Source organism: Lissotriton vulgaris, unplaced genomic scaffold, assembly GCF_964263255.1.
Source record: "Lissotriton vulgaris unplaced genomic scaffold, aLisVul1.2 SCAFFOLD_236, whole genome shotgun sequence".
NCBI classification, from domain to species: domain Eukaryota; kingdom Metazoa; phylum Chordata; class Amphibia; order Caudata; family Salamandridae; genus Lissotriton; species Lissotriton vulgaris.
In genome coordinates, this window is record NW_028246389.1 from 2,067,389 (window position 1) to 2,139,477 (window position 72,089).

The following is a 72,089-nucleotide window of genomic DNA, read 5'->3' on the forward strand; positions in this document are numbered from 1 at the left end:
TCAAAAATGCAATTTGTGCATATTTGAAAGTTTTCCGTAAATTAGCATGAAGTTCAACTTCATGCTAATTTAACACTTCCAAATTGCGAATTCGCAATTACAAAATGATCATGCATTGCATTTAAGAAATCTGAAAATGCGATTTCTTAAATGCAATCGCAATTTTAGAAATTGCAACATGGTTGCGATTCCTAAAATTGCGAAATGCATGATGCATTCCAAATTAGTCAATTGCATTAGCAAACGGCCGAAAATTGCGATTCGCACCGTTTGCGAATGCAATTGACTTTGATGCATGTGGGCATAAGTGCCGCCGTGACTTAAGCCTCTTTTAAAGGACATGTAAAGGGAAACCTCATTTTTGCTCTAGAGTACCTAACCCCTCCCTTTTCATATAAAGGGTTTCTCCTTAAATTTTTTGCCTCATAAGTGCCGCTGCACAGCTTTACTGGCTGCTTTCTCCTGTTGCATACATGTTTCCATCCTCACTAAATAATCTCTTCGAACCTTGTATCTGTTCAATTAATAATCATATACTTTCTTCTTTTCTTTCCAGCAGTATCATATTTTTAAGACTGCCATGTTATTGATAATATAGCTATCAGTCAAAGTATTGCGTGTTTATGTTAGCGGTAAGATTGTACAGGGCGTTATCATTTTTTGTCACCCACATAACGCATTGTGCTTCTCAATGAGTGCTAGTGTTCGTGGTGTTGTCAACAATATTTATTGCCTTGTTGTCCATGTTAGGGGTACTACGGCCATTTTGCTGTTATGTTGTTGTGTTTTTTTCCCTGCTATATGCAGTCAGTTATAATGTGTTTTATAGAACATATGTGGTCAAGCACATTTACCAGACAGGTATACCGGTTTTGTCTCGGAACCTTATGATTAGATCATACATTTGGGCTGGGTTTTTTTGCCACTGACCTCAGAGAAATGCCCTAAACTCCCATTGCTTACATTTATTTGTTGATCTTCCCAGCTTTTTCATCGTTCTCTTTTGTTTTCTGGGCTATCACTTTTTTTTGCCCTGGTTCTGTGACACTGTCTTACCTCCAGCCCTCCCTGGGGGTTGAGCTACACGCAAGGGCTTATTTACTAGCCCCTTTTGCCGCCTATACTTCACTTTTTCCCACATTAAAAGTGACGCACTGGCAGTGCAAGGGGCTTGTAAATAAGCCCCTTGGTCTCTACACCCAAGGCCTCATTTATGAGGTTGTGCCCTAGGGCAATGCCGCAGTCCTATCCTGCTTACGCTGTCCTACAGCAAAGGAAAAGGGCAGGAATGTGATTTATCTATCAGATACGGGCCATTCTTGTACTTTTCTCCTGTGCCGGTGCACAATGGCCTGCCGACCGCCACCGCAGGAACCTTTGCAGCATGGTGCAAGGGTGCCTGCATTGCAGGATGATTATATGTGTGCAAAAAGGGAAACCTTCCTGCACAAAAACAATCACAAGAGTCTTTTTTACTCTTTCTATGTGTGCTGCAGAAAACATAGAAAAAGGAAAAACAAGGAAAATATAGATATTTCTCCTGCGTTGTGCTTCCCTTACGCCTCCCCTGGGGAGGAGTACATTTTTGGCTCTGCCTCAGATTCACAATTTCTCATAAATCTGGGGCAGTGTCAAAAAACCATGGATGTTGCTGGAAACGCCCCCAGCAACACCCATTGCACGTCCCTTTAACGCATAAAACTGTGTTAAATGGAACGACATTTATGAGGCAGCATTAAGCCAAAAAAGTGCCTTAGTGCTGTCTTGTAAATGTGGAGCAGGCTCCTGCACCAAGGAACATCACAACTAATCCTTTTGGGATCCGTTGTAGCCTGCAACTCACCGAAAATCACTTCGACTCCTCGTCATGGGTAGTAAGCTCTATATAAACACAATTACAATTACCCACATAAAAAGAGTAAAGCTACTTTGTTTGGAAAACAGTGAGAGAACAGGCTAGTATCACAGAGGTATTTGAATCTATCAGCATTAAAAGCTGTCTACGGTCTCTGACTTTGTCAGCATTAAATGGCACAAGGCCAGATGGTACATTATATCATTTACTGTATTTTTAATCTTGTCAATGTCATTAAAAAATAGCATTTTGCATAACTATAAAATACGTAAACCACATATAGTGCTTTTAGTTTTAGCCAGGGCTCGAGTCGGGGTACCACGCGGGTGGATGGCGTCCCCCCACTTGTTTTACTGGGAGCTCGATAACAAACTACTGCCAGAGTCTAATGTGCCTGCTTGTTCACGGCCGTAGTGATACGTTTTTTGATCTGTAAAATACAGTACACATGAAGTGTCTCAACTGTATGTCACACAGTCGCTTCTCTGATGCAATCACATCTAAGGGGTGAGCGAGGGGAGGCAATGAGTCTGATGGTGCAAGCCACCTTTTGTGATGTCACTTTCTGTTGTGACGTCAGCGTCCCCCCACTTCTTTTTTTAGGACGTGTGTCCTGGTTTTAGCACATATCAATGCGAGAATGTCTCTAAAAAAGCTGTTGATATTACCTAACTGGTTGTGCTACTTTTATCAGCTTCAGGAAAATGGTAAGTCAAGCCAACCAGAAAGTTGAACAGATCTCTGCCACACACACATTGACCTCTGGAGCTTAACTACTGTCTCAGTGAATGTTTATTTCATACTTTTTGCTGCAGAGAGTAAGATGTTAGCCAGCATTATTGTTTGTTCCAGTATACTTGTTTGGGCTTGTATTGTGTCACTGAATCATGTGTGAATTGTAGAAAAAATGCAGATTATCATTTTCTTGATTGCCAGTGCAAATACTTTTTGTTTGCTAAATATAGTATTCTTCCAAAATGTAAGTGTTAGAACTGACATCCTAGGCATGGCATTCCCCTAGACATTTTGCTTCGCTCCTCTGTTTTTACTAAACTCGTTTTTGTTGTCTTTAGGACTCTGTGCACTTAACCCCTGCTTATCAGTGGCAACGTGACTGTGCTCTCTTCCTTAAACATGGTCATTTAGGCATACAGACAATTGGCGCATTCAAATTACTTATAACACTTTAGTAAATGGTACTACTCATTGTGCGACCCACTAAAGTAGCCAGAATACTCATCTGCGGAGTGCCTCAAGGTTCATCCCTACTGCTCCTATGCCCTTCTGTATTTTATGGCCTCCGACTGGAAAATATTAAGACATTTAGGGCCTGATTTGGATGGCGGGGAGACAGCCGCCGACAGGCAGTCGATGGCGGTCTCCCCGCCATCCGCAAGGGCCGATCCAACCGCCGCATTACCATGCCGGTCGGATCAGTGGCGGGCGGAAAGACCGACCGACATGGTCCTGACTGTTGGAAGTATTCCGACTCCCTTGCGGACCGCCCACAAGCCCAAAAATGGTGGCGGTGCTTGTCAGGTACTGCTCTGGGGATTACAATATCCCTTTTCGCCAGTCGTTCGCGGTGGACAACCCGTCATGAAACGGCTGTTGCAAACAGATTTAGGGGCTAGTAGCGGGTCCCCCTTACCCCATGAGGCTGGTACATAGGCCCTGTGGGGCACCTATGGTGCCCCATACATATGTGGCAGGCACTGCATGGTGCCTGCCACGTAGTGCAGGGATCTGTTAATACCTTGTTTTATGTATTGCGGCAGGAACTGATGACCACATCCCCACCACAATACAAACTATAGGCTATGCGATCGTCGTGGTGGCGGACACATTGTAATTCAGAGTGTGGGTAGGCTGTCTCGTGGGCGTTCGGTCCCCATTCCGAGATGATGGCGGACAGACTTAAGTCCATCTGCCATTGTAATGAGGCCCTTGGCGTCCTACAGCAGATGGCTCTGCGACTTGGAACCGCTACCCCCAATTCAGCACAATGCCACAGAAAAGAAGTTGACTAGCAACCCTGTGCTATTGTGCTTGGCTTAACCTATGCTCCAGAATGTTACCTGAAAGGAGAATATAGCAAACAAACACTCTCAGACACTTAAAAATGCATATTTGAAAGTAGAAAACTCTGTTAAAACAGTTTTCATTGCTGAAAAGGAATTATTGCAAGTAAAATAAAGTGCTGCAATAATGCCTCACAATTTCAATTTTCGTGCCGCTAAATGTATTCATTTGTGCTGCAAAATTTGCTATTCTATGCTGCAATATCAAAGTGGGGGGGGGGGGTTGTTCTATAACGCTTAACAGATCAAAATAGCCAAGAGAGCAGCAAAGAACTTGGTGTGACCTCCAAGGAACCACAGCAGATTGCCTGCCAGGCACCTGTTCAATTTAGGCAGCAGTGGGAAAAGAGCCATGAGGCTGCCAACAACACTGGAGGGGAAACAGGAAACAGTTTGCCTTACAAGACCAAGAACAAGACCATGATGCTAATGGTGTCCATATTGCCTCTCTGCCTCATTAAGGTAAAAGGAAACCATTAAGGCCAAACAAAAATGATGTTTTTTCATTCATGGGAAAAACCTTACTGCGAAGAGAAGAATAGCACCATGTTTTCTCTGGATAGAGACAATCTTCACCACTGGGGTTGACTACCCGGACAGTGCTTCTGGCAACCAGCATCGCAACTTAGAGCATAAGCCGGACCAGGACGTCACCATCCCATTGGACAATGCATGTGACCTTAGTTCAGTAATTACAGCTCGCACCACAAAATGTGAGCAAGCCCTAGCTCAAGAGATGAAAAAAAACTATTATTCGGCATTTAAGGAGCTGCATTCAGGTTTAACGCCTTACCTTTCTGCTGGGTTGACTCTGTGTATACAATCCAGCCTGATCATCTTACCTTTGATCCTGCACCCTCTCCTGCTCCGGTGGACCACAGCTCCTGGAAGAATTAGATCTGTCTAGAAATCTGCAACCCTGTAGGCTTGTGGCTTGGAAAAATAATCTATTAGAAGGCCAGATGGATTGCCTCATCTTGTTGTTCCTGGATCCTGGCACACCTATACTAGAACATTGAGCCATATTTTACCTGGCTCTGAGGGTTTGTGCTCTATTGATAAGTCTCCCACTCTGACAATCAAGTTTCAGTTAAATCTGGGAAAATGGTAGGTAAGAAGGTTCTGCCCTTATATGAGGCTGACTCCACTGGTCACCAGTTTATGCTGGGGAACAAAAGGTTGTTTCTTCACCTGGACAGGTCAGGCGTATGGAATAATTTCCCACTAGGTTTGGATCAGGCTATTGCAGTTGCCTAAAATCCAGGATTTCACCAATCTCATCAACTGTGGTGTGGTTGAAGGGGCTCTGAAAGTCACGCACACCAAAGGGGATATCTTTAGCCCTTGATATGCTATTGGAGACCCTACAAAGATCCAGTGAAACACTGTTCAAGTTTGATGGATGGATAGCCTCACATAAATTGACCTGTTCTTGATTCGATTCAGATCAAGAGGGAAACCAACCCTCAATTATTCCAAAGTGGAAAGGGGAGGGTAATAGACCATGACTGGATCCTCTTGTGAGGTGACTCCATTGACATCACAGTTACATGCCATCTAGTTGGCCGGTGTTGGTTGCTCCATGAGGTGTGTTTGGTGCCCATAAACCCTGCAGCCCTTTAGGCTTAGGATGGTACTGTTGCTCTGATTTTGATAGTTAGAGTGGAAATCTAAAGCCCTATGATGTGTGCGTAAGTTTTCCTCTTCATGGTTTCTCCCTCGTAATAAACAGGTGTTAGGATTCAAGTGTCATACACGGATGGAACACAGTTGGTAGTCACACTCTCTGACGACTCCACTTAGGACGCTTGCAAGTTTCGGAGTGATCTTGAGGCCGTCGCAGAGTAAATGACTGCCAACTGTCTCCAGGTCAACACTAGCAAGTCTGAGGTACTGCTGATAGGGAAAGGCTCTGAGCTGTGGAGAGAGCACTGGTGGCCTGCCACTTTGGGACATGCACCTGCCCCCAAACAGGTGGTACAAAATCTGGGTGTCTGGGTCGACTCCGCCCTTTGCTTTCAGACCCAAACCAAGAAGGTGGTCAGGACCTGTTTTGGTATTCTGCGGGGGCTCAAACCGTTGCTGGGATTTTTTGACCCCCCCCCCCCATTTGGCAGGTTATTGTCCAGGCTTCGATTCTGTCGAGACTACACTATGCCAGCTAACTTTATCTGGGGTCAAACAAGTCTGAAATTGTCAGACTGCAGAGGGTCCAGAATGCTGCGACCAGAACTCTCCTTGGCCTACCCAGGACTTGCTCTGCATCTAGTGCTATTCGTCGGCTTCACTGGCTGCCTGTCGCCAAACGTATAGAGTTCAAGTCCCTCTGTATTTCATTTAAAATCTTGAACTCTTCATCCCCAGGTATCCTGGCCAATCTGCTTTCACCTTACAACCCCCGCCAACTCTGGTCGATGGGGCAGCATTTGCCAGCTATCCCTCGGGGGAGGAGAGTCCATTCTGGGGGTCGTTCCTTTCGTACTCTTGCGCCAAAACTCTGGACCACACTCCCTATTTCCATTAGCAGCCTTAAGAATTATTTGGCATTTTGTGAAGCAATAAAAACGTTCCTCTTCCCAACATTGTAGGCCTATTTTCTGTTAATGGCTCTGCAGTTATCTGCCTTCAGTGCTGGGACACCCCATTGCTGGTGCAGCTGAGTGCTTTATGAAACTGCATAACATAACAACAAGTTCTCAAGACAAGTGTTTGGGATTGAAATTTAAGGTCAGCAGGGAAAATTCTGAAATACGGACATGGTGAACATGAGGTTGCCACAGATCCAGGGATGTTTCCAGATATAAAGCAATATTGGAATAGAAGAGTTGCAGCACCATTACTGCACCCTGTCATCACAGCTCTATGTTCAAACTGGGGATTTACCAGGGGGAGAAGTTCTGTTGATACTCATTCCTAATGCTTCCATAGACCTTACACTTGTTCTGTGTTCAGATACCAGAACAGTGGCTGTGGAAGATGTGAACTTCCTTGACCCACTGGTGTCTGCCAGTGTAAACCTTTGACCTTGAGGGCCATGGACCTTTTGCCTCCACAATTAGCCTGTGCTCTTAATACATGCTACACTGTATCTTCAGCATGCATCTTGTTGGTGTTACATGACAGTCTAATAACTTTCCTTTTTGCCCATCTGTGAAAGAGCGCTAGCATACTGGAGCATCCATTTTTGCTTCTAGGAACAGGGCAACCACTCATGGATGGACCTCACCACGCTGTGGGTGATACAATGCCCTTATCATAGTAAATTCACCTCTGTTCCCCTCCCCACTGAAGTTTTTCTGTTGGTAAAGATAGAAAGCATGGAACACAGAAGGGAAGGAGCAAGGGCAATTGGAGATGTACTGCAACTAGTTTCCTATTGTGACTCTACTTGCCTTTTGTTCTAGCTCCTTGACACCACTGGGAGTGCAGCGCGCAGTCTCTCAGAACAGACCGTATTATTTTGGGAGATTGGTGTAACATTATCCTTGACCTTTAATTCCAAGGGATACAGGTATACTTCAGTCTGGTCCCAGACAACCTTATCCTCCAAGGGCATCCACCCAGCAACTATTTATCTTTCTTCTTTATGATTATAGTAGGGGGCAAGCCGAACAGTCTTGTTTAGCAGCATCATCAGCCAGTGAGGACCTCATGCTACTTATGTTGAGCTCTGTTGTGCTCCAACAGTCCTGCAGTATAACTGACATGGGGACCTTTTTTTTAAATGTGGGTCTACAGTACCATTGTATAGAGTTGTTGACACCAAACCAGTTATTTCCAAGCATGGGAATTACATTTGTCCTAATTAAAGAACGGAATGCCCCAGGTGTCGTTCTTTCTGGGAGTGACAGTGTTTAGGTCATCATTCTGGAAGAAATTAGTATATCTGCACCCAGTGGGTTACTAAGTCACATGGGTGCAGATTTTCTCATTTCTGTAATTCACAAACCGTTTCCAGGTTATAGCTTTTCATGCATAAGATTGGAAAACTTGTGTTAATTATATTATTCATGCAGTAATATACAAAAGCATATTCTTGCATGCAAAAAAGAGCAAGTGCAAATGCACTGCCTATCTTTTATGCTTCATTAGTCCTAAGGAAAATTATTTTTGCCTTTCATGAAATCCCATCCCTTGCAGTCCTCCCAGTCTTGTGAGTTGTGCCCTTCCATTTCTGACCATGGAAAGAGATTAACTACTGCCCTTGACAGTAGTAAATCTCCGACTATTTCTTGGTGAAGGTGGGGTTGAAAAATGGTCTACGAATACCCCAAAACATATAGGTTTGTGGGTAAAAGACACCTACATCAGTAGAATTATTCACCTACTCACGCTTGCTGTTTCCTGTTCTTCCTGCACAGCGGCCGGGCTTGGCTCCGCCATTCCACTGCAGTTACCGACCGGCCGGGCTTGGCTCCGCCTGCCGGACCACATCCCCCAGCATCCTTTGGGGCCAGCGATGAGGCCTGTAACCAGCGCGCCAGGAGGTGCATAAAGCACCCGCAGGGGCTGAGTCCCCTGTCTTTCTTCTACTCACGCTTGCTGTTTCCTGTTCTTCCTTCACAGCGGCCGGGCTTGGCTCCGCCATTCCACTGCAGTTACCGACCGGCCGGGCTTGGCTCCGCCGGCCGGACCACATCCCCCAGCATCCTTTGGGGCCAGCGACGACGCCTGTAACCAGCGCGCCAGGAGGCACATAAAGCACCTGCAGGGGCTGAGTCCCCTGTCTTTCTTCTACTCACGCTTGCTGTTTCCTGTTCTTCCTGCACAGCGGCCGGGCTTGGCTCCGCCATTCCACTGCAGTTACCGACCGGCCGGGCTTGGCTCCGCCGGCCGGACCACATCCCCCAGCATCCTTTGGGGCCAGCGACGACGCCTGTAACCAGCGCGCCAGGAGGCGCATAAAGCACCCGCAGGGGCTGAGTCCCGCGAGGACGCGCGCGGGACGCTCCGGACGAAACCCGGACTAAGGGCGGACAGTCTAAGACAGTCCGAGGCAGGCAGAGACTGGGCTGGGCCTGTTACTCTGCCCAAAAACTTTGAGGTGAGACTTTGACATTGTCGTGGGTTATTCTGGTCAATATCATTACTGTTCCTATCCAATTGTGGACGAATTGTACTGAGGGCTTGTAACTTTTCCTCCCGACGCACCCATAGAAGGCTTTTTGGGTAGGCACTGTTCACTGGTTTAACGTGTGTTATGTCTTGTAAAAAGATATCCCCTGCTAAAAACACTATGGACAACTACTTAGTCCAGGTAGTTGCTAAAATCAACAGTGAAAGGAGATCCTCACTTGGGCTGGGTGTATCACCTACATCAACTACAATAATTGTGCCGTTACCAGACCTGGCCCAATTTCCTGATCTAGTCAACACTAGTAGTAATGCAGCTGTTATACCTGACCAGGCTGATAACGTCGCAACGATCCAGTTAGACTGTGTAGCATTAGACAGTGATAACGATGAGGAGGTTGAACAGCATTTATCTGAGGAAAAAGCCCCCACTCCAGTGCCTGCGCCACGTACCACTAGAGGTGCCAGAAATGGACAGCCCAAGCGTGGAGGGTTAAGATCAAGCCGGAAAAAGCCTGCTTCCCCTCCCAGTAAGTCCTTGGCGGAGGATGATGGATCAATTGATGACGATGTTTGTATGTCTATAACTAATGATCAATTTAAGAATCTGTTGGACATGATAGAGACCAAGATACAGGGAATTGTAAAGCCGTTGGTAGGTAAAATAGAGAAGCTCACTAAAGAGGTCAATCGTTTAGGGGTTTTACTGAATAACACCTTAGCTGAAGTAGGTAAACTGCCCGATGAAGTTGCAAACAGGGTCGAGCAAAAGAAGGGCCCCTCTATACCGGTGGGTGGTGGGGTCTTCCCTATATTTGATCACCCAGTGGCTCCCCTGGTATCCACATTGGATGGTGTGCAAGAGAAAGCTGTCCCTCCAGTTGTAGCTTCTGCTCCAGAACCTGTGAACGGCTCGGTTGAGCTGATAGTCGAGGCCTCTCCTTTGGTCTTGGTACTAGCTAACGTCCCCAAATTAGCCCCAGGCCAGGATGAAACTACTTCATCTTTGTTGTCTAAAGCCCTACATTGGCTGACAAACAATATGGTAATAACTCCCTGGGGTAAGCAACAGCTGGCAGAAGAACTAGTCAAGGCCAGGAGGGTCGAGTGGATAGGAAATAGTGTAAAAAGATTCCGGGGTGATTGTGTTGTTTTACATTTCTCAGAACCAGAGGTATTATCCAACATACTGCCCAATCTCCTACCCCCACAGCGAAGATCCACTGAGATCGTCCCACTCACCTTAGATTTCTTTTACCATCGCAGTGGGAGGTTTTCTAATAAGAGCATGTTGAGGACGAAGTGGAATGTTGTTTCAACGAAAGGGAAGAGGGTAGCGCAGCCCCCCACAGATTGGGGACTAAATTTGGAAAATAGGTTCTCAGCTCTCTCTAACCTAAACAGCTGTGACTGACTTCTTGAAGGCAAAAGTGTTGCACCTCTAGCTATTGTTGATCAGAGCTTATTTAGCTTGCCTGCCCAGAATGCCAACTGCCATAGTAATGGGATGATGTGTAACCCAGTAGCGATAGTAGCAGGTGAGTCTAGTATGCAGAACCTTACACCTGAAGCGCCAGTTGGTTGCATGACTAGGGTAGCTAACCTAATCTCCTGGAATTTGGCTGGGCTGTCCTCTAAACTAGACTGTGGGGACTGGCTTGGTTTTGTTTCCCAATTTGACGTATGCATTTTCCAGGAGACCTGGGCTTGTGAACCTGTCTTTGTGTTAGGATACCTGAACTTCTCTGTGCCAGCTGTAAAGGGCCCGAAAGGTAGACCAATGGGGGGCTCACCATTTGGATTCAACAGTCCCTAAAAGTTTCAACCAAAAGAATAGATACTAGTCATAATGACATTCAGTTGATCAGGATAACTACTGATACTCTTGGGTCACTTGATATCTATAACATATATGCTAGGAGTGCTAAGGGTGGCCGATCCGATGTATTAACAGCCTTGGATAACTTTCTGGATGTACATTCCCACGTGAACAACATTGTTATAGCAGGTGATCTTAATCGGATGTTTGAGCCTTTGGTTTCGGGAGAGGCCTCCACCGGAGCTGAAGAGGACTCTCTCTGGGTTATTCCTGAGTTACAACTGAAGCCAGTTATTCGCTGGACTGAGGACATAATAGCCCTCAATGCAATGTGTCTCGAAAAAGGTCTGAGAGCTATGAATGGAAGAACATTGCGAATAAAAATGGCTCTATGATAACGGGAGACACAAAAGTAGAATTGACTATGTAATCTTTAGTTTGTCATTATGGTCAACTCTCTGGGATATGGAGGCTGTCGCGAGACCAGAGAGTGACCACAACCCCTTATGCGTGACACACAAATGGTGGCCTGCTGAGACAAATTCTAATTGTACGAATACTCTTGTTCCACCACTGATTGTCCCAGAGAACAATATGCATAGGCTCAGATGGGATACTGTAGTCAACAATCAACAGGCCATTGATACTATTAATTACGTAACTGACCAAGCTATTTCAGCTTTGGAATTGATTAGCGACGCTTCTTCTGGCTTGGGGGACGTGGTCAATATTCATGACACCCTCTTTGCCAAGATCAAGGGGCATTTCTTAAAACCTGTTAAGTGAAATGGGGCAATGGTCCGTAAAAGTGCAAGATGGTATAACACCGATTGCAGGGAGGCACGACTTGCCCTTGGCCTTGCCATTAAGAGGAGGGAGCCCATGTCTATGTGCCTTGCCAGAAAGGCTTACAATGCATGCATAGTAAAAGCCAAGAGAGAATGGGACGAGCAACATTGGTGCAAATTGAAAAAGGCTAGCGATAGGAGGGACTCCCGAGTGTTCATGGAATATGGTCAAATGGGGCAGCGAGAGAGTTGAAGCATCTCCAAATAACAATGTACCACAAGAGGCCTGAGTAGAATTTTTTTGCTCACAATATACTCTTAATACCCAGGTTACAGTTGAGGATAGTTTTATTATGACCTTTCCTCAAGGTAACCTCTTTACCTATAAAGAGATTATGTCTGCTATCACTGCAGTAAAAAGAGGGCGTGCTCCTGGCTTAGATGGTGTACCGGCTGATATTTTTTTAAACGATAAAGATCGTTGGTGCAAATATATCTATTTGCTTATTAATTTTATTGCTAAGGGAGCTGACGTCCCTGCTTCATGGAGAGGTGCAGTGATCATCCCTGTGTTCAAAAAGGGAGACCGTTGCTCAGCCATGTAATTACAGGCCTATCAGCCTCATTGATACTGTGCAAAAAATAGCCGGTCGTGTGGTTGTAAATAGGCTCCTTGAATGGGCAGAAGATAACAACATCCTATCACCTTTCCAAGCAGGTTTTCGAAGGGCAACAAGTACGGTGGACCAAGTGTTTCGCTTCCAATTGCTGCAGTGGAAGACCGTGGTGCTGGGGGGAGGCAGCCTCTATGCGGCTTTTGTCGATTTGCGGGCTGCCTTCGACCTGGTTCCGCGGGCAAAACTGTGGCAAGTTCTACAGAGTTTGGGGGTCCCGAAGGAATTACTAACCCTGATAATACGCCTGCATGAGCTCAATTTTGCTAAAATCCAGTGGGGCGGCCACGGGATGGTCACAGATGACTTTCCCGTTGAGCGAGGAGTTGACAAGGGTGTTCAATGGCTCCAACCTTGTTCACTTTGTTCATAAACGGTGTCGTCCCCCGTTTGGTACCTGCGCCAGTTGACGCTCCTTCTCTTTCTGGTCTAAAAATCCCTATATTAATGTTTGCGGATAACACGCTAATTCTATCTAAAACCCCTAGTGGTTTGCAGCGTGCTCTGTCGATCTTTGAGAACTTTTGTGGGGAACATGGACTTGAGGTGAACGCTACTAAAACTAAACTCATGGCCTTCAAGCCGCATCGCAGTTTTAAGTCCAAAATTATGATGAGTGGTTGGCCATTAGAGTTAGTTAACTCATTTACATACTTGGGTATCCAAATTGCTGACAACAACAAGTGGACTCAGCACTTAAACATTGCTATACTGCAACATAAGCAATTAGCGGGTGCCATCAACTCAGAACATAGGAAGTCCCTGACCAAACCAGTTAAACCAGCTTTGTTAGTTTATGAAGCTAAGGCAATTGGGTCCGCACTTTACGGTGCAGAGATGTGGGGCTTTGAAAATCTGAATTCCTTGCAAGCCTCAGAAAATAAATTTCTGCGGGTACTTACGGGTACACCTAAAAGCACTCCGCTGTTGCCTCTTCGATATGACCTCGGCAGGAAACAAATTAAGGATCTGGCCAGTTTACGCCTGATTTTGTACTGGCGAAGACTCTGGACCACTCCCGAGCTCTCACATTATGCAGAAGGTTTTATGGATGTCATCAAGGCTGACGGCTTCCATAAAATTAGCTGGCTTAACTCACTGAAAGCTATATTGTTTGAGCTTGATTGAGTTCTTTGTGGCTGGATCCGGCTGGTGCATTATTCCCCACAAAGACTGTCCTAAAAAATATTTTCTGGGAAAACGTTGCTAATAAGAGCCTAAGCAGCTCTAGCATCGGGTCTATGTCCATGTCCTTCCTCGAGGCCAAACTGTATCCTGCTTTGGAGTCATATTGGGATATTATCTCAAAGCCGGGTGACAGGAAGCTCCTATTTCAATTAAGAGCTGGAGCACTCCCTATAAGAGCACTGACTGTTAGATGGGGTGCGGGGGGAAGTGACATCTGCCCAGCTTGTGGAACGGGGAAGGAAACACTGGGTCACTTCTTGTTTTCCTGTAAAGTCTATTGTGCACCAAGGCATGTCTGGTTGGCACCTATGTGCAGGAACTTTGGGACCACTTGTAGTTCTGTAGCCCTGCGCGTCATATGTACGAGTTCCCTCACTTGGATTTCGATAGCCACAGCAAAATATGTTGGTTGGGCGTGGGCGATCAGACAGAGACTGCTAGTTAACTAACTATTCTCTGTCTGAAAAATCTGTCCCCATGAATTTGATATTACTGCTTTTTAACCTTTAAAGTGAATGATTTTGTATTCAGTCAGAGACTGCTAGTTAGATAACTATTCTCTGTCTGTAAAATTTGATTCCTCAAATTTTTTCTACCATTGTTTTTTAAATCACCAACGTTCTATATCTTTAAATAATTTTTATAAATGTATTAATCTTTTTTAACCATTGATCAAGTATTGTAAAGTAAATTTTTAATTGAATGTATTTTAGAGATTCAATAGTGCTGTGTCATTGTGATTGACTGTAAATTTAATTCAATTTTAATATTTTGTTTGTATTTTTGCTTTTATGAGTAATTACTCGAATAAAGCACTATTTGACTTGACTTGACTTGAAATATTCACCTGAACTTCTGAGAGTAAATCATTCTATAAGTGCAAAACTACACTGTCTGAATTCGAAAAGTAGATTTCCATCTGCACATGTAAATCTGACTTGCACATGTGAATAACTTCCAAAAAGAGACCCTATTCATATGTGGAGAAGTGTGCCTCAATGGTTAGAGCGGCAGACCCCGATTCAGAGGTCTGGCCCGGGACCAGGGTTCAATTACCGCCTCGGCGAGTCTTGGGCTCAATTTCCTCGGACCTGATGATTCTCGCCTCGGTGCCTGTTCTAATCATGGGTCCCACTCTGCAACTCTGGGCAATAGCTTGCTTAATCTCCACAATGCCCCCAATAGCGATGGGATGCCTGGCTTCAATTTGGGGGTGCCCAGGAGTGAACATTTCACAGGAAAAAACCAGGAAGGGTTCCACAGCGGTATGCGTTACAGCACCAGGACAGCCCAGTTGGGGTATTAGTGTGCTTTACAAGTACAAATTACATTTACATGCCTCTTCATTTTGGGATTGGGAACTAATGCACAAAATAATGGTGTCTCCTGGAGTGTTTTGTAAATTGGTGGGTCTGAAGAGAGGTGGGCAACAATATATTTGTGCAGAACTCAGGACAAGGACCTGCAAGACGAAAACGATACCTGACACAATAAATAGTGTCACAGAATACAGACGTTCAAGGCAATGAACACATCTACAGCAAATAAACACTCCTTTCAGAAAAATATAAACAACAGCAATGTAGTATTTTATCCACTGGTGTAAAATTGGCTTAGATGCAAAAAGTACATTGACAGTGTCCTTGTACGGTAGATAATAAGACACATGCTCTTACATCTCAGTCATGTGAATGGTTCCACAATCGCACCTAAAGAGGCAGTCTGAGAAATATTGACAAGGATGAGGACTGTTGGTGCACATTCTTTTTGTGGGTTGCGTTACTCACAGAGCAAGGAATTAAAGGTGGGTGGTATGTTTTGTTCTGTCCGTGGATATTTAGTCACTGCACATTACCCACTAACGTGTAGTTGTGGCCAGATTTGCCACACAGCGAAATCTTTCTCCAGCTTAGCTCCAGAAATTGTGATTTGATGAGCTTGAGCGAGATTAGGATCACCTTTGCAATGCGGGGAACGTGGTCAGATGGCTTCTGCTTGCGCTGGCATTGGGTCGTTGATGGAGCTCCGCAGAATCTTGTGGAGTTTTTATGTAACTCTGCGAAACAAAAGCACTTCATAGGTGAAGAGTTCATATTGTTTGCTACAATGCATAATAAAATGAGGTGAGATAGGCCAGATTGAAAATAAAGCTAGCAAGTCCTCTGCACTAATGGGAAAGGTCTTCCAGGATAGAGATATGGTTTTAACCAATCTGCCAAATACTATAAGCCAGGGTGCTTCATAGATCGCAGGAGGCACAGAGGTGTGACAGCGGTGTTTTACTCACAAATCACCTACAGAATGTTCTTGGCATCTGCTATTATGGCCACAATATTGTGATGTACAGATTATCACGTGACATAATATAGCAGGTAATAATATATTTTATTTTATCTACTCCGATTCATAAGTTTACCACTAAATTACTCCTCTCCTCTACGCACTCTCCTCCCACTACCGTTGCCGATTTCCTTTCCTCTCCCATATGGCATAACACTTCCTTACTCATCCGTAATAGACCCTTTTTCTGGAAAACTTGGCATGTTCGAGGCCTACAGTGGATCTCCCAACTTTTTTCTCACTCCTCCTTTTTATCTTTTGACACCCTTCGCTCCCTCTATGACTTACCTACTTCCTTTGCACGCAAATATCAATTGCTTAAAAATACAGTCCTAACGAAATACAATGACCTCTCTCAGCCCCGTCCTCCTCCTGCTCCTTCCACCACCACTGCCGCACTTCATTCCTTCTTACGCACTACACCAAAGGCTACTGCTATTTACAAATACCCCCACGCTGGTGAGACTCCGAGACCCAAATCTAAAGTAGAAGAATCTTGGGAGCATGATTTGTCTGTCTCTTGGTCGGTTTCCTTTTGGGACAAAATCTGGACCAAACTTCGCAAATCTTCCAGAGCAGCAACCCTTACTCAGACTTTGTTCTTTATTTACAATAGACTCCTCTACACACCCTTCCGACCTTCACAAACGCTTTCCTGCTACTCCCCACACATGCTGGTCTTGCTCGTCACCACAAGCCAATTTATTTCATATGTTATTTTCATGCACTCATGTTCGTAATTTTTGGATACAGGTTTGGGCTCAACTTAATTTAATTTTTCACACCTCTATCCCTTTTTCTCCCACACATGTTTTTATGGGTAGTCTCTCTCCTTGTTGGCACGGCATTGATCTAAAACCTCAGATTGCTGATCTATTACTTGCCGCTGCCTTCCAACAAATAACAGTCAACTGGAAAGACTTCTCCAAAATTTCCTTCAAAGCATGGTGGTTTAATGTATGCCACAACCATAGACTGGATACTGCCCATGTTTTCCCGGCATGTATGGCTACAAAACGCATGGATTCATGGACTCCCGTCACACTTTATCTGGACTCATGTAGTAAACGCTTGTTTCGCCCCTCACCTCCACAACAGGAAGTTCCTAAACCTCCTTAACTGCCTGATACATTCCACTTATCCTTCATTGTACCAATTTTGTTTATTACTTTCCAATGTTCTCATGTATTTCAAATTTTATGCTTATCGTATTTTTTCTTTGCCTTTTCCCTTTTTCTCATCTTGCACCCAGAGTTATCTTATTATCATGCTTACATTTGTATGATTGTATTATTCTGCTTAGATTCTTATTCTGATATCTTGCTGTACTTTGTTTTGACACCTGGTTTTCTTTTTTATTACTATTAATAACATTTTCTTGAACTTAATATATTTTATTTACTTTGTTTAACATACCATTTTATTTATATTGTTTTATTAAATACTTTATGATATTATATCTATTTGTGATTGTATTGTAATTTATTTCACAACAGTTTATTAGTTTAAGTCTTACATATTATTATTATTTTATTGTCCAGTATTTGTAATAAAATAGTAGATTTTTGCTTGGAAGTATTTACCTTTTTTTCGTGTTGCTGATTTGTATGGCAGTAGAGAGAGAAGATTTTCAAAATATATATTTATTGAATAGTTAATTAATTTTAAAATTGTAATAATATTATACATTTTGTAAATTAACTACTTATTACATGTACACATTTGTATGTATTAATTAATTTTTTCTGTATCATAAAATCAGAAAATTAACGAATAGCCAGAAGGTGCCTGATTAAGAAGTATTTAGGTACCAAATCGCAGGCTGTTCAGGAAACTTCAGTGCCGATGGCGTCTCTAGCTACTGCGCCATAAGTCAGTGGGTGGAGATTTTCAGGAAAACGTTTCATCATACTGTGAGGTCTCGGGTTGTGTTTCTTTAGCAGATATGGAAGAGTCCGTGGACGAGTCTGGGGAAGAGATGCCACAGACGTCGATCCCTAATATCCGACTACCCTACACCCATAGGCATCATCCATACAAAAAGGTCATCAGCGGAAAAAGGAAGGGATTTAACGAAACTGCAGAGGTTTGCTTGGAGCACATTCAGGAAGCCCTTTTTCAAAACCAGTGGCAGCGAGCAGCAGAACTCATGAAGGGCTTCGTCCAGTCCTTGGAGAGTTCCTCGACCACCAGATTAATCGCGGCTAAGGAGTTGATTTGGAGACTAGGAACTGGAATTTTGCTCCATCTTCCAAAAAGCAAGCTTGAAGATATCAATGTGTTTGCGGACAGAATGAAGAGTTTAGGAATCAATAATTATTTGAAGGTGTGCTTAGAGCACGTTTTTCATCTCCTGTATCAAGGGTTAACACAGGATGCATATCTCAACCTTACTGTCGCACAGAGCTGGAGGCATGGCGATAAGTCACAAGATAAAACCATGAAACTTATCCAGGCCTACCGGGCATTGTTAGTCTATCAGAAATGGTCACAAAAGCGGTGTGCCACGTTGGAGAATGAGTTGGATTACTTATCTGAAGCAGCCTGTGCACAGGAGATGGCCAGTTACTTCCAGCAGGCGACAGGAGCCCTCCGTGAGATTACCCAGGTCCCAGGGGTGTGGAATGTCTTCGTCCAGAGTTATGCTGATCTTCTAGAGTTCCATGGTGACCAAGAGGCTGCTCGAACTCTGCTGTACGATTATGCTTATGTCAGCAAGTACCCAGCCAACCCCATTGCTCATGTCTACTTGTATGCTTTCCTGAAACGAAACGGCGAGTCAAAGGAGTCTTTGATTGAAGTACTGAAGATTCTACATCAGCTTGTGCCTTCTCATGAACTGATGTTGGAGTTGAATACACTGCTTCAGGAATATGATCTGCCGGAGCACCGCGAGCTCGCGCTGCGGGTCCTCTTCGAGGTCCTGGATTACTCCGCGTGGAAGGAGCACATGGTACCCTGGGCCTGTTTAGCAACACAGATGAAAGCTGCAGTTCAAGGGGTGTAAGAACAACAGGAGAAAACCCATAGACCTCGTTGGGATTGCCGTCTGCCGCCCTGCTTAAGTCAGGTGAGACCCTGTGCCCAACGACCATAGCGTTCCAACTGTAGACCCTTTCTCGTCTACTTACGCTATCGGCGCATACTCATTCCCACTCCCTTTTTCCCCTCAGGCATAGCAAGTCCCGCCGCTGATCAAATATAACTCTTCGATCAGGTAATTTGACCGCTCCAGATAACTAGGTCTGTATCCATTCTTCCTAACTTGTAATTGACTATTGCATATCCTTGCCTCCCCACAGTCCTTGACTTTGAGCGACCACCTGGACTTCTTATACCCATACTCAATATCCTGGGTATTATTGTAAGTGTTTACCCATCTTTACACCCGTCACTTTCAATCACCTGTCTCACCGCAGTTACCCAATTGTCACACTATAGCACTTGGTCACATGTAAATTAGCCCTTGGAACTTTATCCGCCCTTTTAATACTTGTACCATACTTTAGTCACCCCCTATTTACACCTGACTAACCTCGGTCCGGCCACCACTGCCTTCGCACCTCATACACATCTTGACTTTCACTATCCTGCAGGTAACCCAATCACCAATCCACTTGCCTCACTCCCTTTCCCCCCCCACCTTTTTCCCTCTCCCCTCCCTCCGTTTCAAACCAGGTTCTCCCGCTCAATCTGCCCCTTCTTGCCCACAGCACTGTTCCCATCGACAACCCTGTCCTGATGACGATCCCGAGTTAAAGGGGATCGAAACGCCGTCGACTGTACAGCTTGAATGATACGACGCATACCACGTTTTGTGCTTCTATTTAAATAATTGTATTTTGAGTAATTACAACTTGTTTTGAGAAGCCATTACTTGATGTAAATAATTTGTTTCATGCGCCGTCCACGCTGCTGTTTTTAGCACTTGCACATTCACTATCACCAATTGTACATAGCACCTTGCACCAAGTGTCACTGGGTTGTCACATGATCCACTCTGTACAGTGCTGTCTTAACTGTATTGTCATGTGAGATTTTCCTGTTGCTTCTTGGTAAATAATACCACTTCTGTTGAAAATCTATTGACTCCTTGGTTCTTTCCCTTCCAGTAATGCATATTGCATACACTACTAAAACTGTCTTCGAATAAAACCTGTTGGGAATTGTTCTTGCTTACACGATATCTCCCATCCCAACGAGGTCTATGGGTTTTCTCCTGTTGTTCTTACACATATTAGGAGCAGCTAGATAGCTGCGAGAGAGGTACCTCTGTGTACTTTATTACTTTATCTTAACATACCTCATTAAACTAGGTATTCATCTGTGTATTACCTTTCGGCCTACACACGATGTCCAAGGAGTCTCTCACGTACTCAGAAGATTATATCCAGTCACGACTGACCGGACCCTCATTATTGTCGGGTACACCTCAGTCCCCGACCACATCCACTGCCCCAAATACCTCCCGAGTTCTACTAGACAAGCTCGAAAAGCTGAAGAAGAAACAGATCAGGACAGATCTACATGCTCGTATGCTCACGGATTACCTACGCTCAGGCGTTATTCCTTTGGGACTCCAAATTCGCAATACCCCAGCTATTTTCACACAGGATCCCAAATTCAGAACCAGCTTTAGCCATCTAGCTACCACCTGCTCCCACCATTGGGTGGTGCTTGGTATCGATACAGCTGTGGAACACAGCCGCTTGGAACTGAAAGAAATAGAAGAATTGGAAAAACTGATCCAAGCTGACACCACCCTCACTGATGCCAAAGGCCTACTAGATAAAATCAACAACACTATCGCCACTTTTAACAACTTTGAAGTCAATAAGAAGGTTAACAAAATAGAAAGAGACATTAAAAACTACAAAGTTGAGAACACGTACCCTTATCTAAACGAGGAATTCTACAACACCCAACAGAACCCCCCAAGGACACAGAACTGGGGTCGATATAGAAACAACCAACGCGTCACGTTCTCTGTTTCCTCTAATAGCTCTGCAGACGAAACAGACGCAACATCATCCGGACCACAGCCACTTTTACCACCTGGTTTTTTAGGACGAGGCCGAGGACGCGGCCAACAACTGCCACCACAGAACCGCCAAACCAGCGCCAAACAATATCAACCTCCAGTCCCAGGCTACCGCCAAACCCGCAACCGATACTACCAATGGGGACAACCCCAGTAATTGACAACCAGGACGCAACCATCACTGCGATGCCTATCCCCATTTTCAATTTATCAGACCACATTCTGACCCCTGAAGAAACCAGACTTCTCTCACGTGGTCTTTCATTTGTGCCAACAGTCAGAACCAACTTTCTGGAACTGCAGTCTAATCTTTTAAAATTCTTCAGAAGGATTCGGCTTAAATATTTCTTTGCAGATAAATCAGACGCCGGAATGAACCAAATCTCTCCTTTTCGGCCTCCTTCGACCTTTAACCCTCCATCTAACCAAATGACACCCGAAATCCTGGCTTTTGAACGACTAGTCCTAAAGGAAGTTATGGATCTCAAAACCATACCCCGATTCATCCCCTACAACCTACCCTTGATGGAAAAGGAAGCCCTCAATACTCTCCAAAATAATTCGGAGATTGTCATCAAACCCGCGGACAAGGGCGGAGGAATTGTCGTTCTAAATAATACACAATATGATAAAGAGGTTGAACGACAACTCACTAACAATGAACATTATCGTGTTCTCTCTAAAGACCCTTTGGCAGACATTAGAGAAAAGATCCTCTCTATCACTACCACAGCCAGGGACAACAATATCATTACCAAAAAGGAATTTGAGTACCTGAATAATCCTCATCCCAGAACACCGGTCCTATACGTCCTCCCCAAAATACATAAAGACGCCAGGAATCCACCGGAACGTCCCATCGTATCAGGGTGCGGCTCCATCCTAGAGTCACTGGGAAAATATTTGGACTCAGTCATCAAGGAATTTGTGCCCATCACAGACACCTACATACGTGACACCATGGACTTGATTAACACCATAGAAGACCAACCATTCAATCTGGACACTCAAGTGATGGCAAGCCTGGACATCGAGTCCCTTTACACAAATATTCCTCACTATGAAGGGCTCGAAGTAATAAAAAATCTACTGACCTCCAGACCTCAACCTACCAGGATCCCCACCGACTTTGTCATGAACCTCCTACGAGTAGCCTTACAAAACAACTACTTCATGTACAAAAACACATACTACCTTCAAATCAAAGGAGTATCAATGGGCGCTTGCTTCGCTCCTAACTTTGCCATCCTATATGTCCACGACCTGGAAAAATCACTGATACTCAACTCCATCAACCCGTATCGACCCAAAATCCATCTGTGGCGTCGATACATAGATGACATTTTACTAATTTGGAATGGAACGGCCGATTCCTTACAACCCTTCATGGTCTGGCTAAATTCTGCACAGGAACATCTCAGATTCACGAGTGAGACCAAGTTAAATGACCTACCATTTCTTGATGTCATTATACATGCAGAAGATGGAATACTGGGAACATCACTCTTCCGCAAACCTACCGAACGCAATACTTTGCTACACTATTCTAGCAATCATCCCAGAGGACTACGTGATGGGCTCCCTTTTGGCCAGTTCCTAAGAATTCGACGTAACTGCAAATGGCGCAAAGATTACTTCCGGGAAGCAGACATCCTGGCCTTGAAACTCATCAACAGAGGCTACCCGCGACGACTGGTTAAACAAGCTAAGAAACGAGCATGGTACAACCACCGCGAGGACCTGCTGACGCCGAATCAAAACAAAAAATCCATGGATAGAATCCCCTTTGTCTCTGTCTTTAGCCCAGACAGCAACCAGGTGGCGAAAATAATCAAAAAGAACTGGCCAGTGTTACGCTTTGATGAACATTTTCACGCACCACCTCTTTTTTCCTACCAGAGGGGCAACAACATTGCCAACCATCTTGTACGGGCAATTACTTGGCCCACCACCACAACTGGAAAACATACCATCACGGCTGCATGGGGATTAAGTCAGGTCATTGGACACTTCAAATGTCAATCATGCAGCGTTTGCGAATTAACCTTTAACACCAAGGAGTTTGTCTATAATGGCCATACCCACCAACTATCCCACCACTCAAACTGCAAGACCCAAAATGTCATCTACGCTATCCGTTGTCCATGCGACCTTATCTACATTGGCCAGACCACCCAAATGGTCAAACAACGGATAATACAACATAAGAGCAGAATTAACTGCAAAGTACTCACTGCTCCACTTGTCACTCATTTTCTGGAAAAATCACACACGGACATGGATTTGAGATGGATGGTTATTGAAAAACCGTCATTACCCATCAGAGGGGGGAACATGTCAACTCTACTCAATAGAGCAGAATGTAAATGGATTGCACGAGTTGACTCGGTCAACCACGGGCTAAATACTCTTGATGAGTGGACAAACACTATCTCAATCTAAGCACACCATCACTCTAAACAGCCCTCTGCCTTGTACTTCTCCAATTCACTCTTAGTACATCACCGCCCTAATTAAACTACTGCCTTGTATTTAACTGGCCGGTTTTATACCTTGGAGCCCCATGAACTGTATTTGACTTCCATGTTAGGATTAACTACTTTTGTTTTTCTTATAATCAACTAATTGTTACACTGTGAACCTTTTGTGCCCTTCTTTCTCTAGTCCCGTGACATGTACTTAATCATCCGGTTTTAAACCACATCTGACCATATGTAACCCCCATATGATATTGTGATTTCCTTTGCGTGATTTGCCATACCAAAATGTAATGTAACTCTGTACCTTTAACTTTGTGCTCGCAACGTCGATCATGGCATGAACTACCCCGCCTCCCCCGTAATCCCAGCTTACGTCCATTTGACACGCCCTCCAAAGTGTCATACTTATGTGATCTGTCCCGCTAAACTTTCCTCTCGCCTTCCTGCCTCTCAGTTCAACCCTGGTAACACCGCGACACGCCCCCATAGCGCTAGACCTGTCAGGGCTTTCCTTTCGCCGACCACTTTCCGCTTCACAGTGTTACCCGGACAACGCCGTGACACGCCCCCCTCCCGGCCTCTCGCGATCCCGGGTCACCGCCCCCAGCCCTTCACTTCCTGATTTAGTTGCCGGTCTCTCCCAGACACAGGTAGCTGTAGCATTCACTGCTTGGAAATCGAACCTCCAGATGAGCCCTGATTGCCGTCTGCCGCCCTGCTTAAGTCAGGTGAGACCCTGTGCCCAACGACCATAGCGTTCCAACTGTAGACCCTTTCTCGTCTACTTACGCTATCGGCGCATACTCATTCCCACTCCCTTTTTCCCCTCAGGCATAGCAAGTCCCGCCGCTGATCAAATATAACTCTTCGATCAGGTAATTTGACCGCTCCAGATAACTAGGTCTGTATCCATTCTTCCTAACTTGTAATTGACTATTGCATATCCTTGCCTCCCCACAGTCCTTGACTTTGAGCGACCACCTGGACTTCTTATACCCATACTCAATATCCTGGGTATTATTGTAAGTGTTTACCCATCTTTACACCCGTCACTTTCAATCACCTGTCTCACCGCAGTTACCCAATTGTCACACTATAGCACTTGGTCACATGTAAATTAGCCCTTGGAACTTTATCCGCCCTTTTGATACTTGTACCATACTTTAGTCACCCCCTATTTACACCTGACTAACCCCGGTCCGGCTACCACTGCCTTCGCACCTCATACACATCTTGACTTTCACTATCCTGCAGGTAACCCAATCACCAATCCACTTGCCTCACTCCCTTTCCCCCCCCCCCCCTTTTTCCCTCTCCCCTCCCTCCGTTTCGAACCAGGTTCTCCCGCTCAATCTGCCCCTTCTTGCTCACAGCACTGTTCCCATCGACAACCCTGTCCTGATGACGATCCCGAGTTAAAGGGGATCGAAACGCCGTCGACTGTACAGCTTGAATGATACGACGCATACCACGTTTTGTGCTTCTATTTAAATAATTGTATTTTGAGTAATTACAACTTGTTTTGAGAAGCCATTACTTGATGTAAATAATTTGTTTCATGCGCCGTCCACGCTGCTGTTTTTTGCACTTGCACATTCACTATCACCAATTGTACATAGCACCTTGCACCAAGTGTAACTGGGTTGTCACATGATCCACTCTGTACAGTGCTGTCTTAACTGTATTGTCATGTGAGATTTTCCTGTTGCTTCTTGGTAAATAATACCACTTCTGTTGAAAATCTATTGACTCCTTGGTTCTTTCCCTTCCAGTAATGCATATTGCATACACTACTAAAACTGTCTTCGAATAAAACCTGTTGGGAATTGTTCTTGCTTACGCAGTTCAAGGGGAGCATCTTGAATGGCTGCTTCAAGAATGGGATTCGAGGAAAGACTGGTGGCCTGCTTATCACTTTAGTCACTTCCAGGCTGAAAAGGATTGGCAGCAAAATGAAAGGCTAGCACTGAAGAAGGCATTTGTGGCAAACATCTTATTGGGAAAAGGTTGCAGGTACTTCAGCTTTGTTGTTTCCAAAAGCAGCAGATCGCACCGAAAAAAGACGAAGAGACTGAAGAAGTTTGTTAAGAAGCACAGGCTGAAAGGCCTGGGATGCTGAGCCCTGGCCTGTGTGCACGGACACATTCCAGCTAATATGTTGATGTTTAAGGGCGTCTTTCAAGTGCCTGTTAAACGTGGAAATACTTTAACATGCTTTTTATTGCATCTGTACCGCTGGTTCTGTACAGTTAAAACCTCTCATTTCCGAAAAAAAAAAAAAAAAAAAAAAAAATCAGAAAATTGACTTCAATGATTTGTACTTTTGGGAGGTTGTTATGTTTGTAATTGAGTAGATTGTAAATTGGTTTAACATAAATATTTTATATTTTTGAAATGTAAGTATTCGTTTTGAATTGGTTACCTTTTTAAAATTAATTAAGTATATTATTAAAATTCTTTTTTCATATTTTATAAAAATGAATGTGGTTCTGACATGTATGATATGCCTATTGTTCTTCCGTTGAATATACTTGATGAAGGATACATTAGAATAAAGATGCTTCTTTAATTTATTTTGTTGGTGGGAGTTAAGATTTTTGTCGAGCAAAAGGGAAGTGTTTTACATTAAAAAATATTAATTTTACTCTATTTATTTATTGGTAGTAACGTTTATTAAGTATGTAACTTATGTTTTTAAATATGTTAGATTGTCAGCTTCCAACTCCCTCGCTAGCAAACCTTGTCTGAGGTCGCTGAGACCTTATATGGTCTGCTAGTGATTGGTACATGTGTACACTGATTGGTGGTTGTATCTGGTGTTTCTATTGGATTCGGGCTGGTGTCCTCATTGGTTGGGTATTTGAGGGTTCTGATTGGTTTCTGGGTCTGTGATTCAATCAATGTAGGGTTGGGACTAGGGCTAGGGTGAGGATTCCTATTGGAAGTAGGGACTAGGGCTTCCTATGTTATTGGTTGTTGGGAGTAAGGTGGGACAAGGGCTAGGGTTAGACCTTTAATTGGAAGTAGCGATTAGGGCTTCTGGTGTGATTGGTTGCTGGACTAGTTGTGGGACTAAGAGTAGGGTTAGGCTTTCTATTGAAAGTAGGGACTAGGGCTTCCTGTGCCATTGGTTGCTTGGACTTGGGTTGGGACTACTGGTAGGGCTAGGGCCTCTATTGGACTCTATTGGACATAGAGATCAGCTTTTTTGAACTGATTGGGCGCTTGGACTAGGGCTAAGATTGGCTGTAAGGTCCTGGTCTCCTATTAGTTCTAGATTTTAGGGCTAGCGTTGTGATTGGATAGTGTTGAGGCTAGGGTTCCCATTGGCTGAAGGGGTCACCTGATTACTAGGGCTATAAAAGGCCTGAGTTAGGGCGTCTCAGCCCGGGCGTCGAGGCTAAGGGCAGAGATGACAAGGGCAGTTGCCTGTTTGAGCCTGTTCGAAACTGACCATGACCAGGGCCAGAAATGCTGCCTAATATACTTAACTCCTTTATGTATCTATATACTTTCAATGTACTTATGGATCTATATATTTATCACTTTCTTCTAATTTAGCATTTTCAATGCACTACCCTATTTCTCAGCCTATACTTCGCTCAGTATATCTTCTAGCCCAACCTTCTGACTCATCTCAAACTTCTTTGTACTACTCTTTCCAATGCACTACCCTATCTCTCATCCTATACATCTATCAATATATCCTCTACATCCACTCTCTCATTTATCCCAAACCCCATACCACTACTAGGATCCCCAAAATAACCCATTCTAGACTCTCTCCTACTCTACCCCTCCTTGCATCATCTGACATCTCTTTTACTATACTGATCCCCTAAAACAAACCTTTCTAAACTCTTCCCTCTTTTGTACCCCTCCCCAACCCTTCTCAATCCAAATAACTGACTAACATATCCACCACTAAAATTACTTTCATGTTTCACCATACTAATTCAACACTAATCCTGATGGGTTCCAGAGTAGCGTGCTACTTGCGCTTCAAAACCCCATCAGGGATAGCAAGCCCTGAATAAATACAAACCTCTTTCCCTCTTCTATCCCGCCACCTACCCTTCTCTACCCAAATAACTGAATAACATATCCACTACTCAAATTACTTCATATTTTGCTGTACTAATTTTCAACACTAATCCTTTATGGGTTCCGGAGTGGCGTGCTGCTCCCCAGAAAAGCGCTTCAACACCCATCAAGGGTAACAAGTGTTATATGAATGCAAACCTTTCTTCCCCTTTATTTCCCTCTGCTATCATTCTTACTCCAAATAACTGACTAATATCCACCACTGAAATTACTTCATATTTCACCATATTAGTTCACCACTAATCCTTTATGGGCTTCCTGCATAGCGTGCGTCAACACCCCATCAGGGGTAACAAGCGCTATATAAATACAAATCATTTTCCTTCATTATCCTTCTGCTATCATTCCAAATCCAAATAACTGACTAACCTATCCACCACTTAAAATGTACTTGCATGTTTCACTATACTAATTCAACACTAATCCTCTATGGATCCCGGAGTAGCGTGCTACTCACAGAAAAAGTGCTTTGACGCCTCATTAGGGGTAGTAAGCGCTATATAAATGCAATTACAATACAGTACTTTTTCATTTGTTTTTAAACAAAATTAGTAATTTGAGTTGAGTTTTTATTTGCATGTGTGTGGAGTTCATTATATTCTTACATTTTTACATTTGTTTTTATTTTCACATTAATATTTGTTTTATTTCAATATTTTGTTATATTTTGAATGTATCTTTAGTAATTCTTTATATTAAAAACTATATTAATTTATTCTCTTAGATATGATTTTTGTGATAATACTTTTACTTTTAATATGTTGTTTGTTTTGTGTATTTAAATTGTTGGATTCCCCGTTATTTAAATTTACTGTATTACACAGTGTTTGGAATATTAAATGGAAGTGCCATGAGGTCCTTCATTTGTCTTACTTTTGCACATGCTATAGTCAATCTGATCCTGCCAAAGTCCAACACTTTCCCTACAGTGGCTCATGTTTACTCACCAATCAGCACAGCCCTCACCCACATCTTGAACTCTTCCATCACTTCTGCCACCTTTCCGGCAGTATGGAAGCACGTGTTAGTCAACGCTCTGCTCAAGAAACCTTCAGCCAACCCAAGCCAACCTGCCATCTACTGCCTTATCTCCCTGCTTCCATCCTCAGCAAAAGTCATTGACAAGGCCAACAACAAACAATTTACAAGTCCACATCGAGCTTCACCATCGAATGGACAATACACAATCAGGCTTCAGAAAGAACTGCAGCACATAAACTGCACTCATCCTTGCCACCAACAACATCAGAACCATTATAGACCAAGGAGAAACAGCTGTCCTCATCCTGTTTGTCCTATCAGTGGCATCCGACACAGTCTCCCACAACACACTCATCAGAAGACTCCGCGAGCTCGACATCCAAGGAATAATGCTCAAATGGATCTTTTCCTTCCTCACGGGAAGTACCCAAAACTCAAAGTGCCCCCTTTCATATCGGAGGCCAAGAACCTAATATGCAGAGAACCCTAGGGATTATCCCTCAGCCCTGCCATGTTCAATGTATACATCGCCACACTCACCAACATCATCAGATCTCAAGGCTTTGCCATCATCTCCCACGCAGAGAACACACAACTCACCCTCTCCGTGACAGATGATAGAATTCACCTTTCGATGCCCCAACTGCCCCTTCTCATATGTAAGTTAGCATCATATGGCTAACTAATGAAGTTTGTATATGCACCCGTGTTGAATTATTCCGCTTGCTACTTTATTATTCAAATGTACGTGTGACCATATTAGTTTCTTAGCTTAGCCTGTGTGCCACCATTTTGTGTATTCCTCTGTGATCGCGAGCCTTACTCGCTCATCTGCCCCTCCCGCAGGAATAGAGAATTTCACTAAGACAGCAGTTTTCGTTTCTCTGCTTACTGTGGCCGAAACTAACAAGTCTCTTTATCAGTAATGTTCTCATGCACCAGAGACGCTGAAGCCTAGCTCCATGGCCTTGAGTAAAGATAGCGATGTATCCCTTGCAGGTGATGTCTGTTCTGAAGGGCACAGTCTCAAGTTGGATCCTGCTAGGAGGGCATGAAAAGGATGCTTTTGCTTTAATCCTGGCCTTCATCGCCCTGCTGTGGCGCTCTCTGCTCTCGTGCCCTCTTAAATGACAGCGATTAGCAATTAGGAAATAGAAGATGAAGAGGATGAAGAGCTGAGAAACTGTAAAGATTCTGACCTCTGAGTTCTTGCGGCCTTGGCTGCCAATACCTGGCTCTGGCAGAGAATCATGAATGAATCTGATAATCCTTTCCGGGAGATGACATCCTTAAGGACAATGGATTTTTAAATAAGATTATTTGTGTTGGGCTTCTTCAATTTGCAGGTCAGTGTTCGGGAAAAAAAATCAACTTATATAATGCGCGTGAGAGAGTGATCAGCTCTCTCTCAGGCCCCTTCCCTCAGTAACCGTGAGGCCAAAGGGAGAGACCAAATAATGGTTCACTTGGAAGATTGGTCACCTGTAGAAAGCCTGAACCTGTAAGATCCGAGTAAACTCACACAGAGTACGATAACTATGGCCTGAGCCTATAACATCTGTGTGACCTCAGAGGGAGTACTGCTGAATATGGCCGGAACTTGTAGGACCTGTTAGACCGCGGAGTGAGCACTGCCTGCTACTGTGATTCAATCCTGTGAGATGTATTTAAATTCAGCGTGAGAACTCCTGACACGGCCTGAGACTGTAGGATCGGTGTAAACTCTGAGAAAGTACTGCTGATCATGCTGTGATCCTATAAGATCTGTCTAACCTCAGAATGAGAACTGCTGACAAGGGTGGGAGGTGGTGAAGTATTTGTGGCCTCAGAACCAGCACTGTTGACTTCGGCCTCAGCCTATAAGATGCGTGTAACCTCACAGCAAGCAGTGATGCCTGCTATGAAAGTCTGTTAAATTAATGTGTTTCTAACATATTGTGAAATCGCTGAACGCAGGGTTCAACTGCCTTAGGCCTGTGCATAGAAGATCTGGGTGACCCTAAGGGTAAGATTATGGCCAGAATTTGTTAGATAAGAGCAAACCAAAGGATGGGTTTGCTGAGTGTGACCGAAGCTGGCATCCTAATGGTTAGCATGGATATGTGAGGTCTAAGCATAATGCAATCTATGTTTCCCAAAGAATAAGTCTGTTGTGTGAGACCTTATCCTTGCATTGGACCTGGCGGATAAATTGGTGACCCCTGCAACCCGCCGGAGCCCAGGACGGTTGGAGCTGAGTTGTGCCCGACCCGCCTCAGATAGTCGTCGGATCCATTGGGGACGCCTGGGAGGATCCTGTCGGGCGGCTGCACTCCTCTGCCCTCTTGGATGCGGAGGTGCCCTGCCTGCGGACAACGGATCGGTGTAGCGGTGTAGCGGGGGACGGGTGAACGGGGGCTGGCGCTGGCTGAGCCTGCGCGGGTGAACGAGGGCTCCCCACTCTCGGATTCTCCGGTGTGCCCAACCGATCAGTGTCACGGGGGACGGGAGGACGGGGGTCGGCGCTGGCTGAGCCGGGTGAACGAGCGCTCCCCCCTCCCCCCCCAAGGATTCTTTCAGAGCAGAGCGGTCGGCGTCTGGAGCGGCTCCGGTGTGCCCTGTGGTGTGTCCTCAGTGGTGCTTCGACGGGAGATGGACTAACCCGACATTCCCAGAGTAGAAAGGGAAACCAAACTCTGTAATCCCTACAATTTGGCTGCCATCTTAGACTGGCTTCTCTCTCTCTCTCTCTGTGTCGGCCATCTTGGTCTAGTCTTTTTCACTACTTGAACACACCCTAAGAAAGCCTCATTAGGCTAATATCAATTAGCGAATGTCTGCCATTATTGCAGCTTCATACCTCCACTTGCTTAATGCGCCGATCATTAGCTCATATAGCACCCTAAGAAATGGCCTTTTTAGACTATTATCAACTAGCGAATGTATGCCTTTTATTGCAGTATTATACTTCTACTTGTTTTATAATGCACCGATCGTTAGCTCATATAGCACCCTAAGAAATGGCCTCCTTAGACTATTATCAACTAGCGAATGTATGCCTTTTATTGCAGCATTATACTTTTACTTGTTTTTAATGCACTGATCGTTAGCTCATATTGCACCCGATGCATGACTTACTTGATTGTACTATTTGCTCCTTCTGATCTACCTGTCAGACGATGTACTGTTTGCTCATTTGATTTACCTGTCTGACTCTGCCCCTTCATGTACCCCTTCTGTGTAAAGCGCTCTGATATCCGCAAGGATCTTGTCCGCGCTATAAAAAACTTTCAAAATAAATAAATAAATAAAGTGTTCGCTGGTCTGGGTTTCAGTAATGTTCCAGAAGGGGCGTACCCCAATGAACTGTGTTGCATTATAATGTATTGCTGTGATGTAGAGAGTCAGTCCTCTCGTTCACACTCCCAGGAGTGAGGTCGGACAGGGCCCTCTCATATGAGTGTTGTTTGGCCTAATAAAGACTTTGTTTATTCTTCTCCACTGTCCGGCTGACTTCCTATATAATTACTATAGGTGAGTGCGGTAAGTCACTCGGGTGGATTTGAGCCACGCTTATCAGATGGCGCCCGAATAGGGACCCCGCGATAAGGATCTTTCTCACCCGTTAGGGGGTAGCAGAAGACCGGGGACCCGCTGGTCGGCACGGTGGGCCCGGGTACCCATCTGATGCCGAGCTTGGTTCTCGCAGCGCTGCCCCACCCTGCTGATCGGGAGAGGTCCCGGTTCGGATCTTACGCCGGGGTCCAGAAGGCGGAACTCGAAGCTGACTGTGTTGGTCTTGGCAGCCGGAGGTGGAGAACGGTAGAGGTCGGTGCCGCCTACGGAAGGTGAGTGGTCCACCTGTGATTGTTTCAGGAACTGGAGTGTTCCGGGAGACTAGGGTGTCTCCAGTGGTTTGAGGAGCCGGTGTGCTCCTGGGGCTAGTGTGCTCCGGGGAACTCAGAGTGCGAGCAGGCACTCTGACAGACTTGACGAGGTTGGGGGGAACGTCTAGATATATTGTTTGTAGTGATCCGACCGGGTGGTACTGTGGTGAAGGCGTGGCTCATTGCGGGTGGACTCCGGTGCTTACCCTGAACTCCTAGAGTGGTGGTTCAGTGGAGGTGAGACCTGGGTCTCCCGTGGTAAAGTGCGCAGTGATCCATAGTGCCGCGCGGGGAGCGGATTTGTTTCCCCATCCTCAGAACAGTTAGTGTACTGTTCGGTCTGCGGTAGGGTCCAGGTTCCCCAGGACTTGGTCGACGGGCCTTGTCCCATTTGGTAACACGTGTTTGGAGGTATAGTATATGTGTGTGTGTGATTTCCCAATGCATAATTACATGTGTGTGTGAACGAGCTCGAGCTAAGTGATTCAAGGTAACGAAGTTTGTTGACAGAGAAGTGTTTTGAAAATGCCGTGTTTTAGCAAGTTACGATGTTTTGGATGTTGTTGTCGACCCTCAGATACTAGACTGGCCGAGAGCCAACCTGCACCCCCTGAGGGCACTCCAAGCTTTGATATGTACGTCAAGCATGGATTGGTCCCGCTTTTGTTTGGTACTTTGTGGCACCGGTACACCGCTGACAATGTGGATTTACAATGGCCCTTGACGGGTTCTTTTGATGAAGCTAAGTTGGATTATTTACAGGACAAATTGTTTGCTAGGCGTAGCCGTCAAAGCATGTTTGATTCTTTAAGGGTGTGGCAGAAAAAAGCCAGGAAGCGAAAGTTGAGAGACGAGAAAGAGGCTTTTAAAAAGTCCGCGCAGACTATGGCACAGAAAGCGAGAGAACAGGTTGGGAATGAGAACGCGCTGCGTTTGGAGCGCGCAGATAGGCTTTGCAGGTTGAAAGAAAATAAAAGTTATGTAGTACGAGAGGATGACCCAGATGAGATGGAAGACATTTTGAATACCCGACCCCCTCCCCCTTACGCCCCGCAGTCCTTGTATCCCTCCTTGCCAGCTCCGGCCCCCATTAGTGGGGTCCCAGGTCCATCAGCGAGTGCCCCTCAACCTAGCGCAGTTTCCTCGCCCCCGACACCTCTTGTTTCTTTACTCCAGACCACTTCACCTGCACCCTCCCAATTCTCTTTAGCACTACCTACTGTTTCAGCTAGTACCACCCCCAGTCAGGAGATGTTAACGCCGAGCCGAGGCGTAAGGAACGGACTATTCACACAGGTACGGAAGTTGCTTACGCGTTCTACAGTTGGTTTAGATGAGAAGAGTATAGTGGCTAATCAGGCATGCCAGTGGGCGAGGAATAATATTTACTCGTTTGAAGATATTTGGTCCACAATGAAAGATTTTGAGCCCTTGATGCAACAACACGCTTTGTGGCATATGTCGAATGTATTGATACCGCTATGGGAACAGGGGTATGGAGGTGTGGCTCCGGCGACTTTGCGAGACATACAGAGTGGAGCTTTCAGAACGAATACTGGGGTGAAGGAGGTGATGCATAGTTTAAAGGCTCTACTACAGTATAGAAATGAATTGCCCTTTGCAGGTACGCCCCATTTTCCAGGTATACACCCAATGCGTGAAGTGCACCCTATTTTTCATCCCGAGATCCCAGAAATGGTAGATCCAGTTACGAAGGCTGTCACCAGGGACAGGATAGATGCACACTTCCAGGAACAATGGGTGTATACGCCATGGAAGAGAAGTGAGGTATTATCATTGAAGGCTCAGCTCCCAGATTCTAGGAAGAATCCGACTGCCTACTACAAAGAGCTAACGGAAGTTGCGTCTTCCACTGTAATGACTTTGGCAGATGTTGAATTGTTTTTTGGGCTTTTGGTCCCAGTTGATGTGTGGCGGCAGGTAAAAGGTACAGATCATTCGGAAGAGTTAGGAGGTACGTGGCAGGAATTACAGGACTGGGATAAGGAACGTAAGCCAGGAGAAAAGCCGAAAGCTGAGATTTTGGCATTGCCGGGGCGCATAATAAAATACATGCATTCTCTCATTCCCCCGAAGAATGTAGATTGGGACAAGTTGACGGCTTGTAAGCAGAAAAAGGATGAGGCAGTCTCGGACTTCTTTACGAGGTTTGAAGAAACGTTTATGGACTTTAGTGGGCAAGATGTGTCACAGGATGGAGGGTTGCGGCTTTTTGTCAATAGGTTTGTCATGAACTTATTGCCCGAAATTTCAGCGAGATTGCAAGCGTCGGAGAGCACGTGGACAACGTCCTCTCCTTCGGGTATCCTCAGTATGGCACAGTATTATGAGCACAGAGAAAATGAGAGTAAGGACAAGCAGGAAAAGAAGGCTAAGGATTTGAAGACAAGGGTTTTGTTGCAGCAAGTGGCTAGAGGCAGAGGAAGAGGTGCGGCGCCGAGTCGTGGTGGCGGCTTTGGGAGAGGTGAGAGTAGGGAAAGGCTGGGACCGAATCAGTGCGCGAAGTGCAAGCAGGAGGGGCATTGGTGGAGGGATTGCCCACTGCTTCAGTCGAATGCTGGTCCAGGGCGAGGACGAGGAAGAGGTGGTGGTGATTTTGGGAGACAGACTGCACGGTCAGAAGGAGGCGGGAGACCGGGAGGCAATTACTTTGACAACAGTGCGGGCAGACAACAGTTGCAGAGGGGCGGCGGTCAGTACTACAATGATGATTACTCAGTAGACGATCTGACAGGGTTCTCCCACAACTAGGACAGCGTAGGACAGAGCGAGGGACCAGTGCCTGTGGAAGTTGATCAAAGGGGACCCTATGTCGAGGCAGACTTATTGGGGTCTCAACAAAAATTTCTAGTGGATACGGGTGCAATGAAAAGTTCAGTGGCTCATTCTCGGGTCCCTGGGGCGGCGCTGTCTGGCAAGAATAACATCTCTGTGGGTTTTGCAGGTACCCCGGTGATTAGCCCCATTTCTAAACACCTCACATTAACGATTGGTCCTTTTACTGTTGATTCACCGTTCCTATTGACTTCGAATTGTGGAGAAAATTTGTTGGGCTTAGATCTTTTGAAGAGGTTGCACGCCACTATCTATTGTTCCCCGGATGGTGTGTATCTTACGTTAGGCCCAAATGTCGCTCGCCCACTACAGTGTTTTTCCAAAGATGACCCATTACCACCTGAATTCCAAGGAATACCCGACAGTCTCTGGGCTGTAAATGACACAGATGTAGGCAAAATGGATATAGCCCCGGTGACAATAAGAGTAAAGGTGGGAGCGAAATTGCCCCGGGTTCCACAGTACAGGATTCCTAGGGAGGGAGAAAAGGCCCTGTTACAAATAATACAAGATTTGATTCAGTCTGGTGTAGTGGAAGAGACGGATTCGAACATATGTAACAGCCCTATTCTACCTATCCTTAAAAGACGATCGCCAGATGCTACAGATAATACTCCTGATGTATATAGGTTCGTGATTGATTTGCGTCACGTGAATAGAGTAGTGGAGCCACAATACCCGGTGGTCTCGGACATCACTACGATATTGACGATGATTCCCCCTTCTGCCAAATATTTCTCTGTTCTGGATCTGAAGAATGCTTTCTTCAGTATTCCAGTCCACGAGGACAGCCGTTATCTATTCGGATTCTCATTGGCTGGCCGAAGCTTCAGGTTTAAGAGAATTCCCCAGGGGTACACTGAAAGTCCGAGTATATATAGTCAGGCTCTGAAGGCACAATTGGCTGAACTGGAACTTCCACCTGGCAACGTCATGTTGCAGTATGTGGATGATATCCTGATAGCGTCGGACGACGAGACGGGTTGTCGGGATGCTACTGTTAAATTACTGCACCATTTGGCAAAAAGGGGGCATAAAGTGTCCCTTCCAAAGTTTCAATACTGTCGAACGGAGGTCACCTACCTCGGTCACCTCCTTTCGAAAGTGGGGAGGAGATTGACGCCAGAACACATAAAAGCTATCACTAACATGAAGGTACCTAACACGCAGCGAGAGGTGCGCGCGTTTCTGGGCATAACATCGTATTGTCGCCAGTGGATACCTAACTATGCGTTACTAACGAAACCCCTACTGTATCTGACTACCAAAGAAGTGCGCGAACCCCTACCCTGGACCCCTGCATGTCAAGAAGCGTTTGATTTACTAAAAGATGCTTTATGTTCTGCGCCCGTTCTTGGAACACCTGATTACCAGAAGCCTTTTGTTCTTTACGTACATGAGGCGGAAGGTTGCGCGTTGTCTGTTCTAACTCAGTGTTTTGGGGGGAAACAGCACTGCCGAGTTGTCTGAGAGCCACGGCGGCTGCTGCGGTCTCTATAAGACAATCGGCAGGGCTCGTATTGGGGTCAGATCTCACAGTAATGGTACTGCATGCTGTGGACATTTTGCTAAACAGAACACAGACGCAGCACTTAACTAGTGCTCGTCTTACCGGTTATGAGATGACTCTCTTTGCACCTCATGTGACGATCAAAAGGTGTGCTACATTGAATCCTGCCACATTGTTACCCATCCCCACAGATATAAAGGACAATGACATACATGACTGTCTGTTTAGGACAGAAGAAGAGACAAAGGGGAGGGTGGATCTGACAGACAAGCCCTTAGACGAACCGGACGGGGAGTTGTATGTGGATGGGTCTTGTTTCAAATTGCCAGATGGTACATCGACAGCAGCATATGCAATAACAACGTTACAGACAGTAGTAGAGACATCTAGGATTCCTTACAATTCGGCCCAAGCTGCTGAGATAATTGCCCTATTGAGAGCATGTGAATTGAGTGAGGGACTGGACGTAAATATTTACACTGACAGCCAATACGCCTTTGGCGCGGCTCACAATTATGGGCGACTCTGGGCGGAACGGGGATTTCTGACTTCACACGGCCAACGCATACAACATGGCCCACTGATACTACGACTGTTAGCGGCACTGACGTTACCCAAAAGATTGGCTGTGATAAAGTGTAGCGCACACAAGACAATAGTGGATGACGTAGGGCGAGGCAATGCCTTTGCAGACGAAACTGCAAAAGAGACTGCTCGGACAAAATTACCACAGATGTTTGTGGCAGGACCAGCTAGATGGGTCCCAGATGTTAATATGTTCTCAGATACTGTACAGAGTGTAAAAAATATACAAGAAAATGTGACAGAAGATGAATTGAGGGCATGGAAGGATGGGCAGGGGCGATTGGATGCGGATGAATGTTGGACAGATGTGACCGATAAGAGACGATGGTTACTCCCAAATGCATATGTTCTCCCATTAGTGACGATGGCTCACGGGCCTGCACATATTAGCGCGAAAGGCATATGCAAATTGTTGGACCCAGTGTGGAGCAATAAAAATATCTCCAAAGTGGCGACCCACTTGGTCCGACAGTGCATGGTGTGTTTGAGGCACAATCCTGGGAAGGGTACCCCTGTCCCAGCTGGAAATTTTGCACCTCCCTCTTTCCCTTTTGAGGTGATTCAGATGGACTATATTGAAATGGAGAGGGTCAACAACTTAAAATATGTTCTTGTGGTTGTATGTGCTTTTAGCAGGTGGGTGGAGGCTTTTCCAACTAAAGACTGCACGGCCATTTCTACTGCAAAAATGTTGATAAAGGAGTATTTTTCTCGCTTTGGATTACCTAGGGTGATCTGGAGTGATAACGGTATGTCCTTTAATGCAGAATTAGTCAAACAAATATGTAAAGGCTTACAGATTTCCCCAAAATTCCACTCGGCCCTACACCCTCAGGCAGCGGGTCTTGTGGAGCGGTTTAATGGAACGCTCAAACTGAAAATGGCCAAAATACAGGAGAGTACAGGTCTCCGCTGGCCAGATGCCCTTCCTTTAGCCTTGCTTTCTACGAGAGTAACAGTGAATTCGAAAACGGGCGTCTCCCCCTATGAAGTGATATTCGGCCGCCCGGCCAATATCTGGGGAGTGCCCAGGCCTAAGTGCTTCTCCGAAATTCAGTATCCTTTGTTGACAGACTACTTGTATGCTTTGACTAAAGATCTTCGTTCTATTCATCAGCAGGTAGCAGACACCCTGAAGCCGTTGCCGGAGGGGCCCGGACACTCCATCAACCCAGGTGATTGGGTCGTCGTCCGAAGATATCAACGGAAGTCCTGTCTGGAGCCCAGGTGGTCGGAGCCGCGTCAGGTGCTCCTCACGACGCGTACGGCGCTTCGGGTGGAAGGAAGGAAGGCGTGGACCCACGCCTCACACGTGAAAAAGGTCCCGCTGCCGCTACCCTATGATCAATGGGTAAAGGAAGGCATTGCTGACGAGGAACACGAGCAAATCCCCAGATATGTTCCCTTCTCGGATGCTTCACTGATTGGAGAAGAGCAAAGCGGAATTGAGAATTCAGTGAGCTCTACTACTCCCGTTGCTACTAGTGAAGAGACATCAGAGAGTCCAGCCTCTGCCATAGATACACCTGGTTTGTTCATTGACCCGGAAGTGCCAGGGAGCACTCGCTATAATCTGCGGCCCGAAGAAAATAAATAAGAGTGACAAGTGTGATGGACTAAACACTGGAAGAAGGGCTTAGTGGACTTTCTGAATACGAAGAATTAGTGGTAGGGATGGACTTGCAAGAGCCCTGCTGTTTAGCCGAAGATTGTGTTCTATGAGACTATAGAGTGGTGCAGGGCCCGGATTAAGTGCTCCCCTGTTTTCAATTGCTGTGTGTTAAGCGACGTTGGAATAAGGTATGGACGGTAAAAGCCTGCCTGTGAGGCTTTGAAGGACACAGGGAGAAGATCCCTTTTTAGGGTTGAAGAACCCCTCTGGCCGGTTTTGCGGACTGTCTGGGACTATTTTTTTAGTAGAAGTGTTTTTTTCTTTTGACATTTTTGATATATTTTTGAACGCTCTCGAGAATGTATCCTTTTGGCCGCCCCATCCCTGATGAGGAGCAGCCCTTTGCGGCTCCTCCGAGACCCGTGCCTGATTCCCCTTGGTTGGCCCTTTCCCGGAAAGGAAAAATAGTGGTCATCATTGTTGTTTTAATTGCTTTTATAGTGACTCTTGGTATATTGTTTTTCCTGGATAAAGCCTACCCCGTTCATGTGTTTGCACCCACACCTACTGCTGTTCCTGAACATAACATGATTACTGTGGATTATGGTGAACGAATGTTGAGGAAGGGTTACAAAGAAAATGTTTTTATTAAGACTTTGCACCATGCACATGCCACCACCAATTTGACTGACTGCTGGGTCTGTGGGCTTCTCCCTTCTGCTGCCTACAAGAAAGATAGGTTCCTAGCACTTCCTTTGACTCCTGTGAATAGTTGTGTGGGGTGGTATACTCTCATAGGTCTTGTTAAATATTTTCAGCAGCCAGATTTCCTGACTCCTAGACTGCAGAATAGGGGGTCAACTATGACAATGCGAGTGCGACCTCTGCCTCCATCTTCCCTTGGACGTGTATATACTGACGGGCGTTTTGACCAGACATTTATAGAGACGTGTGAGAAAAAGTTGGGCCGGTTTCTGATACCAAATGATACTGACAAGGTTAGAGAAAGTTTCCTGAAATTGAATTCCTCACTGTCTTACAGACACCCCCCAAAGGGAAATAGCAGTGTCAAGTCTCTGATACCCCATGGCTGTGGTGGGTCCTTCACCATTTTTCTGTATAGAGGGAAGGGGCCCAATAAAGGTTGGTAATAGCTCCTGTAATGTGACTGCATTGATACGTTTGCCCCTTAGCCCCTCTTTGGTTGCACCCCCCAGTATCTATTTTGTGTGTGGAGATAATGGATACTTATGGTTGCCCGAGGGTTGGGATGGGGTGTGCTATTTAGCCTATATGATTCCTCCTGTATATGTGGCCCCTTCTGATTACCACAGAACTCATCGTAGATTTCCCAGTCCACAAGAGCAGCGTAAAAGGAGGGAGCTTCAGGTAGATGACGTTGACCAGACAGATACTTCGTACCAGCAATGGACTGATTTTTCTAAGGGCCTGCTACCTTTCTGGGGTCCGATATTTAACAGTAGAGCAATTCGACGAATGTCCAGGGTAATGGAAAAGGTAGTCCTTACTGAAGCTGACATTGCGACTAACATGTCCGTTGAGATTCAGGCTATGAGATTATTTACGATTCAAAATAGGATGGTGCTTGACGTCATCCTGGCAGATAGGGGCGGGGCCTGTCGCGTCATCGGGACGTCTTGCTGTGTGTATATTTCTAACTCAGCTCCGACTGTTAACTTAGCAGTACAGAAATTACATAGATTAGTGACTGAACTACATCAAGATAACGGGACATGGTCCTTACAGGGGTGGCTTTGGGGTGCCTTCTCCTCCTGGGGTTGGAAAATATTGATGGGTTTGGTTGGCGTGGTGAGCGTCATACTGACATGTTGCCTTTGTGTATACTGCCTCCCTCCATGCTGCTCAATGTGTGCTACGAATTTGCGTCCACAAAAGACGGTGTCAGGTCAATATGCTACTTCAATGATTACTGAAATTCCTGCTGATGCAAGTTGGTTGATGTTTATTTCAGAGGATGTTTTAGACTAAAAGAGAAAATTAATAATGTGTTCTGCCCCTAGAATGGATATGCCGGCACTACCTTTTGGCAAATAAATGTGGCCGCAGTTAGCCAATGATGCTAAAAGGAGGGTCTGACAGAATTCACCTTTCGATGCCCCACCTGCCCCTTCTCATATGTAAGTTAGCATCATATGGCTAACTAATGAAGATCGTATATGCACCCGTGTTGAATTATTCCACATGCTACTTTATTATTCAAATGTACCTGTGACCATATTAGTTTCTTAGCTTAGCCTGTGTGCCACCATTTTGTGTATTCCTCTGTGATCGTGAGCCTTACTCGCTCATCTGCCCCTCCCGCAGGAAGAGAGAATTTCACTAAGACAGCAGTTTTCGTTTCTCGGCTTACTGTGGCCGAAACTAACAAGTCTCTTTATCAGTAATGTTCTCATGCACCAGAGACGCTGAAGCCTAGCTCCATGGCCTTGAGTAAAGATAGCGATGTATCCCTTGCAGGTGCAGATGCCTGCTGTATGATGGCATTGTTCGCTGGTCTGGGTTTCAGTAATTTTCCAGAAGGGGCGTACCCCAATGAACTGTGTTGCATTATAATGTATTGCTGTGATGTAGAGAGTCAGTCCTCTCGTTCGCACTCCCAGGAGTGAGGTCGGACAGGGCCCTCTCATATGAGTGTTGTTTGGCCTAATAAAGACTTTGTTTATTCTTCTCCACTGTCCGGCTGACTTCCTATATAATTACTATAGGTGAGTGCGGTAAGTCACTCGGGTGGATTTGAGCCACGCTTATCACAGATAAGACACTCACCACCATAACCAACTTCACTATCTACATGACCTTGGTAGCAGAATGGATGAGAACCAACAGCTTGAAACTCAAATCTGACAAAACAGAAGAACTGATCTTCAGAAACAGGAACTTCCTGTGGGATGCCACCTGGTATCCAACAGAACTAGGAGCAGCACCTACACCCATCAATCACATTGTGCCTGGCGGCACAAGTAAACACAGTGAGCTCCGCCTGCATCCACATCCTGCGGATTCTGAGAAAGATCTTCAAGTGTCTTCTACAGCAAATGAACCGTCACACAAGCAATCATCTCAAGCAGACTCGACTACAGCAATGTACTGTATGCTGGAGTTTCCAAGAGGCTCCTGAGCAGACTTTAGACAAAACAGAATGCTACCTCAAGACCTATACTCAACCTTCCCCGCTGCATCCACATCGCACCTCACTTCAGGGCGCTTCACTAGCTCCCCAATCACAAACATAGCCAGTTCAAACTTCTCATTCACACCTACAAAGCTCTCCACAACACTGGACCCGCATACCTCAAAAGCCACATGCACTTCCACAGTACATCCAGACACCTATGGTCAGCCTCATTCTCCCCTTGCACACTCCCACGGCAATCAAAAAAGGAGAGCTAAGGTCACTCAATCTCGGACATTGCATCCATCACATGGAACACCCAGCCACAACACATCAGACTCTACTTCTCGCTTTTGGAGTTTCACCAGAAGTTGAATACATGGTTCTTTGAATAATGCTGTGGGGACCATACACCTGCACTCCTGCCCAAGTGCCTAACTACCCTCGAGGGTGATTAGAGTGCTCTTCACATTGACATAACATATTATAACACAACATATTATAACTTTACATATCATAACATGAAATAATATAACGTGATGGAGTGGGGATATTACACCTGGCCCATCCATCGACCAACACTTTCACTACTTTTGCTCATATTGGAATGGGAATAGTAATTATAATCCCTCAAAAATCTACACTTTCCATATTTTGCTCAGGTTGGTGAGGGAATCATAAATATAACCCCTTACAAAGTCCAACACTTTCCCTTCTGCTGCTTAGGTTGCTGTGGGAATAGTAAATTCAAACCTTCCAAATCTCTACACTTTACCTCCTGTTGCTCAAGTTGGAGTGGGAAAAGTAAATATAACCCCTCCAAAATCCAGCATTACCCAATTATTGCTCATGTTGTTGTGGGAATAGTAAATCTAGCCCCTCAAATATTCTGCACTTTGCATATTGTTGGTCAGTTTGATTGGGAACAGTGAATCTGTTCCCTCTGAAGTCTAACACTGTTCTTACAATTGTGCAAGTTAAAGTGGAAATTGTAAATCTGACCCCTCCAAATTTCAACAGTTTCCCTATTATTGCTAAGTTTGGAGAGGGAAGAGTGAGTACGACCTATCCAAAGTCAAACACTTTACTGTTGCTCTTGTTGGAGGGGGAATAGTAAATCGGACCTCTCCCTAAATCAAACAATTTCCACAGTGTTGCTCATCTTTGAGTGGGTATAGTAAATATGGCCCCTTCAAAGTATAATGCTTTCCCTACTGTTGGTCACTTTGGAGTGCAAAAGTAAATCTGTCCCCTTCAAAATCCAATACTTTCCATATTGTTGCAAGCTTTGAAATGGGAATAGTAAACATAATCCCTCCAAAGTTCAACACTCCTTCTCTACTGTGGCTTAGCTTTTTACTGTGATTAACTAATTTAATTTCTTTCTGCTCCAGGTGTATTTTCTTTCCTATGTTATAATAATGTTTGTTTTTAACATTTATTCTGTTCATGTTTATTACAATTAGAATAGAATTTTAAATATCTGTTTATTCTATTCTCCAGATGTATCTATTTTCAAAGTTTGTCAGATTGTACTTATACTTTTGTAATGTTATGCGATGAATGTTTTTTTCATTTTTGTAATTATATATTCGGACAATGTATTAATATTGATATTAATATTACAGTACATATTTATAGAATTGCACATGTTTGTTCTAACATTTTAGATATATATATTTTTTTATTAATCACTAATTATTAGTTTTAGGTATTTTTTTTATATTAATAATAGTTATATTCTACAAACTTTATTTTTTATATATTAATACCAAACATGTACTTTTATATTATGATTCAATAGTATATAAATCATTGATAATATCATCAGTTAACCCAATATATATATATATATATATATATATATATATATATATATATATATATATATTATCTTGCGGTTTCCCACGGAACGCGGACTGTTTTCTTGTGCACTCGCAGTTTTCAGGTAATGAATACTCCAATCTGATTCTGTTGTTAAGATTATTATTTATTAACAGCAGGCCAGCAACACATTCCCTACGCGTTTCAGTCTATACTTAGACCTTGCTCATGGGACTGACAAGGTCCCGTGAGCAAGGTCTAACAATAGTTTTATAGCACCCGACATTCGCCAATAACACGTTGTATTATTGATTATGTTGGAACATCATATCTTACAAAATGGCTGCCATGTTCTTTTGACTGTTTGCCACACCTACGGGTGTTAGTCCACTGTTTATGGAAGATAGGGATAAAAATATGCACGAAGTATCACAGAGCTGAAACGTGATCAAGCCGATAGGTGAAACTCGTTGTTTCTTGCCATTAAATCACTTATTGCACGAGCAACCCTGTTGTGTCCGGGTATGTTTATTGAAAAACTAAGGTTTTGGTGAATATATATATATATATATATATATATATATATATATATATATATATATATATATATATATATATATATATATATATATATATATATATATATATATATATATATATATACATACATACATACATATATATATATATATATATATATATATATATATATATATATATTGTTTTTGTTTATTTATGTTATATAATATCAGAACTTTTTTGTTTAAATATATTTTAAAGTTACATATTTTGACATTAATAAATATGTTGATTATCTTTATAATCGTATGTATGTTATTTTATATATATTTTAGAATTGTATTACTTTATGCATTAATTAACATATTTATAATTACTTTATCATTTTCTATAGTGTCAAATATTTTAAATATATATTTTTACCTATAGTTTCCATAATGTTACATACATTAAATATCTATACTTATCTATGTAATGTTGATATTTTTTGTCAATATTTTAGTAGTTTCCATTATAAGTGTGAAAATTCAGGGGCATATTATCAATAACTAGCGATATTTATCACTAAATAGGCTTAGCAAATTTTTTTTTATTGCCGAGCATCGCCGGATTTTATCACAGAGATAACGTGCTATTAGCAACGTTTATCTCTGAAGCAATAACATTTCCGGCGATAGCGGTGAAATGCATGAATATCGCTGTAAATCCAGCGATATTCATGCATTATCGCTAACAGGGACGTAGCCTGAATATCCACCTCCCATTGGCTATACAGGTTAAGAACTTGTCTGAGCAGGCGTTAGCTTTTGGAGATATTCGCGCTTAGCGCGAATATTTCCATCACTAAGCCTGCGTTGATAATAGGCGAAAGCGATTTAGCGACTGCTTTCAGTCGCTAACAGGTTGGATACGCCCACTTTGCATGACATTAGCGACAAATATCGCTGACATGCAAAGTGGGCTTCAAACCGCTCGCTATCGCCTACAATCTGCACTAACTGCTGTTAGAGACAGCTTGCTAATAGGGCGATAGAATTATCGCCGCTTAGCGGCTGAAAACGGCTGCTACAGCGGTGATAATCAATTCAATTCAATTCAAAAAGCTTTTATTCGATTTGTACATACAAATCATACAAGCAGAAATACATAATTGAGATATTAAAAAGGACGCCATATAGTCATTCCTAAAAAGAAGAAAAAGAGGCTAAAGTGCATCAAGTAGAAAGTGATCATACCTCTATAGGTCATCATGTTATTACAAAATACGAACATTCTTACAATGACTAGCTGGGGATCAGTAGGAGTTGCTCACTAGGCTTTTCATGGGAACTGTACATTAAAATTATTAAGTAAGCATTCAATACAGTGGACCGCTTTATGTTTTATAATACCTTAATTACAGGAATTGATATGGATCATAAAAGTGAGAGCATATATATACAGACAGGAGTGTTTAACAGTAATATCATCATTAACAAATCCTGGCAGCTGTATAGCATAAGTACAGACAGGTAAGTAAACAACATTATAATACAATACTTTTCCTGGCAGCTGTACATTTTAAAATATAAGTAGCCAAAAAGAAACAAGTCTCCTCGTTCTCTAGTGAAGATAAAAATATCAATGCTGTTTGTGTGGTACAAATGTTATATTTGATAAAAATGGGTTTAAGGTATTTTAACCTAAAAAACTGATAAAATTTACAAAAAAGCAAGAAATGGCAACTACTTTGCCTGGAGGTGCTATCGCATGGACAGGGTATATTTGAACTAGTTTTCGTGTTTGGAAAGGCAACCAAGTGGTGTACAGTGCCCAATCTAACCCGTGTTAGGACATACTGGTGAGAAGGGCGAGTCACAAATACAAGATAGGGTTGTAATCCGGGTGCTAGATTTAGGTCTTTATAAAATTTCATAGTAACAAGATTGCTAACGGCTTTGTCTCGTTCGGCCTTTCGAAAATTAAGGAACGTAATCTTAATTTCTTTTTTTGAAATGGAGACAACCTTTTCAGGCTCACGGAACACATCAATGTTAAAAAGAAGTAGATACCAACGATGTATGTATCTTAACCACAATACATGTGAGGAGTGATCCAGACCTATACAATCAAGGATAATGTCCTTGGTGAATCGAGTCTCTGGCTTAGCCCAAATAGAACGCCACAATAAGAGTGGCCGAACTGCTGCTAAGTCAGAAATATACTCGATCCCAACTTCTTCATGGATCAACTGGGTGGAGGCAGAAGGGGGAACACATAACAGCCTCCTTAAGAACTTGTTTTCCTCCCTCTGCAGGGAAATACCCTCACAGTGACCCCATACCCCTGCCCCATACAGAGCAGAGGAAACACAACATACATTGTATATGTTCACCATATCAGAGATACTTCGTGAGCCGAGTTTGGAGGCAAAACGAAATATGCTACTAGTGGACCGTAGCATTTTTATCTTTACGGCATCAAATTCCGCGTTCCAAGACCCACTATTATTATATGTTATTCCCAGATAACAAAAGGATTTAACAGAAGTTAGCTTTTCCTTGTCAAGGAAGAAGGTATGCTTAACCTGCTTGGCTGCCTGACCACATGACATTACGTATGTCTTAGTTTTATTCACACGAAGCCGCCTAGCTTGAATGAATTGCATGAAATTATCAATTAGGCGCTGAAGGCCCAACTGTGTTCGAGATAAAAGGACAGCGTCATCCGCATAAAGTAACAGCGGAACAGGTTTACCATCAATCAAAGGGGCATCTGCTGGGATGTCAGACAGGGATCGGTCAACACCATTAATGAAAAGGGAAAATAAAAGCGGTGCTAAAACACAACCCTGACGTATGCCCCGAGACACTCTAAAAAACGGGGTACATTCACCAAGGGTGCCATAGCGGACTTTACATGAGAGTTTTTCATACAATCTAGCTAGAAAATTCACTATTTCCCTTGGTGCCCCTGCATCAAGCAGAACCTCCCAGAGAATATTATGGTTAACTAAATCAAATGCGCTGCTCAGATCAGCAAAACATAAAAAGAGGTTACCATTTTTAGCCACAGTATATTTACTGATTAAAAGGTCCAGATTTACGCATTGGTCCAGTGTACCCAGGCCTTTGCGAAAGCCATATTGGACTCTAGTTAAAATGTTAAAATCAGTTGCCCAGTCTTCCAGCCTCTTCAGCAAAATCCTACTCATCACCTTTACAGAGGCGTCCAATAATGAAATTGGACGATAATTAGAGGCCTCTGACTTGTCACCTTTCTTATGTAGAGGAATGATGATCGATTGACCCCAAGTAGAAGGAAATTCACTTTCGGCTGCACAATTAAAAACCCGCGTCAAAATGGGAGCCCATAACGCTATTTCGTCTTTGTATAAATCCAGCGGAACCCCATCAGGGCCAGGGGCCTTGCTTCCTTTACTTAAAGAGATAGCTTCCTGGCATTCATCTAGTGTTATGTCCATCGAAAGGGGCAACCATGGGCTTAGATCTGGTGGAGATAACTCAGAGGTTGACCTTTCTGGATTAAATATTTTAGAAAAATGGGTAACCCAGTCGCTACATGCCACGTGAGAGGTCAATTCTGGAACATTTTCTTTATTGAGAAACGGGCTATTAATTGTTTCCCAATAAAGTTTACTGTTTTTGGTCTCAGCAGCCTCCCTCAGCTTATCCCATGCCTCAGACTGTAATACCTTCTTCCTATTACCAATGGCTGTTTTATAACAGGCCCTGAGGTATTGTATCTCCGTCTTAACACGTGGTCTAGTGCCTAGCGCATTCTTTAGGTCGCGGAGGGTGACTATACATGTTTTATCAAACCACCCCTGCTTTGGACCGCCCTTAGCTGACGGGATCTTAGTAAAAATACCATCAATAATACTATTCATGGATACAAAATAATCTATTAAGCAGCCAGAGTCATTGTCATCATCCAAACAATAACTGATTTGGTTCTTACAGAGAGTAACAACCTCCTTCTGTTTGACTTTGGAGTTTAGACCAGTCCATTTGACCCTTAAGCCCTTAGGTCTAGTAGGTACTATATCATTTGTACATTTACCACCCGGAACTAATGAAGTACCATGCCCCAAGAGGGTAACACGTAAGCTATTGTGGTCACTGAGACTTTCTTCATTCACATACAAATCCGTGTAGTCTCCACTGCTAGACAGCAATATATGATCTATGAATGAACCTGCGCCTCTGCCTGTAAAAGTAGGGCATGTAATTGCCCGATTATTGACATTGCAGTTTAACAGGGTCATGTCTAGCGTGACTAGCATATTATTTATAGTGGAACCATAACTGCAGTGTTGGAAGTGTTTGAAGTGGGGAGAATCCTCCCTCCCCCCCTGGTCTCCCCAATGGCTTTTTAATGCTGTATCGAAGCCACATATGTTCCCATTGGACAGATGGCAGGGCTGCAAGTTAAAATCACCAGCCCAAACCACCTCAGCCTTTCTTTTCGAGATGTCCAGAGCCTTAATGATTTCCCTTTCTAAAGGCGGTAAAATATCCCCCCTTGTAGTATCAAAAATATTATTATAGAAATTAACAATGACTAAATCAATATTCTTCCTACACTCCATCCTAATAACTTGACTGTATGTCCCCACGGTCGTACTATATTTGACCGTACAGTCACATAGCTTGGTTGACACTAACAATAAAAGTCCCCCCTTAGCCCTTCCCGAGCTAGATTTGGTTGCTCTAAGACAGAAGGATACATACCCTTCAATGTTAATAGGGTCTGGACACCAAGTTTCCTGAAGTAGGATTAGGTCAAATCCCTCACCCAGGAAGCTGGTCCAAAAGGGTGTACCTAGTTTGCCGGCAAGACCAGCGATGTTCCAAGAAATAAGAGAAATTCCTGCTGGTTTACCGGGATTACCAACAACAGATAGCTCCGACTGATTTGCTGGTGGTAGAGAGGCAGGACCCTCTTCCCGAAAGGTGGTAACTGAACTTTGGCTCGGGCTGGCAGTAGTTATACATATATCAGAGCTACCCTGGTTATCTATGTACTGGGTAGATATTGGTAGTGACAATATAGTAGATTCGTGAGGTACAGCAGGAGGCTTGACAGAGGAAGAGGAACACTCCTTATCAAGAATGGACTTAGGGATGTTTAGATCCAGTGCTTCTAGAGGGCTAAGTCAGTCTACCTCATCTAGCACGGCGTATCTGTTTGGGTGGGCGAATTGTGCAGACAAGGGGTCTTGGGAGTGGGGCGGGTCCTGCCACGTTTGTTGCCACGGGTGTTTGTCTAATTGTGGTGGCTGAAAAGATTGCTGCCATTGGTAAGCAGACTGAGGTACAGGTGGCGGAAAATGAAAAGGGTGTTGCCAGTGGGCTTTGACTTGATGCATAGGAAAAGGTGAGGCATTTGGTAGTTGCTGCTGTAAATTAACATAATGTGGGAAAAAAGGGGGCGGATAAGGTGGTTGCAGCCAAGGTTTAACGGCTTGCTGTGGAAAAAACCCCGGTCCACTGTTACTTTGAAAAGTGGAACAGGGAGGGTTAGGTCGTGCAGGCTTTGGTAAAAAATACGACAAAGGAAGTGGTTTAATTTGGGTCGCAGGACCACTATTGGGTGCATTACATACATAGCTTGCTGCCCCTACATCCCTAAAATTAACAGTTATTACGTCCCCTACTATTGATTTCTTACTTCTGCCCACCCAATCCCCTCTACGCACGGTAAGAATTTCACCGTTCATGTTATTAGGTAGGGGTTTATGTAGATGGAGCCATTGAGCACATTTATTTCTAAGCTTGGTAAACGTTTCTTTTACTCCCTCTTTCAATGGGGGAACTGCTGTCAACACGACAACAAAAGGAGAAACCTCTGGTGGTAAATTAATAGACCTGAAACGTGCCTGCTTTGGCTTAGGCCCTTCAGGTTTATTTTGTGCAGAGGTTGGATTGGGTTTCCCTGCTACTTCTTTAGCTTGAATGGTTGTGGTGGCAATATTATCAACAACTGGGTGTTGGTTCGCCAGAACAGGGACATTCTCCTTTGGAATCGATACAGTTATTGGTTGGACCGAGTTGTTCACTGTTTGCGATTCAAGGGATATAACCGGGTTCCCAGGGGCTGCAATACCTTGAACCTTAGTTGGTACGTCTTTGGGGCACTGAATGTTCGTTAAACATTCGGGGGCTAATTCTGTGGTCCCTTGTAACTGAACATGCCCTTGTCCCTGCTTTTTTTGTGGCCATTTGGAGTGTATTAAGGAAGTAAGCCTATCCACTTTAGAAATTAAAGGTTTGATTTGTGCTGCTAAAGTGGCTTCAAGGTCTAGTTTTAAATCAGTAACCATGTTTTGTACCCAGCACGGAATACCTGAAGTCATTTGTGGAGTGGGGGAAATCAAATTGTGATTCCTAACTGGTGCTTTTGCTTTACTTTTGCCCTTCGATGTAACCTTAGGCGGGTTAGGAGCCCTTCTCCGGGGAACAGTGGGTACAGGGACTGTTACCGCATCGTTAGACCCACTCAGACTCGGCTCCCCTTTGTCAGGTGACTGGCAGGTTTCTAGATCTGGTGTAACCTCCAGGTCTTCAAAGGACGGATCCGAGTCTGATGGGGCAACCGATAGATCAACAGTATTCGGTACAGTCGGAACACTGTTAGTAGGCATAGTTACGGGTAAGGAGCAATTATTCAAAGTCTGCACCGCAGGAGATTTAACCTTTGCCAAAGGGCCCAAGGATGAGCGCCTAGCATTTGCAAGGTCCATAGAGACTCTTTTTTCCAATAATACAATACTTTGGTCAATAGTCTCGTGCACGCGTGAAATAAAAAGATCAATAGGTCCAGTCACCTGGGCTACCGCCGTAGCTTTTTTCGCACAACTTCGAGTTCTGTTGCGTATGGTCGACATTTATAGACGTTATGGTTGACAGGGGCGAAGACACAAGAGTTCTGGGCCAGGGCCGTCCTCTGCCGTCCTTGAACGGCCTTAAACGGCCCGCTCTTTGCCCGGTCTTCGCCCCGGTAGTCGCCCCGCGCGCGTCCCGCGTCGCGGTAGAACTGAAGCCAGTAATGAAGGGGAAGGCTGGGGGCGTGGCCGCCGGGGGAAGAGGCAGCAGCTGTGTGCAGCTGAGGCTGCTGGACCTCGCAGTCCCTCGGTAGGCTCCACGCACAAACTGTTGTTATAATCCTCAACCTGGGAGCGCGTTACTCACCACGGACTGTGGATCCGCTCACACCAGGGAGGACGGGGCAAAAGAGGCGGTGAGCGGCACCCGCGAAGCGGGTGTCGCGAACAGTTGATGTAGGTGGCTGGAAGCAGGAAAACACACAGCACAAGTCTGGCTCCTCACGAATAGCAGGTAAGCCCAGAAAGCGCCAGTGAACCAGGAACCCAGGCGATGTTAAATGCGGAGGCTGGGGGCGTGGCCGCCGGGGGAAGAGGCAGCAGCTGTGTGCAGCTGAGGCTGCTGGACCTCGCAGTCCCTCGGTAGGCTCCACGCACAAACTGTTGTTATAATCCTCAACCTGGGAGCGCGTTACTCACCACGGACTGTGGATCCGCTCACACCAGGGAGGACGGGGCAAAAGAGGCGGTGAGCGGCACCCGCGAAGCGGGTGTCGCGAACAGTTGATGTAGGTGGCTGGAAGCAGGAAAACACACAGCACAAGTCTGGCTCCTCACGAATAGCAGGTAAGCCCAGAAAGCGGTGATAATCTCTTATCGCGCTCCTTGATAATACGCCCCTCAATCTTTTTGACCACACTATTTTTTACCAAAATAATTTGTGGTTGATGTTATGTCATATAAACGAGATGGCAACATGTTGTAATTCAAAAGGCTTTTTTAATGAAAGGATGGCTTAAATACTTGAAAATATCCCTGCTACCAGCGCAGGAGTGCTTTTAATAGGCAAAAGAAACTGCATTTTGCGACAGGCAATGCTCATTGTATTTGAGTTCTATGACCCAAAGCAGGAAGTACACAATGTGTGCCTAATCAAATCAGGTAAACACAACCCCCATCATGTGGGCAGAGCCAAAGCCCCTCTCTTTTTGATTATTACATAATTGTGTGGCGATAGCTGTTTTGTCAAGCCAGACCATAATGAGGTCCAACACCATAGTAGTTGCTTAGTATTCTTGACAGATTCACTGGAAAATAGCCTTAAACCTCAACAGGCCAACTGCCAAACCAACAATGATCCTAGGTTGAACCCCATCTAACATAGTCATTAGTAGCACCCAAAGCAGTTAAAGCTAGATCATGTAACAACATCTTGATCTGAAAGGGCAGATGATCAATCACCCTAGCAGCAGCGGCTGTTATCCCCACTGGTCTCCCTTGTGCATTGAGTCACCTAAATTCAGGACAAAAAAGTGATTATCTAAGTGCACAGTTTGTCAGCAGCTTGTTTGAGCAGGCAGCAGCTGTTGGTACACTGGATGGTCTTTGAGCCAGAGGACATTGGTCAGGAAGGTGAAATGGGTGGCAGAATGTAGCTGGAGGGGGGCACAATGGCAGTATCCGCATTGCAGGCCGAAAAGTAACTGTCCCTTTTCATACCCATCAGCAATGTATCAGAAGCCTGAAAAAGGCCCAGGCCAGAAGTTCAGTACCTGCAATACACAGCAACATTTTCTTCCTCTCCCATGGTATGGTCCCCCCAGAAATCAGGCAGGTCACAGTCTGCATTGTCCTATATACTCTTCCATCTTCAGACTGACTATTGAGTCCTCATAACTAATCACTGATTAGCGTGTACATTTCCATAATATCAATATTGTTTACCTCAGACAACTCCATACCCTTTCCAGGACAGTCTGAAAATAAGCATAGGCTTAGCACCACAACCATTACAGTTACTTTCTTTTGACACAAGAAACATTCCAGGTCTATCCTTGGCTCAATTAAACCATAAAATATGGACTACATCAATTGGGCACATGCCCAGGTGCTTATTCTAGTGGCTACCTGGTTCTCCCTTCCCTTGATGGGGCAACAGGAGTCCTATCACACTCACTTCCCACCACGCATACAGCTAGGCCTTTACTAAGGTGGTGCATTACATGTGGCATTAGCACACACTCTTCTTGCCTTCCATTCATGAGGAGTTTGTACTGTGGCTACTTTGTGTCACATTAGAAGTAGCAAGGAAGATCAAGGCCTTGCAGGCACCCTCCGCCGCTTCCACCATACCCATATACATCTATGCCCTACCTGACCCTTCTACCCAGTGCTGCAGGTACTTTGTTAGTGTGTATCTGAAATGGGTATTGGTTTGCCTTATGGACCCAAATCTTGTATGTTATTGGTGAGCCCACTGCTTGCACTTAGGATGTGAAGCTGATTCAGGCATGCAATGCACCCCATCACCTAGCAGAGGTGGCTTGTAGGCTTCTTGGGGACTGGAGGAAGTGAATGGTACTTGTGCTAGTAAACCAAGACTGTGCATAGCCTTAACATGAAGGAAGGTATGAAAGAATGTTGGGCATCCTGCTAAGCTTGTCCTGTCCAACAGTGATGGGAAGGCATACTGTCCATCTTCCATGCTAGGGAGCAAGAAGCTACGTGCATGGTCAGGCACCGCATGAACATGGAAGAGCTGCCCACAAGTGTTTTGTTGGGGCTATATCTTCCTGTGGGTGAAGCAGCAGAAGGAGGAATGGAGTTCTGAAACAGGTAGTGCCCTGGGACCAGCAGGGGAAAATGTTACTCCCACTGTCATGAGGTAAGGCTACATTAAATGTAGGGACGAAACCCCTTTACACCCTCTCTTCCTTGGTTTTGTCGTTCTCCTTTGGAGGATGAGACTAAGCAGTCAGTTTAACATTATCAATATAAATAGGTATTTATGCAATGCAATTTATAACATATTATGTGCTTGCAAGACCCTCCTCAACCAACTTGCCCAAGTCACTAAGGTGCCAGTGAGTAAGAGATGGGCACTATTTGTCCCAGCCTACCTGACCTGTGTTCAGTCTTTACATAGACCTGGAAAGCTGGGCATCCCACTCTCAGTGTAGGAGCAAGAAATTGTGAGGATAGTGGGGCCCAAATGTGGGTGAACTGGCCGTAGGTGTAGTGTCTTTTCTATTTATTTATATTTTCTTGGATTACTCTTCGCAACATTGTTCTAAAGATTAAAGGCCTGATTTCGAGTTTGGCAGTGCTGGAGTGGGGAGGGGGGTGTCCCACTCCCGCACTGCCTAACTAGGCCACCCGGCAGATTACGAGTTTTCTCATTTTCTGGCAGGCAGTCTTTAGGCTCTCCCACAGTGGGGTCTTTGAAAAAGGCTACAAACTGTTTGGTAACCAGGCACAAAAAACGGGGGGAACTGAACTGGCGCTCTAAAGATGTACCAGGCTTTAAATGTAACAAACAATCAATCTATGACGGTGCTCTAAAAGGAAGAAAGGTTAGTTACCCACTAACCTCATAATATCCCACAAAAGGGGGGTATAACAATTACAAAAAGGTCCACCTTGAGCACAAGTAAGAATTATTTCATACTCCAATAATTATGTTCAACTCTTGTAGTTTCAATCTAGAATTCAATGGTTTTGTTGATAATATATCCACAGCTTGATGAAGTAAAATGTCCCAAACAATAGCCTTATTAATGATATATCCACAACTTGATGTAATATAATGTCCCAAACAATAGCCAACACGTGTTTCGTCATGTGGAGTTCCGCACAAATGACTTCTTCAGGGCTATAAACCCCAAAAGATACACACAATTACTGCAGTAATCAAAAGCGTAGAAATAGAAAAATACAGACTAACACCTGTAGGTAAAACCAAGTTATATCCTCCACCAGTAGTGAAAAGGAAGATATCCTGGTTCAAATAGCTATTAAGTGCTTCTCGTATCAGGTTCTATTAAAGAAAAGAAAAATAATCTCACTCAAATAATCGTATAATGATATTCAGGAGCCAAAACATTTTTAAAAACTGTGTATTTACGAAGTACCATACCTAAATTAGGAAGCTCACCTATAAGTATCCACGGAGGTCGCAAATAAATCTTACATAGTTGTACATCAAAATCAAATTAAAGCGCATCCTGTGTCTTGTATTCACATGTTCTAAAAGAGTAAATATTAATATAGTTCAAAAAATCCCACGGTGATACTCAGGGACCAAACCGAGTAAACAACTGAGTATCAAGAGTGAATGTAGTAGGCTCACCTATATGTATCCGATGCTGTTGCATAAATGTTCTAGGAAGTGGTGCATAAAAATCACATCAGTAACACACAAATCCTGTAAATGCCTGGGAAGATCACGGGTCCATGACCTAATAGAATAAGGGAACCAAATGCAACTATATTCCACTCATAAGGATTAATCCTCTGCGTACCCATATAGGGATACCTAATTATATTTTTGGAAACCATCTGATGTACCTACGAGCTATATTATATGCTTCCTATGTTTATCTATACCATTTCCATACAATATCAATTATTATCAGTAATGCAGAAGGACAAAGAAAATAAACCGAACCTTATAAACATCATACAGTACAACCATCCGTAAGTAACCAAGTGGGAACCAACATAATCCAGAAAGGGATTATTTGCTTTATTTATTTATTTTAAAATTAGCGACCACGTTAAGGCATCATGATTTCCTAATACGCATCCCACTACTGATATCATATAGAAAAGTATAATAACAAGGGCTACGTATGTTCCTTACCTATCCTCACACGGTTCCCCATCCTGCCTACAAGTAAAAGTAATACAAGTACTCATTGACCATCTAAGGGTCCCCTGTTTATACGCTTCACCTAAGATCCATAAGAATCCTACTAGGCCACCAGAGAGACCGATAATTTCAGGCATTGGAGGCCCGACGGAGAGATTATCACAGTTCATTGATACATTTTTGAGACCTTATGTAAACAATCTGCCTTCGTATATACAAGACACAAAATCTGTATTAAATATGATGAATGACGTCATATGGGAGCCAGGGATGATTATGGTGACCTTGGATGTGATTTCATTATATACTAATATTACCCATGATTTTAGGATTATGGCTATTGAGACCCTTCTTAATAAACGGCCTGTGGATTACTTGGAGCATACCAAGATGCTTCTGGCTATGACAAGATTGGTTTTGGAGAACAATGTGTTCCTTTTTGATAACAAGTGGTTCTCAGATCTGCTATGGGCTCCAGATTTGCCCCATCTTCTGCCAATCTTTTTATGGGTTGGTTTGAGGCAGAGCAAATCTGGGGCCCTAAGGGTAAACAATGGATTAATAACATTTACTATTGGGGCAGATTAATTGATGACTGCTTAATGCTATGGACTGGGACAGTAGCCGAACTGGAAAGATTTTTTGTTTACTTGATGAGAATGATTATAATCTTAAATTTACTACCCACTGTGACACACAACACATTGTCTTTCTTGATGTTGAGTTGTATACTGTTGAGGATAAGATTTGTAGTAGAATGTATTGTAAAGCGACCAGTTGCAATGCATTTCTTCATGTGTAAAGCTGTCACCCCAAATATCAAATTAACTAGCAGCCCGTCCCAACGTTGTCCGGGTATGAATTGCTGCTGGCCTGTAGTATACTTTTGGATATGGGTTGTCGCTCGATCAGAGACCAGGCCCAACTGCGTCCGCTTTTATTGTGATTCAGAAAAGGGGGTGGTGATGAACAGAGTGTCTGAATATAGCCAAGTTCTGAGCTGGGATGGTGCAGTGAGCTAAAAAACGGTGATGGATCAAGCCCTGATCTTTGGACTGGGTAAGAGTGGTCTGCTTAATTCATACACTCTGTTCATCACCATCCCCTTTTCTGTATCATTTTTGTCCACCATAAGCGTGGAAGGGTATACTCAGATGTGAGTCCCTAGCTCATTGCACCATCAGGATTCAAGCAAGCCGGGCGGAGACGGCTGAAATGCCAGAAACCGGTCCCCGGTAGCTTGTTTCCTTCCCAGTATAAGAATTGGCTTGGTAGTTTGGTCTGCCCTGTTCCCATGATGCACTGGGCCAGGGTCAGACTAATTTGCATATAGCCAAGTTCTGAGCTGGGATGGTGCAGTGAGCTAAAAAACGGTGATGGATCAAGCCCTGATCTTTGGACTGGGTAAGAGTGGTCTGCTTAATTCATACACTCTGTTCATCACCACCCCTTTTCTGTATCATTTTTGTCCACCATAAGCGTGGAAGGGTATACTCAGATGTGAGTCCCTAGCTCATTGCACCATCAGGATTCAAGCAAGCCGGGCCGAAGAAGGCTGAAATGCCAGAAACCGGTCCCCGGTAGCTTGTTTCCTTCCCAGTATAAGAATTGGCTTGGTAGTTTGGTCTGCCCTGTTCCCATGATGCACTGGGCCAGGGTCAGACTAATTTGCATATAGCCAAGTTCTGAGCTGGGATGGTGCAGTGAGCTAAAAAACGGTGATGGATGAAGCCCTGATCTTTGGACTGGGTAAGAGTGGCCTGCTTAATTCATACACTCTGTTCATCACCACCCCCTTTTCTGTATCGCTTTTATTGTGGGCACGTTTATGGAGAACTCCCGAACTTGCTAGCTACGCGGAGGTGCTAATGGAAATATTGACAATGCCCTGCTGGTCAAAAATCGGGTGGCTTACCAATGTTAAAACAATGTTTGACAATCTGGGTCTTGGAGATGCTTGGGCATCCAGGAGTGCTCCCCTAAATCTGTCCTTAAAACTATGTATTGGCAGTGGGTAGCTAACAAACTAAACTCAAACCCCAAGCTTAGTAGGACATCCACTGAGTTCCTTAGGATCAAGGATGTCCCCCTTTGCAAACCGTATATGAATCTGATTTCTAAATCCTTTGATCGAGCGCTGTACTTCAAGTTCAGGGTGGGTTTGCTCCCACTGAGAGAATTGTCTGCCCGCTGGAACATTCCAGCACAAACCTCTCCATTTTGCATATTTTGTACTTCTAGAGTGGAGTCTGTCGCCCGCTTTTTATTTGAATGCCCGGCCTACAAAACTCCAAGGTCTTTGTGGCTAAAGCCCTTATGCAGGGAGCTGGGTACCAGACACCATATAGTCGCTTTGCGAATCTTGAGGTTGGATACCCGGCCCCTGTATGTTTGTGGTATGGCCAAATACCTTGGCTGGGCTTGTTCAATCAGATGTGAAAGGCTAAAACGTATTGTTTAATTGCGGTCAAGTATTGGACCTTCTTATCTAATTTATTTGAAAGTGTATCATTTTTAGTTATTTGATTAGCCATTGGATTTTAACTAATATGGTTTTACTTTGTTGTTTTATGTAATGCTTTTATGATATTTTTATTATCGAAATAAAGCTGATTGACTTGACTTGTATATTGTGTTGTAGGATTTCGTTTTGATAGCATTTTGTATCTGTGACAGGCCTGTGAAACGCTTCGATTCACAGTGCACTGCTGATGCACTTAAGAGTGCACGTTCAGTAGTGTGTGAACCTGAGTTTCCCTACTTTATTTTTCGTTGCAATATTATATAGCGCGAACTCGACAACATGGCAGGAGCACAATTTACATTACAGAAGAACACATTCATTTGTGGTAGGCATGGGGAGACAAAGCGATTTGCCTGGAATCTCAGGATGTTGAGCTGATGCAGAGATTCAAACGTAGCTCCCCAGCTCTAAAGTTAGCAATTCTAGAACTTGTGGCGGGAGGTGTGTCTAAAAGTGTATGTCGGTGCTGGCCATCAATGAGAGAGACCTGTGCATTTTTTAAATGGGTGGTGAAAAAATATGAGTATGTTGCTGGAGATGTGGGCCGCCATGCCACGAATTTACTTACCGGGGGAGGGTAAACACCCATTATTCCGCAACTTTCTTTCCGCATACCAACACTCCGCATACTTTCATTACGAAAGTACCATGACTCCGCAATGCCATTATAATGCATGGCATTACATTTTATATGCTTTTACCACGCATACATTTACAACGAAATTCGTTGTAAATGCATGAATGGTAAAAGCATGTTTTTTTAAAATGTTTGGATAAGGTAAGTATGGGTATAGGGGTATATGTTTTAGGGTACTGAGGTATATGTTTTGGGGTGTTTGGCTATTTTAAGGGTTCAGATATAGTTTTGGGTATTGGGGTACAGGGGTAGTTTTAGGGTTTAGGGATAGGTATTGGTTTTGGGGTACAGGGGTATTTTTGGGGTTCAGGGCTAGGTTTGGGTTTTGGGGTATAGGGGTATTCGTAGGGTTCAGGGGTAGGTTTGGGTTTTGGGGTACAGGGGTATTTTAAGGGTTCAGAGCTAGGTTTGGGTTTTGGGGTATGGAGTATTTTTAGGGTTCAGGGCTAGGTTTGGGGTTTGGGGTACAGGGGTATTTTAGGGTTCAGGGGTAGGTTTGGGTTTTGGGGTACAGTGGTATTTTTAGGGTTCAGGGCTAGGTTTGGGTTTTGGGGTACAGGGGTATTTTTAGGGTTCAGGGGTAGGTTTGGGTTTTGAGGTACAGGGGTATTTATAGGGTTCAGGGCTTGGTTTTGGGTTTTGGGGTAGAGGGGTATTTTTAGGGTTTAGGGATAGGTTTGGGTTTTTGGGTACAGGGTATATTTTCAGATGGGTTAGTGTTTAAGGGTGTTGGGGTATTTTAAAGAGTAAGGGTGGGTTATGATTATGGGGTGCAGGGGTATTTAAAGGGAGCACGGTGGGATTTGCACACAAGGCGAACGTACCACACGCCCCCAGCGTTTGTCACGCCCCCAGCACACGCCCACAGCACAACGCAAACACGCCCACAAGGGACTACTTTGCTGGCACGGTTCTTTTACCTTTTAAATGTATATGGTGGGCGTCTCCATAGCCTATGTCCTTCTGCTGCAACTGCCCTTTCCAACGCTGTATTGGGTGTTGTGATTGGTGCTGTGGTTCCTGAGATTACCCGCCTCAAAGGTTTGGGCTCTCTCTTTATTATATTAGTATGGATTCCATACCTTACGGGGAAAAGGTGAGGGCCCGTAGGAACTGTTTGGAGCAAAGTGAATTCATGGATACTATCTCTGATATCAAGAACAGATTTGTTGCTAGTGGTTATAATAGTAATGTAGTAGATAAAGCTGGGAGAAAGGTGTACACATTATAGAGGGTAAAAACATTACAGTCAGGATCCAAAAATACTACCCCACAAGAGATAAACAAAATCCGATTAGTTACAAACTACAGCACACAGGCACTTAAAAACACTGGTATATTTTAAGATCAGATAAAATGCTACAACCATATATTACCGATTCACCAATTTTGACATTTAGAAAAGGTGTGGCACTTGCTAATATGTTAACCCTAGTTATCCCAGACCAGAAACGAAAAGCAACTTGTTAGAGTGAACATCTGAACGGTTTCATAAATGTGGGAGATGTAGTACATCTAGATGGGCAGTGGATAAGATTACTTTTTATAATTATAGTGATACTGGAGAATACGTAATACGGATGTTTATTAACTGCGAGACCAAGTTTGTGATTTATGTTATTAGATGTACATGTAAAAAAATTATGTTGGCAGAACGCTTAGATGCTTGCGAGAAAGGATTGCAGAGCACTTTAGAGCACTCAAGAATGGAGACACTAGATTGTCTCACATATAGTACACAATGAGAATCAACAACATGACCACAAATTCAGCTTTTCTGGAATAGATCATGTCACATGTGATCCACATGGTGGCAACAGAGAACTAGAGCTGAGACGTAGAGAAGCAATGTGGAACATGAAGTTGAAGGTGGTTGAGCTTGGTTTGAATGTGGACAGTGAACTTCAATACTTTTTGGACAGTGAATCGACCTGTATATCATTGTAATGTTCATATAGGAAGATAATTTGAGACTGATTAAATAGATTACCAGATGTATATGTATAACAACTAAATTACATGTTTAATATGATTATTAATCTAAAAATACTTTGTAATTCTGTATTCTTTTGTTCATGAATATGTGGAGATATCCCTTATGTCATTTTTTCAGGAATTCTCTCTTGTGGGTTATATTCTCATATATATTCCTTCTCTTTCACCTTACTGTAACACTCCGCTCCTAAAAACCTTTGTGGTACTATATATTCTATTTTAAACATTACTCTCCTCTAAATATTATGGTGGCACATGTGGATAGTTACTTATTCTATGTTTTATTAAGGTGTTTCAATTTTAGATTGTAATATTCTCTAACACGAGCATATGGTCAGTACTAATTTCCACTTCAGTATTAATTTAAATTGTAGAGGAATTTATAGCAGGAGGATCAAAAATCCCTTTTAGTATGGGAATAGGTTATTAGTATCCGACTCCAAGATGGCGATGACTTTCTGTTAAGTACTGAATAATGGAGGGTCACAGGAAGTATGCTTACTATGGATTTTTACGTTACTCCGCACTATGTATCACGTGATAGCATACATGGTTAATTAGTAATAATGACGTATGCGGGATCACTGTAGTGATTTCTTGAATGTCTGATAGTGTTGCTTTTAATTAAGGTGTAAACAATACGTATGATAATATAGCTCTCTCTAAGATGGCGGATACATTACTACGATATGTGACTTGAGATTCTTGCACATGTGGCATGGTGGGTTGTACTTAAACCCATGTCAAGATGCAGCTTATGGTGCACGCCGTTGGACTTGTATGCAGGATGGGGAACTGCGTGAGGATAGGTAAGGAACATACTTAGCCCTTGTTATTATACTTTTCTCTATGATATCAGTAGTCAGATGTGTATTATGAAATCATGATACCTTAACGTGGTCGCTAATTTTAAAATAAATAAATAAAGCAAATAATTCCTTTCTGGGTTATGGTGGTTCCCACTTTGCTCACTTACGGGTGGTTGTACCTTGTAATGTTTATAAGGTTCGGTTTGTTTTCTTTGTCCTTCTGCATTATTGATAATAATTGATATTGTATGGAAATGGTATAGATAAACATAGGAAGCATATACTATAGCTTGTAGGTACGGCAGATGTGTTCCACGAATATAACTAGGGATCCCTATATGGGGACACAGAGGATTAATCCTTATGAGTGTGACAGAGTTTTATTTAGTTCCCTTATCCTATTAGTTCATGGACCCGTGATCTTCCCAGGCATTTACAGGATTCGTGTATTACTGATGTGATTTTGAAGCACCACTTTCTAGAACATATATGCGATGGCATTGGATACATTTTGGTGACTCTATTAGATTAACTCTTGATACTCAGTTGTTTTACTCGGTTTGGTCCATGAGTATCACCGGGCGATTTTTTGAATTATATTATTATTTACTCTTTTAGAACTTGTGAATACAAGACACAGGAAGCGCTTTAATTTGATTTGATGTACAACTATTTAAGATTTATTTGCGATTTCAGTGGATACTTTAGGTGAACTGACTATATTAACTATGGTACTTAGTAAATACACAGTTTTGTAAATGTCTTGGCTCCTGAAAATCATTATACGATTATTTGAGTGAGATTATTATTCTTTAATAGAATATGATAAGAGAAGCGCTTAAACCAGAATTCTATCTTTTGATACAGTAAGTTACATTGTGCTTTTTGTTTTATATTAATTTTCTGGTTCTTTACTGGTTTGAGGAAATACATAATGGGTTATGTTTATGCCCATAGGTCTTTCTTTAGATTGTGATTTTGAATGTGGACTCATGATTGGGAGCTATGAAAAGAAACTCTCAGTTTATTATGATTTTTTTGAGGAATAGGGTGCTATCCTTTTCTTTTCCTCAATGTGGAACTATGGTGGCTTTGGAGCCTTTACTTTTTACATAAATCATTGGTATGATCTTGGTTCTGCTCTCACTTTTTTATTCACAGATATCTTCCTTTTCACTACTGGTGGAGGATATAACTTGGTTTTACCCATGGGTATTAGCCTGTATTTTTCTATTTCTACGCTTTTCAGTACTGTAGTAATTGCGTGTATCTTTTGGGGTTTATAGCCCTGAAGAAGTCATTTGTGTGGAACTCCGCACGATGAAACACGTGTTGGCTATTGTTTGGGACATTATATTTAAGCATGGGCGAATTTTGCGAATCTGGCGTTCGCGAATTTTGCGAATTTGCGAACTCGCAATCCGCAAAATCTGCGAATTCCCGCGCATTTTTTTTTTTGTGTTCGCAAGGGTTTCTGCCAGTTCGCGACGATTTGGTACTAGTTCGCAATTGCGAACTTACTTGTCAGCTCGCAACGGTCGCGACTATGTTGTTTCTACGTGACTTGGAAGCCAGCAGTGAACACAAGGGCACATTTATTTAAGAGATCAATTGCTGCTCTAACGAGCTTTTCTCAGAGACTAGGAAAAAGGCCTCCAGTGGAGCTACTAAAGATCTACAATGCTAAATGCCAGGCAATCGCAACATATGGCGCGGGAGTCTGGGGCTACAATGACACCAGCTCTATCCAGAAGGCAGAAAATGCCTTCTTGAGATTCCTATTAGCCACTCCCAAAGGTACCTCAACTTATGCAATGCATCTAGAACTAGGCATACCCTACATAGAGGACCTAATCAAAATAGAACCAGTGATGTTGTTGCGTCGTATCTGGAAATCAGACAAAAACGCACTGACTCAATCCATCATTGCTGATTCAATAAACCTGGACAATTCATCAAAAATAAAGTGGCTCCTTTACGTTAGAAATTTTTTTAATGACCTAGGATCTGAGAACTATTACTTGGACCCAGTATCCATAACAGACATTTCTAAAAGAGACCTCAAACAGGCAGCATTAAGACATTTGGAATCCTTAAGACTTGCATTCAACTCATCAAAAACGGCAGTTGTACATGCGAACATGATCCAAATAGCCTATGGCATTCATCCGTATCTGGCACTACAAACATCAACTTACGAAAGAATGCTAATAACAAGATTTAGGCTAAACACTTTTTTTTAAATGGTCACTTTTCCGCTAAAAAACTGTTGGAATGCTACACTCCCGCCCTGCCCGTGTGATGGCTTATCAACACACTCTAACTTGCATGTGATCATGCTCTGTAAATTTCATCAAGCCCATAGAAAGATCTGGCTATTACCAATACTAAGAACTTGGGGGTTGAGACAATGCAGACCTGCCCTCTTAAGACTCCAAATGCTGGAAACGGAAAATGTCTGTTATTTTGTTAGTAATTTTTTAAAATGCATTATGAAACATAGAAAGAATCTCTAAAACTCCTCATCAAGCCCACTTTGAGCGGTTCCCTATATATTTCAATTAACTCTTTTTTAACTGATCAATGAATTTTATATGAAATGTTATGTAACGTGTGTATTTTTTACCATGCAATTATGTAATGTACGATATTATCTGTCTCTTTTATGGTTTTTCCATTGTGAATAAGCCGAATAAAGATCTTTATTATTATTATTATTGTTTCTACGTCTGGCTCATCATCACAGCCTCCCAGCACCCTCTGTTTCACCACTGCCACCCTCTCTTTGACCCATGCCACCCTCTGTTACATCAATGCCACCCTCTGGTTCATCATCACTGTAGAAGATGGGGGGTAAAAGCAAGCACACCTGCCCTGCTTCAACTGACATGAATTAATTTGGGGGTAGTTTATTAACAACACCTGCCCTGCCCCAACTGACAATAATGAATTAGGGGCTAATTAATGTGTCACTGAATTTGAAGTTCCAGCCTGGCACCTGCTTGTCTGCTCCCTTAGCTGTAAATCAGGACTTTTGTGGCATACAGTTAAGGTCAGAGCAGGGTCACACAATAGTTGCAAGTAGGCAACCGAATTCTGGAGGGCCCCCGCAGGAAGCACAACAGGGAATCGTTACAAATCATGAGATTGACCTTTTGCACCTGCTAATTTGTTTTGCTTTTGCAAAAATCGTTTTTTGGTAATTTCGCGCTATTCGCGAGGCGCGGCGTCGTGCGAAACCGACCGCGGAAGCCGCCAATACGTGCAAATGAGCTTTATATTTTTTTGCGGCGTGTTATTTCGCGAGGTTTTTTGCAGTATTCGTGAGCCGCTTTCAGCGCAACACGCGACTTTACCCCAAGGTCGAGTACGGGCGCGGCCATTTTGTTTGCGTGACGTATTTCCGTTTCCGCCCACTATGTATAATCTCGCGAAGTAAGAGCATTGCGAGTACAAGTTCGCACAAGATTGCGAGGAAAATCGCGTGCGAACTTACTTTCGCGCTCTTGAACGGGCGGCCATCTTGTTTTTCATTCATTTCCTGTGTCTGGGCATGGTGTTTATTCTCTTGCTATCTTTGCCATCCTTTGCTTGTTTTCAGTTTTTTTTCGAACGATTTTGCTTCTTATCTATCCCTCTCTTTTCCTAGCTGTATATTTCTGTCTTTTCTGCTATTTTTGTTTACTTTTAAACTACTTTTTTAAACTCTTTTCTTTTCTTCTTCCCTATCCTATTCTTTCTTAATTTTCTACTTCCTACCTTACCTGCCCAGACCATGGTGAAGCCAGGCGCCGTGAAGCTGCCCAGGCACTTGAGGGCCGCAGCGGCGGCGGGGAGGAGGAGTCCTGGACCCCGTGCCAGGACAGCATGCGGGCGATTGAGGGGGGAGCAGGTGACGCGACGGGAGATCTTCAGCCCGGAGGAAGTGGGCGCGCTGGTCTACTTCGTCCAGCGCCGCCTGCCCAGGACCATCGCGGGAGGCGGCAGGATCGCGGGCGGCGGCTACAACATCCGGGAGCGCCGGAAGCGGTGGCAGAAGGTGTGCTGGGCCATGTCCCAACTCTCCGGGGTCCAGCACACCTACAGCCAGGCCACCCACCGCTGGACGGACCACCTGGACCGGGAGCGCGACCTGCTGGACCAGCTCGGCTTGGAGATCCCCGGGCTTGGTGAGTAGTAGTAGCTATTTCATCGCTCACTACTATGTTTTCTCCTGCTCTGTGTTGTTGTATTGCAAATATTTGTTTTTTACATGGAGCAAGCCAATAATACTGCTGACGATTACATTGTAGTTAAATTATATTTCAAAATCTTCTGTGCATTTCAGGTGCACTGCTCTCCTTCTCAGTGGCGTTGCTACTATGCTTATTTGTTTTCTATTTTGTGGTCTCATTGGCCTGAGTAACTATTATGTATGAGTGTACTTTACAGAACTGCGTAATGCTAGACACTAGGGGGCAGATTACATTTACAAGCCCCTTGCGCCACGTTTACGTTGCCTTGCGTGACGCAACAGCGGCATAAACGTGGCGCATCCCTGCGAGTCATTTACAGCGTGACGCATCTAGGGAGATGCGTCACGTTATAAAGCCATGGGCCTGCGCCACAATGGGTGCGTTCCTAGTACGCAGGGTGGGCGGTCCGGCGGCTGTGCGCCTCGCAAAAGTGCCTGCGTGAAATCTACAAGATTTAACGCAGGCACTTCTGCGACGCTGCTACGTCAATTCAATTCCTTATGCCTGCATGAAGCAGGCATAAGGTCTGACACAGCATGTTAAGTATTGGGTGGCCCTGAGCATTACTGGAGTTGCATTGCGTTGGCGACGTGACTCCAGCGATGCGCCGCTCTTACGTGACGAGATGCGTCACGCAAGTGCCTACCCTTGCGCCAGGGCGCGCCGCATTGTAAATGAGGCGCATCTGACATGTCGCAAGGGTAGTTTTGCGTGACGCATTTGATCTGGCGCATCTCTGGAGATGCGCCAGAACGCGTAAGTAAGTATGCCCCTAAGGGGCAGAATTGCAATTACCGTCGCATCCCTGCAAAGTAGCAGTGATTCGCCAGTAATTGTGTGGCCCGCTACCACCACCAAACATGGTGCGCCGTATTTGCAATGCGGCGCACCATGGGCCCAAAACGTCACCGAATCTTTACTGCTGGAGTTGCGTCGCAACGATGGCGCAGCTCCAGCAATGCTCTGGGGTACCCTATCTCCCCAATGCTGGGTCAAGCGGTACGTCTGCTTCAAGCAGGTGCAGGGTTTGTGTGACGCATCATTGTCCTAAAGGTGACTGATTGAAATTTTGTAGATTTCCCTCAGCCACTTTTGGGATGTGTTCCAGCGCAGGAATGCCCTTCCTTGCGCCGGAACGCCCCCTGATGGCGCAGGGCTTTATAACGGGATGCATCTCCCAAATGCGTCACGTTGTTATAATATTATACGCCGCACCATGGCGCCTCTTTTGTTCAGCTGCTGCATAACAAAAGTCACGCAAGAACGGAGCAAAAGAGCCGCAAGGGGCTTAAATCTGCCCCTTCCTTTGTACCCCTGACAATAAGAAAAATAGTGGCGGTGGATTGATAGTTTGACTATTTAAAAGACTGGTTATGTAGCAGGCAACTGTTAGTGTTGTCACTGATCTGACTAAAATCACAATGGAGTTTGTCTGTCACTTTGCGTCTTGTCTGCGGACTGCTGCCTGCCAGTCCTAGGTGAACCTTTCAGTACTTTGTTTAGTGAGTTACGTGACTTTCGAAGTCGCAGGTCCGCAAATCAATGAAAACTAACCCTAATCAATATAATTTCGCGGAAATATTTTGTTATTGTTGTTTTGAAATGTTTGATTTGGTTGACATTGACAAGCAACAATCATCCATGTTTTCTGTTCTTTCTTTCATGTTGTACGTCAGCTCCCCCCAGGGGCGAGGGGACACAGGAGCAGCAGGCGGCGGCGGATGCTGTTGAACAGGGCCAGGATCGGGCAGGCGAGGGCTCCTTTGCTGGCCCCAGTAAGTTTTCATTTTAGACTAGTACCTATTTTTCCTAGCGTTCCTCATTTGATTTTTTCAAAATCGTCTTTGATCTTCTTGTAGACTGTATCTAAATTCTTATCCTGCCTCTACTATGACTCCCTGTGGTATTACTAGATTATTCTTATTAGTCTGTCTGTGTAGCTAACTAAGATTGCACGGTTGGCGAAACTCCCATTCTAGTCAGCAATAGCTCTATCAACTTAGTGCAGTCCTCTGGGATTGTCCATAATGTCTTTTGAAGTGTTCTATCTGCTTTGAAAATTCCCAACTATAAAATGTGAATGACCACCAAGAAAGAATAAGATACTACCTTTTGGTTTGGATTGGAGGACAATCCATACCACTACTGTTGCGGGGACAATTCTTCTGCAGAAACAGAACTATGGACAATAAATAGTGCATTGCTTATCAATTATAATAGGCGCTGTTAGAGTTTCCACATACCTCTGTGATAACAGACTTTGAACCCCCAATGTCCTTACTGACTGACTACATAGTGTGGCACAGTCATTTACCTCCCGAATTCATCGATGATTGATCCCAAATGATGATTATCCAACGTAGCTCAAGAGTACGGAGTCAGAGTCAAGAAGTGTCAGAGGCACGGACTCATGCTTGCAAAAATTGCAAAACCTTTCGCTCAGTCACTCTAGTCTGGACCAAAAAACATAGAGTCTATTTAAGTTTAAAAGCTTTATTAAAAGTAAACACATTTATTAAAATGAAGTCATGATAAAACTAAACGTTTAACTGAGAATGGAAAAGTGGTTAGTGCTGACGATTAATTGAAGACATTTCTTGTGGTCGAGCCGAGCTCTCACCTGGTTTCAACTTGATCTTGTTGTTAGAAGTCCATCTTCTGTCTGTGTGGAGAAAAATGGCGCGTGTTAAAAAGCCAGCCTTCATCAGTTGTGCCAAAAAGTGCAGCAAGACAACACCCTTCCCTGGAAAAAGGGACTTTTTTTTTACTTTAGAGTAGACAGTCACAAATTACATTGTTTTCACATGTCTTCATTCCTAGACCAAATACTAGTGAGTGGTTTATTCTAACATTCTTAAATGTACTTTGTAGGTGGAACATCTGGTGGCGGGGCCAGCGCGGAGGTGGTGGTGCTCGACACGGAGGCGGAGGGCAATTCTTCAGGGGAGGAGGAGGCGGCGGCTCCAGTGCCGGCTGTGAGAGTTGAGACGGTGGTGGTGGCGGGCAGAGGTAAGCTCTTATATATTCCTTACTTATTGAGATTGAAGACGTGGCCGGGAAGGAAAGAATATGAGATGCATGGCTGGGTGAATGATGAAGCAATGATGGGTGGAAGGACAACAGCCTGGGTGGGTGACACAGAAACTGTATGTGTCCATATACCTGGATCATGCTACTATCTGACTCTTAGATAGCATATGTGTATCTAGAGCAGGGGTACTCATAGTACGGCCCGGCAAGCCTTCCTTGGCGGTGCGCAGATCTTGCAGACAATCACTGCTCCCCCGGCCACCACAGAGCAGAGGCTTTGTTGTATTTCACCTGTTAGCGCCCCTGCATCTCCACTCTGACAATCACTGCTCCCCTGGCCCCCACAGAGCAGAGTGGAGATGCAGGGCCACAAAGAGGTGAAATAGAACAAAGCCTCTGCTCTGTGGGGCCGGGCGAGCAGTGATTGTCAGGGTGGAGATGCAGGGGCGCTACAACAAACAAAGCCTCAATAATATGTTAATGGTCTTTTAAAGACCTGTTAAGTACTTTGGTGTGGCTGTCAGTGTGTGCGCGTTGAGGAAGCTGTCTCAGCCTGGGCTGAAGGCTGACACAGACAGACACACGCACAGTGAGATGACAGAGGGGGAGGGAGAGGGAGGGCAGGAGGGAGAGCAGGAGGGAGAGAGATGTATGTAAATGCTGGGTCTGGTGGCTCAGTGGATGAAGGCATCTACTGTAGGGACCTGTGTGCAACCTCATGGTCACAAGTTTTCGTTTTGCTTTAGCCCTGCCCCCTCTGACTCCGCCCCCACCAGTGCGGCCCTTGGCCACAAACTACATTGTAAATTTAGCCCCCGAGAGAAAGTTTGTGAGTACCCATGATCTAGAGAGAGTAGACGGTCAGTGGATGAACTAAGTGTAACTGCGAAGAGCATGTAACACTGCACCCGCACGTCCGTTCCAGTGTTGGAAAGGCAAGGAAAAGAAGTTGTAATTTTGTCCAAATACTACCATCAATAGTAGCAGTAGTTTGTATTGCAAGCACAGCATAGATACGGTTATTACGGTGGCCACTCCCTACCTCTCTTAATAAGTTTAGTAGTACTCAGTCATTCATGTGTGGATGTATCACTGGTCACTCAATAAAAAGCAAAGCACCTAAAGTCATCCCATATGTAAGCAAAAACATCCCATGTGAAGTGATAGATAATCAGATTATTTATCTTCTTCATTTTCCATTTCTAGTACTCATTTGCACTGTAGGGTGAAAGTTAAATTAACCCGTTGAGTGCTTCGAACGTCCAACGGTCGTCGCGTGCACTACCTCGCTAGTGCTGTGCACGACCGTTGGACGTCCGAATCCCGTTAGCGCAATCGAACGTCCGCACTGGGGCGGAATGCTTGTGCGCGCTTAACGGGTTAATTAAGCAGTAGCCCTTGTAACAGAGTATTGTCAGTGCCACCCGTAATAGAAAAGTAAGAGCTTCACCACCTGCATGTACTGGACCGGTACAGTAACACAAGTCTAGGTCACTCATCATGGCGTGCGTCTCTTTTTCTCGGGTGCAAGTTCACTGCGCTGGCATTATGCTGGCTTGCAGAAGATAACGTACCAATTTTCCTAAACAAGAGACAAGAAGAAGAATAAGACTGGTGTACTTTCATAGTCGACTCCAATGGAAGTCCATAGTGCTCGTAGAATTTGTTTCTTGAACTCCCACTAATGTTAGAGCAAGGATGAAGAAGTGGGAGGTTAGATAGATACTGGCCTCAATAGTTATGTAATGCACTTGCAAGTTGCTAGTTGTACTGTAACGCAAATTTCTGCTGAATGAATGAGTTAATCTTAAAGAGCATTGGTTACAGACTATGTCTTTCTTTCTTCATATAGATGCTCCTTCCAAATGAACAAGGAGGAAGGAGCTGGCTAGAGCGGCCTGGCAACGGAGGATCTATGCCACTGTTGCTGAATATCAGCGGCTGGTGGCCCTGGAGGACGACGAAAGTGCGCAGTCGCCCACGACAACAACGTCGGCTGCATCGGCCTCCGTGCCCCCACGGGCTGCCACCAGCACACTGCTCCAGCCAGACCGAGCCGGGCTGCCAAAGCCAAACGCCGACGCCGAGCAGCAAGGACAACAGCTGCCTCTCACAGCCATTGCAACTGCAAGGCACGCCTGCGCTGCAGTACCCTGAGGGTGTCCCGCCTTCAGCAGGAGCTCCACCACTTTACCAACGTGTTGGAGGGGCTCCGCTTAGAGCACGCCTTGCTCCGCGAGGAGTATGATGCCCTGGCCCAAAAAGTCAACAGCATCCACCCATAGTGTCCCTTGCCCCTTTTTTAGAGACTTTTGGGGGTGGGAATCGGGAGTTGGGTTTGGGACTTTTAAAGGACAACCGTTGGGGTTAGGGAGGGTCTTGCGGGAGATTATTTTGTTAGGGCTATAAAAATATACTTTTTGAAACTTTATCTGACCATACCTGTTTTTACTGCTTGCCTGGTGGGTGGGGGTTTAACAGTAACTTTGTTTTCCTGAAAGTTTAGTTCCATTTTCTTCCTTTAAGTGTAAATGCCCAAACAAGAGTCCTAGGACTTTAGTAGTACTACTGTCAGTCTCTCGTCTCTCCTAATACTCCAATATACTCCTTCCCACCAAACGCTTATCTTACCTGTAATTTGTGTTTCAAAGTAGGGCTAGGCACAGGACTGGCTCCACGGGAAATGGCGATTAAGGTTGGCAATCCTGGGCGGATGAAATTTCCTCATAGCGGTGGTACTAGTGGTGTGACACAGTGGCAGTTGCATGCCTATGAAAAAAAAGAAAATGAAATCTGGTTTGCCCTGAGCAATA

General features: G+C 44.2%; 1 pseudogene; it reads left to right on the forward strand.

Annotated features, from left to right (window-relative positions):
• The first annotated feature begins 17,616 nt into the window (after positions 1-17,616).
• Positions 17,617-18,825, forward strand: LOC147665969 (TATA box-binding protein-associated factor RNA polymerase I subunit A pseudogene; annotated as a pseudogene).
• The last annotated feature ends 53,264 nt before the right edge of the window (positions 18,826-72,089 follow it).